Source organism: Triticum urartu, chromosome 2A (assembly GCF_056163025.1).
Source record: "Triticum urartu cultivar PI428250 chromosome 2A, HENAU_Tu73, whole genome shotgun sequence".
In the NCBI taxonomy this organism is placed as follows: Eukaryota; Viridiplantae; Streptophyta; class Magnoliopsida; order Poales; family Poaceae; genus Triticum; species Triticum urartu.
In genome coordinates this window covers 182,576,935-182,647,847 of record NC_141874.1, presented here as the reverse complement: position 1 = coordinate 182,647,847, position 70,913 = coordinate 182,576,935, and the positions used below count along the sequence as shown (strand labels likewise).

Sequence of the window (70,913 nt, the reverse complement as noted above, 5' to 3'; positions counted from 1 at the left end):
CCTCTCTCGTAAGCATAACATGATCAAACCCTAGAACTCATTGAGTGTTAATCACATGGTGATGTGAACTAGATTATTGACTCTAGTAAACTCTTGGGTGTTAATCACATGGTGATGTGAACTACATTATTGACTCTAGTAAACTCTTTGGGTGTTAGTCACATGGCAATGTGAACTATGAGTGTTAATCACATGGTGATATGAACTAGATTATTGACTCTAGTGCAAGTGGGAGACTATTGGAAATATGCCCTAGAGGCAATAATAAAATGCTTATTATTATATTTCCTTGTTCATGATAATTATCTATTGTTCATGCTATAATTGTATTAACCGAAAACAGTAATACATGTGTGAATACATAGATCACAACATGTCCCTAGTGAGCCTCTAGTTGACTAGCTCGTTGATCAATAGATGGTTGTGGTTTCCTAACCATGGAAATTGGATGTTGTTGATAACGGGATCACATCATTAGGAGAATGATGTGATGGACAAGACCCAATCCTAAGCATAGCACAAGATCGTTTAGTTTGTTTGCTAAAGCTTTTCTAATGTCAAGTATCATTTCCTTAGACCATGAGATTGTGCAACTCCCGGATATCATAGGAATGCTTTGGGTGTGCCAAACATCACAACGTAACTGGGTGGCTATAAAGGAGCATTACGGGTATCTCCTAAAGTATCTGTTGGGTTGGCACGAATCGAGATTGGGATTTGTCACTTCGTATGACGGAGAGGTATCTCTGGGCCCACTCAGTAATGCATCATCATAATGAGCTCAATGTGACTAAGGAGTTGGTCACGGGATCATGCGTTACGGAACGAGTAAAGAGACTTGCCAGTAACGAGATTGAACGAGGTATGGGGATACCGACGATCGAATCTCAGGCAAGTAACATACTGATAGACAAAGGGAATTGCATATGGGATTGATTGAATCCCCAACATCGTGGTTCATCCGATGAGATCATCGTGGAACATGTGGGAGCCAATATGGGTATCCAGATCCCGCTATTGATTATTGGCCAGAGAGATGTCTCGGTCATGTCTGCATGGTTCCCGAACCTGTAGGGTCTACACACTTAAGGTTCAGTGACGCTAGAGTTGTTATGGGAAATTGTATGTGGTTATGAAGGTAGTTCGGAGTCCCGGATGAGATCCCGGAAGTCACGAGGAGTTACGGAATGGTCCGGAGGTGAATATTGATATATTGGATGAAGGGTATTGGAGTGCGAAAGTGTTCCGGAGGTACCAGGCTATGGCCAGCATGACCGAAAGGTGTTTCGGGCTCCCCGACAAGTGTTACAGGGCATCATGGGCCAAGGGGAGGGGGCAAACCAGCCCACTAATGGGATGTGCACCCCCACACCCTTTCCCACGTTACTTGGGGAGGTGGGGCGCCTCCACCTGGCTTGGGAGGCAAGCCTCCACCTGCTTGGCTTGGGGGGCAAGTCTCCCTAGGGTTTCCCTAGGGAGATCCAATCTGCCCTAGCAGCCGCCCTGAAAGATCGTGGATGTCGCCTAGAGGGGGGGTGAATAGGCGCTTTAAAATAATTACGGTTTAGGCTTGAACAAATGCGGAATAAACCTAGTGGTTAATTTGCCAAGCATAAAACCTAAAACAACTAGGCTCACCTATGTGCACCAACAACTTATGCTAAGCAAGATAAGCAACTACGTGATAGCAAGATATATGACAAGAAACAATAAGGCTATCACAAAGTAAAGTGCATAAGTAAAGGGCTCGGGTAAGAGATAACCGAGGCACGAGGAGACGATGATGTATCCCAAAGTTCACACCCTTGCGGATGCTAATCTCCGTTTGGAGCGGTGTGGAGGCACAATGCTCCCCAAGAAGCCACTAGGGCCACCGTAATCTCCTCACGCTCTCGCACAATGCAAGATGCCATGATTCAACTAAGGGACCCTTGAGGGCGGTCACCGAACCCGTACAAATGGCAACCCTTGGGGGCAGTCACCGAACCCGTACACTTTGGCAACCCTTGGGGGCGGTCACCGAAACCCGTCAAATTGCTCGGGGCGATCTCCACAACCTAATTGGAGACCCCGATGCTTGCCCAGAGCTTTACACCACAATGATTGAGCTCCGAACACCAACAACCGTCTAGGGCGCCCAAGCACCCAAGAGGAACAAGCTCAAGGGTACCAAGCACCCAAGAGTAATAAGCTTCTCAACTTGTAACTTCCACGTATCATCGTGGAGAACTCAAACCGATGCACCAAATGCAATGGCAAGGACACACGGAGTGCCCAAGTCCTTCTCTCTCAAATCCCACCGAAGCAACTAATGCTAGGGAGGAAAATGAGAGGAAGAACAAGAAGGAGAACACCAAGAACTCCAAGATCTAGATCCAGGGGGTTCCCCTCACATAGAGGAGAAAGTGATTGGTGGAAATGTGGATCTAGATCTCCTCTCTCTTTTCCCTCAAAAACTAGCAAGAAACCATGGAGGGACTGGGAGTTAGCAAGCTCGAAGAAGGTCAACAATGGGGGAAGAACACGAGCTCGAAAGATAAGGTTCATTGGGGAAGAAGACCCATAGGTGGGGAAAAATCCAACCGTTACCCACCAACCAGCCCGCGGCCAGCGGTACTACCGCGCCTGGCCAGCGGTACTACCGCAAGGCCGCGCGGTACTACTGCTTGCATCCAAGTGGTACTACCGCACGGCTGTGCGGTACTACCATACCGGCCCACGGTACTGCCGCAACCCCAGCACAGAACCGATAAACAGACGCACAGGAGCTGGGGGCGGAACTTCCGCACGCGCGGTACTACCGTGCCCCCCATGCGGTACTACCGCGAGGCAAAAGTCCCAGCCAGGGGAAAAGGGAAACTTCCGTGCCTACTTCCGCAAAGAAACGGAAGTAGCAAAAACCCGACACAGTAGTACTGCTGAGGGGCGGTACTACTGCCTGACCGCATAGCGCGGTACTACCGCACGGTGAAAGCGGTACTACCGCGGTAGGTGCGGATGTAAAAAATTACATCCGCTCCTACTACCGCAAAGGGGCGGCACTAGCCTGGTGGGCAGCGGTAGTGCGGCTCCAGGGGAGCGGTACTACCGTGGGCACCTGCGGTACTACCGTGCCACTGCATGGTACTACCGCTGATGCCTACGGTACTACCGCTTTCCTGGGAGCAGTACTACTGCAACCAACAACGGCAGCCACACAAGGGAGGCAAGAAAACGGAGGAAGCTCCAAGGAAGAAGGAGGGGAAAAGAAGGAGACGTGTACGTGATGAATCCACCCAAACCTTTCCAACGCTGACCCTGACAAAACCACACTCAAGATAACAAGAACTGCCATAACTTCTACATATGAGCTCTGAATTGAGCAAACTCAAGCTTGTTGGAAACAAGACAACGAGTAGCATCAAAACAATGACTGGTTATAGTAAGAAGAGGCAGGGGAGGTATGCCAACAAAATAGAGGAGTGAAACCTCCAACCGAGAAGAACCGGCAAAACCTCCAACAACGAAAACATCATAGAGTATGCAAGCGAACTCCGTTTTCGATGAACTCAAGCTTGTCATCAAGATGACCAAAAGCTCTAAGACTCTCAAAGAGAACCAAACAAGAACCAAGAAAGATGATGCAAGGATGCAATGGTTTGAGATCTCAGCGAACGATACGATCAAGCTACTCATCGAGAGCCCCCCTTGATAGTACGGCAATCGATCCTATAACCCAGTCTCCCAACTAACATCATGAGACTGGTAAAATAGAAAACCTATCAAGGGCAAACCTTTGCCTTGCACATGGTCCACTTGAGCTAGATGAATACGATCTTGACTCCCTCAAGTTGGACCACCTTTCTTGATTGGGTTGACTTGATGAAGACTAGTTGATTGCTCCCCCATACTCCACTATGGGTGAGCCACTCTTCCGCACATCTTCACAAGTCCATTGTCACCACAAAGGACGGCAAGCTTCAAGCATTTCATCTCTTCGTGATGCTCCACTTGAACTTGCACACCGCAACCTAACCCCACAAAGAACCCTCACGAAGACCATGGGTTAGTACATGAAGCGTAATTGACAATGCTTACCATACCATGGGATCACTTGATCCCTCTCGGTACATCTTCTACGCTTTGTGGGTTGGTCAACTTGATTCACTCTTTGACTTAGTCTTGATCAACCTATCACAAGACCAATCTTTAGGTAATTCCTTGAATAGCACCTTGGTCGACACAAACTCTCCTTGAAACCAACACATGTAATCCAAGAAAAGCCTATGGACAAAAACCTTCAAATATAACTCAAGGCAACCATTAGTCCATAGAGATTGTCATCAATTACCAAAACCAAACATGGGGGCACCACATGTTCTTTCATGCCCCCTAGGGGAAACCCTAGGGCGCCTCCCCCTCTTCCCTTCCCCCTATATATAGTGAGGGGGTGGGAGGGCAGCCACACCCTTCCCCTGGCACAGCCCTCCCCCTCTCCAACTCCTCCTCTTCCGTAGTGCTTGGCGAAGCCCTACCGGAGGACCACGAGCTCCACCACCACCACGTCGTCGTGCTGCCAGAGTTCTCCCTCAACTTCTCCTCTCCCCTTGCTGGATCAAGAAGGAGGAGACGTCCCCGGGCTGTACGTGTGTTGAACGCGGAGGCGCCGTCCGTTCGGCGCTAGATCGGATCTTCCGCAATTTGAATCACCGCGAGTACGACTCCATCAACCGTGTTCTTTTAACGCTTCTGCTTAGCGATCTTCAAGGGTATGAAGATGCACTCCCTCTCTCTCTCTCGTTGCTAGCATCTACTAGATTGATCTTGGTGACACGTAGGAATTTTTTTTTGAATTATTACTACGTTCCCCAACAGTCTCTCCTCTAGTGGTGTCATGTGAACGTCGACTACATGACACTTCACCATTGTTTGAGCCTAGAGGAAGGCATTGGGAAGTAATAAGTAGATGATGGGTTGCTAGAGTGACAGAAGCTTAAACCCTAGTTTATGCGTTGCTTCGTAAGGGGCTGATTTGGATCCATATGTTTCATGCTATGGTTAGGTTTACCTTAATACTTATTTTGTAGTTGTGGATGCTTGCAAGAGGGGTTAATCATAAGTGGGATGCTTTCCCAAGGAAGGGTAGTACCCAAGCATTTGTCCACCCACATATCAAATTATCAAAGTACCGAACGCGAATCATATGAGCGTGATGAAAACTAGCTTGATGATAATTCCCATGTGTCCTCGGGAGCTCTTTCCTTTATATAAGAGTTTATCCAGGCTTGTCCTTTGCTACAAAAAGGATTGGGCCATCTTGATGCACCTTATTTATTTCTATTACTTGTTACCCGTTACAAATTACCTTATCACAAAACTATCTGTTACCGATAATTTTAGTGCTTGCAGAGAATACCTTACTGAAAACTGCTTATCATTTCCTTCTGCTCCTCGTTGGGTTCGACACTCTTACTTATCAAAAGGACTATGATATATCCCCTATACTTGTGGGTCACCAAGAATCTTTCTGGCACCATTGCTGGGGAGTGAAGTGCCTTTGGTAGGTGGAATTTGGTAAGGAAAATTTTATATAGTATGCTGAAATTTACTGTCACTTGTTACTATGGAACATAATCCTTTGAGGGGCTTGTTCAGGGTATCTTCGCCCCGACCAGTAGAGAAAATAGTTGCTCCTAAACCTACTAAACCTACTGAAAATGTTTATTTTGAAATTCCTTCGGGTATGATAGAGAAACTGCTAGCTAGTCCTTTTACAGGAGATGGAACATTGCATCCCGATTTGCACTTAATCTATGTGGATGAAGTTTGTGGATTATTTAAGCTTGCAGGTATGCCCTAGGATGTTATCAAGAAGAAGGTCTTCCCTTTATCTTTGAAAGGAAAGGCATTGACATGGTTTAGGCTATGGGATGATATTGGATCATGGAACTACAACCGATTGAAATTGGAATTTCATCAGAAGTTTTATCCTATGCATCTGGTTTATCGTGATCATAACTATATATATCATTTTTGGCCTCGCGAAGGAGAAAGCATCGCTCAAGCTTGGGGGAGGCTTAAGTCAATGTTATATTCATGCCCCAATAATGAGCTCTCAAAATAAATTATTATTCAAAAAATTTATGCTCGACTTTCTCTCAATAATCGCTCCATGCTCGATACTTCTTGTACCGGATCTTTTATGATAAAGACTATTGAATACAAATGGGATTTATTGGAAATAATTAAACGCAACTCTGAAGATTGGGAACTCGACGAAGATAAGGAGTCAGGTATAACACCTAAGTTTGATTGTGTTAAATCTTTTATGGATATCGATGCTTTTCGTGAATTTAGCACTAAATATGGACTTGACTCTGAGATAGTAGCTTCTTTTTGTGAATCATTTGCTACTCATGTTGATCTCCCTAAGGAGAAGTGGATTAAATATCATCCTCCCATTGAAGTAAAAGTAGTTGAACCTATTAAAGTTGAAGAAAAGACTATCACTTATAATGTTGATCCTATTGTTCCTACCGCTTATATTGAGAAACCACCTTTCCCTACTAGAATAAAGGATCATGCTAAAGCTTCAATTGTGGTTCGTAAGAGTAATACTAGAACACCTACACCCTCTGAGCAAATTAAAGTTGAACCTAGTATTGCTATGGTTAAAGATCTCTTGTCTGATAATATTGATGAGCATGTTATTTACTTCTATGATGAAGCTGCTAGAATTGCTAGACCCGATACTAAAAATAAATATAGACCTGTTGTAGGCATGCCTGTTATTTCTATTAAATTAGGAGATCATTGCTATCATGGCTTATTTGATATATGGGTGCGAGTGCAAGTGCAATACCTCATTCTTTATATGAAGAAATTATGCATGATATTGCACCTGCAGAGTTAGAAGGTATTGATGTTACAACTAAGCTTGCCAATAGAGATACTATTTCTCCGGTTGGGATTGTTAGAGATGTTGAATTCTTGTGTGAGAAAGTTAAATATCCTGCTGATTTTCTTGTTCTTGGTTCCCCACAAGATGACTTTTGCCCCATTATATTTGGTAGACCCTTCTTGAATACTGTTAATGCTAAGATAGACTACAAAAAGGATATTATTTCTGTTGGTTTGGGGTATATGTCTCATGATTTTAATTTTGCTAAATTTCATAGACAACCCCATGATAAAGAATTGCCTAGTAAAGATGAAATTATTGGCCTTGCTTCTATTGTCGTGCCTCCTAATGATCCTTTAGAACAATATGTAACGCCCCGGACACACCCGCCGGTGGTCGTTACTCCTGGCGGGATCTAGACTGGCCCCACAGATCAATACTAGTCTTTTCTGTGCACTTTGTCCTCACTCGTGCGCACCCGGGAGCAACTGTGACGCCTCGAGACCGATGTGCCAAGTGTCTTCCAGTTATTCGCTGTCGTTGCCATGTCTTTTGCTTGCGTGTTGCATCTTATCATGTCATCATGTGCATTGCATCATCATGTTTTCAAAACTTGCATCCATCCCGGTCTCCTCGTTTCGTTCGTTGTCCGTTCTGAGCCCAGGCACACTTGCACGCGCCCGCGGCACGTCCGAGATATTATTTTATAAGTGGCCGGAAAATGTTCTCGGAATGGGTTGAGAGTTGGCATGCGGTGTTGTTATGTTGTAGGTAGGCCGCCCGCCAAGTTTCATCGCATTCGGAGTCCGTTTGACGTCCCAACGATTATCTATAGCGGCAATAGTAGCCAGTCTTTCGTTGGACGTTTCGGTCTCCGAAACCGCTGACGGGTCTCTCTCTCTCTATTCTCTCAGCCTGAGGCCTTCTGCACAGTCCTCTACCCACCACCAGGACCAACCTAACCTCTCTCGTCAGCCCGCGGCCCTCCTCGCGCGCGCGTCCGAAAGCTGTCCCGGACACGACTCGGACTGTCGTCACCGTTGGATACGAATCATCCCCAAACGTCTACAAAACATCTCTGTTTTGTTTATTGGACTTCCTAACCTATATTTTCTCTGCCGTCCGATTTAGATCGAAGGGCTTCCATTAGTCTGCATATAGACCCACTCACTATATAAACCAGCAACCCTAAAACCTAGGAGTTTGTCCCATCGCCGCCGCCATCTGACCAAATCCCCCTTGGGATCTCCCCTACCCGATCCAACCCACCAACCAGCGCAACCCTCTCCTCCTTGCTCGATCCCTCGTGCTCGAGGAACCAGCATGCCCGAGCCACCTCGCCGGAGTAGTAGCAGCAACCGGCGACCGCGCTGCCTCCACCTCGTCCCCATGCCCGCGGCCGCCGGATCCCCTGCGTGCCTCCACCTCGAACCACCTCACTTCCCTGTTCCCGAGCGCCTCGGCCTTCCCCTTGAGCCGGAGCTCGCCGTCGTCGGCAAACAGCAGCAGCAATCAAGGCCCGCTGTGTTTCCCCTCTATTTCCTTCTCGTCCTTCCCCTGTCTCTCCCTCACATCTCTCTCTCTCTGCAGGAGACCGCCGTCACGCCCTCTGCCATGGAGCTCGCCTCCATCGTCAGCAGCAGCCCCGAGCCTCGATCTAAGTCGTCGACGGCGCGCCACTGCCGGAGCACCAGCAGGCCCTGTCCAGCGCCCATGCTTCTTTCCTTCATCTCCCTCGCTGCTCCCTCTGTCTCACCCATTTCTCTCCCTCTCTCTGTTCTTTGTAACAACGCCATCGCCTGAGGAGCTCCTCTCCTGCGACGTCTTCATCCTCGCCGAGCCTCGCCATGGATGCTGCCGCCCTGGCCTCGGACCTGTCGAGTCCCGCGCCCTTGCCGCTCCCTGCTGACTCCGCCGGAGCCGCGCCTCTCCACGCCTGAGAACGCCGGCCATCTCCCTCGTCGGAGTCGCGCCCTGCTTCCCCTGCTTCATGAAAGAGAACAGGCCGCGTTGACCTGTTCCTCTGCCAGCGTGGATGAGAACCACGTCGCCACACGAGGCCTCCTCTTGCCTCGCCAAGGCCGGCCTGCCTCTCCTCCAGCTGGGCCAAGGCCCAATGTGAGCAGCCCAGTCCCAGCAGATCTGGCTCGTGTCATGTTTTTTTTCAGTTCTACGAATTTAGTATTTATTCTAGAGAACGCAGTTTTACAGAAAAGACCCTCATGTTCATTCATTTAATATCTCACAAACTAAGCATCACATGTAAAAACTTTGTATATGAAGAATGCTTAGAATCTTGTCTAGTTTCATAATATGTCAATTTCATCCATGTTTAAAATGTTGTTTGTGTAAATTTGCTTAAATAACTTATTAAAATGTTTTAATTCATAACTAATTAACCGTAACTCAGAATTTAATAAACTTTATATGTAAATGGGGTAGAAAAATGCCTAGTTTAACATGGTAGCACTAGTTTGCATGTTTAACAACTCTAAAATTTGGTTTAGGGCAGAACAGTACCAAAACCTAAAATATGCACAAGAGGTTTTTCCGGACTTGTTGTTTGTTGTTCTGGCCTCATTTAAACTTGCCTAGATAGGTAGTTTTCATTTGCTTCACCCCTTGCCATGTTAAGAACATTTAATATTGTTGGGTACATAAATGAGAGTGAATTTAATAAGTCATGTGGCGTTTCGTCAATATGCAACTCATTGCATATTGAGCTCCACTTAATTTGTAGTATTATTTGTGCACTTTGCCATACCATGTTTCATTAAACCGGACATGCATCATACTTGATTGTGCATCATGCCATGATTATGTGATGGTTGTTTACTATGTTGCTTGTTTCTTTCCGGGTTGCTTCTCTCGTTAGCTTCGGTTCCGTTCCGGAGTTGTGAGGATCCGTTCATCTATGTCCGTTTGTCTTCTTCGTGGACTCGTTCTTCTTCCTTGCGGGATCTCGGGCAAGATGACCATACCCTCAAAATCACTTCTATCTTTGCTTGCTAGTTGCTCGCTCTTTTGCTATGCCAATGCTGTGATACCTACCACTTGCTATATCATGCCTCCCATGTTGCTAAGCCAAGCCTCTAACCCACCTTGTCCTAGCAAACCGTTGTTTGGCTATGTTACCACTTTGCTCAGCCCCTCTTATAGCGTTGCTAGTTGCAGGTGAAGATTGGAGTTTATTCCTTGTTGGAACATGGTTATTTTGTTGGGATATCACAATATCTCTTATTTAATTAATGCATCTATATACTTGGTAAAGGGTGGAAGGCTCGGCCTTATGCCTGGTGTTTTGTTCCACTCTTGCCGCCCTAGTTTCCATCATACCGGTGTCATGTTCCTTGATTTTGTGTTCCTTACATGGTTGGGTTATAATGGGAACCCCTTGACAGTTCGCCTTCAATAAAACTCCTCCAGCAAGGCCCAACATTGGTTTTACCATTTGCCGCCTAGCCTTTTCTTTCCCTTGGGTCGGCCAGCCCAAGGGTCATCTTTATTAAACCCCCCGGGCCAGTGCTCCTCTGAGTGTTGGTCCAAAACAGAGCCACTTGCAGCGCCACCTCGGGGAAACTTGAGGGTTTGTTTTAGTTGTACGTAGTGTTCATCCGGTGTGCCCTGAGAACGAGATATGTGCAGCTCCTATCGGGATTTGTCGGCACAGCGGGTGGTCTTGCTGGACTTGTTTTACCATTGTCGAGATGTCTTGTAACCGGGATGCCGAGTCTGATCGGATTGTCTTGGGAGAAGGAATATCCTTCATTGACCATGAGAGCTTGTGATGGGCTAAGTTGGGACACCCCTGCAGGGTTTTGAACTTTCGAAAGCCGTGCCCGTGGTTATGGGCAGATGGGAATTTGTTAATGTCCGGTTGTAGAAAACCTGAAACTTAACTTAATTAAAATGCATCAACCGCGTGTGTAGCCGTGATGGTCTCTTTTCGGCGGAGTTCGGAAAGTGAACACGGTGTTGGAGTTATGTTTGACGTAGGTTGTTCTAGGATCACTTCTTGATCATAGATTCTCGAACGTGCTTTGCCTTCTCTTCTCGCTCTCATTTGCGTATGTTAGCCACCATATATGCTAGTGCTTGCTGCAGCTCCACCTCATACCTTTTACGTTACCCATAAGCTTAAATAGTCTTGATCGCGAGGGTGTGAGATTGCTGAGTCCCCGTGACTCATAGATTACTTCCAAAACCAGATTGCGGGTGCCGATGATACCGTGCAGGTGATGCAACCGAGCTCAAGGAGGAGCTCGATGAAGACCGTGTTCCTTATGTTGTTCCGTTTTCCAGTTGATCAGTAGTGGAGCCCAGTTGGGTCGATCGGGGATCTGTAGCATTAGGGGTAGTCTTCTTTTATTTTGGTTCCGTAGTTGGGCCCTGTTTGTATCTGGATGTTGTAATGCTTTATTCATGTATTGTGTGAAGTGGCGATTGTAAGCCAATTATGTATCCTTTTCCTTATTCATTACATGGGTTGTGTGAAGATTACCTCTCTTGCGACATTGCCTTCAATGCGGTTATGCCTCTAATTCGTGCTTCGACACGTGGGAGATACAGCCGCATCGAGGGTTTTACAAGTTGGTAATCAGAGCCTTCCCCGACTTAGGAGCCCCCTGCTTGATCGAATCGCTGGCGTTGTTGAGTCTAGAAAAATGTTTTGAGTCATCTAGGATTATATATATCGGAGAGTAGGATTATTTTTACTCCTCAGTCCCTTCATCGCTCTGGTGAGGCATCTTGACGTAGAGTTTTGACTCTTCTCTTCTCAAATTTCACTGGAATTTTTTTTAGGATCACGCGGGTATCTTGGAATCGTTCCGATGGTTTTGTGACGAGAACATTGTTCTTGGTGCCTCCTGTCATTTAGGGGTTGTGGCAGTGTCCCGGGGAGTTGAGCTCCGAGGTGTTGTCGTCACAATTTTATCGTTGCAGTTCTGGAATACCTGAGTTTCGCCGACATTGAAAATCTCTTTTATGCAGTTGTTGGTGAGATAACCTCGACGCCACCCAGTACTGGGGCGGGAGTTCGGGAGTATTGCCATAACTCGTATAACGGATGCTTTTCGAAGGTTGAGGTAAACGATTTCCGAAGGTTTCTTGGTTATGTGTTGAAGGATGGATACAGCTGGATGTAGGATTTGTTAGTTTTGTGTGAGATATTATGCTTCCCCTGTATCCCCAACACCTGATTGCATAACCGGAAAATTTCGGGAGTTTATAAGTGGGAATTCAAGTAGCTCCTAGGATATCTTTCCGACAGATGTATGATATGAAATTGGGGTTCGACGTCTAGTGGTCTGCCTATCCACGGTTGGTTTTACAGTGGTCTCGTTGTGTCTTAAAGAGTCCTTGGCTATGCTGACTCGGGGACGCTTCATATGTCATGTGCACTACCTTGTACATGATGGTGTTGTACGATCGAGCCCGTGTAGGCCCCACCATGAAAACTTCGGACGAAATCTCTATCATATGTTTGTTCCGGCTTATTTTGCAAGCCAATCCTTTGTTTTTGTTTTCAGTTGTGGTATTCGAGTTGCTTCAATGTGAAATGTTGATTCCATAGCGGTGTTCTCATATTTCTATGTGAATACCAATCTTTCTCGATCATCGACTTTATCATGTCAATCCTTGTCAACCGGTGTGCTTCAATTCAAGTGGATCCGATCATTCCTACATTCGCGAGATCAATTCTCAATTCTTTCCAACGGTGTTTGTTTCATCCGTCCCAAGTTGTCTTTGTTTTCCCGCCCTCCCACCCTTTTTCTTCAAGGACTCAGATTTCTTATTCAAGTATCATTTTATTGTTGTGAAGTCTTTCCATTCTTTTCCGTTAATGTCTTATCCGATGATTTCTCATGAAGATTCTAACGGAGCTTCAAGTTTGTCACTCTTCACTTATTTTCTTCTCCGGTGGATCTAATTCAAGCGTTTTTTATCATATCTTTTTCCTTGTTTCGAATTCCTTCTCATACCGGTGCACCTCATAATCATCCACTTCTTGCTATTCAATTGTTCTGGAGTGCTCAAGATTTCTCAAGATTTGTGTTTTCACTCTGCATTCGTTCAAGATCTTTCGAGGATGTTCTCTCTTTTCAAGCAATCCTTCAACGGTGTTTCTTTTGAGTGGGCCCTAACCCACAGGTCTTTTTCCAGGATCTTACCTGACTCTTCTATTTTTCCCTGGAGTTACTCTCAAATTCTTTTCCAAGTTTGACGTAAGTATGAGTTATCATCAGTCAGATGTTTTCTCCAAGACCTGTCAAATTCTTTCCACCGTTGGCTCAACCTTGCTATTCGTCATCCCGGAGTATCTCAACTATTCATGGTGGTGTTTCTCATCGTCATTCTCAACATTTGAAGACTAAAGGAGAATTTTTCCTCCGTATCTTGCTCCATTCTCTTCAAGATTCATGGTGCTAGCTTGTTGCCATCCTCTCATATTTGTTTTCGATTGTGAGAGTCATTTTCACCCATCAGGAGCTATTCAAGATTCTTTTCAGTTTGATTCTACGGAGGCCATCATCTTAGAATTATTCTTTCCAGCTTTCAGCTCTCCTTCTCTAAATCTTACCGGTGCGTCATCCAAGTATTCTCCTCTCAGCTCGGGATCTCTTCGTTTCACTTGTATCTAAATTCTCTCAAGCATCTTCGTTCATTTGCAAATTCTTCCCGGTGTTCCGTTATCTTTTATTCGTTCATTTTCAATCCTTACGGTGGTCCGTTTAAGATTTCTCTCCCTTCTTTATCACATCAATTCATTCATTGTTTCCAAATCCTACCGGTGGTTCGTTGAAGACCCTCTCAAGTTGCGCTATGTCTCTCTTAATCCTTTCTACGAGAATAAGTAGTGTGCCAAATCCGTTGCTTGTCATCAATCTAAATTGGTGAAGGATGAGCATAACATGATTCTTATTCTTGATTCACCCAAATGATTAATTCTTTATTCCGGAGGCTCATCAAATTCTTGGTTTCAAGTGCTCATCTTTCTTTTCCTAGAGTTCCAAGCTCTCTCATTTATCTCGTCGCGAGGATCCATCTAAATCATCGCAAGGTTTCACCTTGTGTTTTCAACTTCTCTTTCCTTTCGTGTGATCATCTTTTTGTTACCGGAGTTCTTCATGGAGGTTCCACATGATGGTTCACCAAGGATTTAATTCGTTCTCGGAGTGTTCATCGAGATTCTTGTCTAAGGAGCTCAAGCATTCTTTATCTTGCAATCCGGAGTGCAATTCTTTCTACCGTATCATTGGAGGTGGTATTATGTCATTCTTGATCATTTGAGTTCATGTTTCATGATTCACATGTTGTAAGAATGAGGTATTTTAAATCCATCAACCTCTTCGTTGGAGTTATCTTCTATCATGTTTTAGCTAAAGCCTTCCCTAAGGATTGTTGCTATTTATGGTGCTCATAAATGACCCAAGTTCTTCATTTATCCTCCTGGCGAAATAAGTTTCTCGTCCCCTTGTTGATATCAATGCAATCTATTATTTCCGTTAGTGGCAGAATTTCACCTCATAATTTTGGGATGTTTTCCTTAAGCCCACAACAAGCTTACTCATTTCGTTGTTGATTTCCCAACAACTCCATTCAATCCTTCTTTTTAAGGATGCTCTCTCAAATTCATTTTATGTAGAACATGTTGTTTTCTTCTCCGTTCTTTTCATTGCATTCTTTCATTTCTTCCGGAGGCATTGAATGATGCTCTCTGCACTCATCATCTCGTATTGTGAAGATCATGTTCTTCCCTTTTGCTTATCCATTCAACCGGAGTGTCGTGTTTTCATTCGAGCCCTCTCATCTTATCAAGTTTTACCTCCATTCTCAACCGGAGTGCTGTCTGAAATCTTTCTTACCCCTTGTACCATTCTTTCAATAGTTTCGGAGGCAGCGTGTTGTTGATTTCATCAAGTATCCTCTTATCTTGTGAAGTTCTTGTTAATTCTTTCTATTTGCAGTCGGAGTGCTGTACAAATTATATCATTCTTTTTCCTCCTCTATCTTGTTTTAACCGGAGTGTTGTTGTAATTGATCTTTATCGTTCCTTCTGCATCTCGTTTCTACCGGAGTGCTGGCATGTACTTCTTGTCCTTTGTAACACTTTTCTTATGCCTTTCAACCTACAAGGTTCTAGTAATGTTCCTTGTTCCTCTTTTCTAACGGAGTGTTTTCAACTTTGTTCATCTCTGTTGTATTCATTTCTCGAAATTGTTTAACCTCTCAAGGTTCTTGGTTTCACTCGTTTGTCAAAGGAGCAACTTAGTTTTACCTCTCCTCCTCCTCTTTCGTTTTCCCTCCAGTGCCATTCTAGATCTCCGGACGAGATCCTCTCGTAGTGGTGGAGTGAGTGACGCCCCGAGACCGATGTGCCAGGTGTCTTCCAGTTATTCGCTGTCGTTGCCATGTCTTTTGCTTGCGTGTTGCATCTTATCATGTCATCATGTGCATTGCATCATCATGTTTTCAAAACTTGCATCCGTCCCGGTCTCCTCGTTCCGTCTGTTGTCCTTTCTGAGCCCAGGCACACTTGCACACGCCCGCGGCATGTCCGAGATATTATTTTATAAGTGGCCGGAAAATGTTCTCGGAATGGGTTGAGAGTTGGCATGCGGTGTTGTTATGTTGTAGGTAGGCCGCCTGCCAAGTTTCATCGCATTCGGAGTCCATTTGACGCCCCAACGATTATCTATAGCGACAATAGTAGCCGGTCTTTCGTCAGACGTTTCGGTCTCCGAAACCGCTGACGGGTCTCTCTCTCTCTCTTCTCTCAGCCTGAGGCCTTCTGCACAGTCCTCTACCCACCACCAGGACCAACCTAACCTCTCTCGTCAGCCCGCGGCCCTCCTCGCGCGCGCGTCTGAAAGCTGTCCCGGACCCGACTCGGACTGTCGTCACCGTTGGATCCGGATCATCCCCAAACGTCTACAAAACATCTATGTTTTGTTTATTGGACTTCCTAACCTATATTTTCTCTGCCGTTCGATTTAGATCGAAGGGCTTCCATTAGTATGCATATAGACCCACTCACTATATAAACCAGCAACCCTAAAACCTAGGAGTTTGTCCCATCGCCGCCGCCATCTGACCAAATCCCCCCTTGGGATCTCCCCTGCCAGATCCAACCCACCAACCAGCGCAACCCTCTCCTCCTTGCTCGATCCCTCGTGCCCGAGGAACCGGCATGCCCGAGCCACCTCGCCGGAGTAGTAGCAGCAACCGGCGACCGCGCTGCCTCCACCTCGTCCTCAACCCCGCGGCCGCCGGATCCCCTGGGTGCCTCCACCTCGAACCACCTCACTTCCCTGTTCCCGAGCGCCTCGGCCTTCCCCTCGAGCCGGAGCTCGCCGTCGTCGGTGAACAGCAGCAGCAATCGAGGCCCGCTGCGTTTCCCCTCTATTTCCTTCTCGTCCTTCCCCTGTCTCTCCCTCACATCTCTCTCTGCAGGAGACCGCCGTCGCGCCCTCTGCCATGGAGCTCTCCTCCATCGTCAGCAGCAGCCCCGAGCCTCGATCTGAGTCGTCGTCGGCGCGCCACTGCCGGAGCACCAGCAGGCCCTGTCCAGCGCCCCTGCTTCTTTCCTTCGTCTCCCTCGCTGCTCCCTCTGTCTCACCCGTTTCTCTCCCTCTCTCTCAGTTCTTTGTAACAGCGCCATCGCCTGAGGAGCTCCTCTCCTGCGACGTCTTCATCCTCACCGAGCCTCGCCATGGATGTTGCCGCCCTGGCCTCGGACCTACCGAGTCCCGCGCCCTTGCCGCTTCCTGCTGACTCCACCGGAGCCGCGCCTCTCCACGCCTGAGAACGCCGGCCATCTCCCTCGTCGGAGTCGCGCCCTGCTTCCCCTGCTTCATGAACGAGAACAGGCCGCATTGACCTGTTCCTCTGCCAGCGTGGATGAGAACCACGTCGCCACACGAGGCCTCCTCTTGCCTCGCCAAGGCCGGCCTGCCTCTCCTCCAGCTGGGCCAAGGCCCAATGTGAGCAGCCCAGTCCCAGCAGATCTGGCTCGTGTCATGTTTTTTTTTCAGTTCTACGAATTTAGTATTTATTCTAGAGAACGTAGTTTTACAGAAAAGACCCGCATGTTCATTCATTTAATATCTCACAAACTAAGCATCACATGTAAAAACTTTGTATATGAAGAATGCTTAGAATCTTGTCTAGTTTCATAATATGTCATTTTCATCCATGTTTAAATGTTTAAAATGAAGTTTGTTTAAATTTGCTTAAATAACTTATTAAAATGTTTTAGTTCATAATTAATTAACCGTAACTTGGAATTTAATAAACTTTATATGTAAATGGGGTAGAAAAATGCCTAGTTTAACATGGTAGCACTAGTTTGCATGTTTAACAACTCTAAAATTTGGTTTAGGGCAGAACAGTACCAAAACCTAAAATATGCACAAGAGGTTTTTCCGGACTTGTTGTTTGTTGTTCTGGCCTCATTTAAACTTGCCTAGATAGGTAGTTTTCATTTGCTTCACCCCTTGCCATGTTAAGAACATTTAATATTGTTGGGTACATAAACGAGAGTGAATTAAATAAGTCATGTGGGGTTTCGTCAATATGCAACTCGTTGCATATTGAGCTCCACTTAATTTGTAGTATTATTTGTGCACTTTGCCATGCCATGTTTCATTAAACCAGACATGCATCATACTTGATTGTGCATCATTCCATGATTATGTGATGGTTGTTTACTATGTTGCTTGTTTCTTCCCAGGTTGCTTCTCTCGTTAGCTTCGGTTCCGTTCCGGAGTTGTGAGGATCCGTTCGTCTATGTCCGTTTGTCTTCTTCGTGGACTCGTTCTTCTTCCTTGTGGGATCTTGGGCAAGATGACCATACCCTCAAAATCACTTCTATCTTTGCTTGCTAGTTGCTTGCTCTTTTGCTATGCCTATGCTGCGATACCTACCACTTGCTATATCATGCCTCCCATGTTGCTAAGCCAAGCCTCTAACCCACCTTGTCCTAGCAAACCGTTGTTTGGCTATGTTACCGCTTTGCTCAGCCCCTCTTATTGCGTTGCTAGTTGCAGGTGAAGATTGGAGTTTGTTCCTTGTTGGAACATGGTTATTTTGTTGGGATATCACAATATCTCTTATTTAATTAATGCATCTATATACTTGGTAAAGGGTGGAAGGCTCGGCCTTATGCCTGGTGTTTTGTTCCACTCTTGCCGCCCTAGTTTCCATCATACCGGTGTTATGTTCCTTGATTTTGTGTTCCTTACATGGTTGGGTTATAATGGGAACCCCTTGACAGTTCGCCTTCAATAAAACTCCTCCAGCAAGGCCCAACATTGGTTTTACCATTTGCCGCCTAGCCTTTTCTTTCCCTTGGGTCGGCCAGCCCAAGGGTCATCTTTATTAAACCCCCCGGGCCAGTGCTCCTCTGAGTGTTGGTCCAAAACAGAGCCACTTGCAGCGCCACCTCGGGGAAACTTGAGGGTTTGTTTTAGTTGTACGTAGTGTTCATCCGGTGTGCCCTGAGAACGAGATATGTGCAGCTCCTATCGGGATTTGTCGGCACAGCGGGTGGTCTTGCTGGACTTGTTTTACCATTGTCGAGATGTCTTGTAACCGGGATGCCGAGTCTGATCTGATTGTCTTGGGAGATGGAATATCCTTCGTTGACCGTGAGAGCTTGTGATGGGCTAAGTTGGGACACCCCTGCAGGGTTTTGAACTTTCAAAAGTCGTGCCCGTGGTTATGGGCAGATGGGAATTTGTTAATGTCTGGTTGTAGAAAACCTGAAACTTAACTTAATTAAAATGCATCAACCGCGTGTGTAGCCGTGATGGTCTCTTTCCGGTGGAGTTCGGGAAGTGAACACGGTGTTGGAGTTATGTTTGACGTAGGTTGTTCTAGGATCACTTCTTGATCATAGATTCTCGAACGTGCTTTGCCTTCTCTTCCCGCTCTCATTTGCGTATGTTAGCCACCATATATGCTAGTGCTTGCTGTAGCTCCACCTCATACCTTTTACGTTACCCATAAGCTTAAATAGTCTTGATCGCGAGGGTGTGAGATTGCTGAGTCCCCGTGACTCACAGATTACTTCCAAAACCAGATTGCGGGTGCAGGTGATGCAACCGAGCTCAAGGAGGAGCTCGATGAAGACCGTGTTCATTATGTTGTTCCGTTTTCTAGTTGATCAGTAGTGGAGCCCAGTTGGGTCGATCGGGGATCTGTAGCATTAGGGGTAGTCTTCTTTTATTTTGGTTCCATAGTTGGGCCCTGTTTGTATCTGGATGTTGTAATGCTTTATTCATGTAATGTGTGAAGTGGCAATTGTAAGCCAATTATGTATCCTTTTCCTTATTCATTACATGGGTTGTGTGAAGATTACCTCTCTTGCGACATTGCCTTCAATGCGGTTATGCCTCTAAGTCGTGCTTCGACACGTGGGAGATATAGCCGCATCGAGGGTGTTACAGCAACTTCCCGGTTGGTCACCCATCCCGACACTACTCCAAGCTGAGCACGCTTAACTTTGGAGTTCTGTCCGAATGGGCTCCCGGAAAAGAAGGAACTCCTTATTGATATGAGTAGTCTATCAACCCTAATAAGCCAGGCCATCACATACACCCCCACTCATAGGAACCGACGTCCTCGTCGGGCCACAGGAACGTTCCCTCTTGGCACATACGTCTATGCATCCAGTCCGGTACATGTGCCATGTCGTGTGCCATGACGGGTCACAAACGTCATGAACAACTTGACCGCACACCTGTCCGCAAACATTCGTGTAACCGCGAGGGTCGGCTCTGATACCAACTTGTAACGCCCCGAACACACCCGCCGGTGGTCATTACTCCTGGCGGGATCTAGACTGGCCCCACAGATCAATACTAGTCTTTTCTACGCACTTTGTCCTCACTCGTGCGCACCCGGGAGCAACTTCCCGGTCGGTCACCCATCCTGACACTACTCCAAGCTGAGCACGCTTAACTTTGGAGTTCTATCCGAATGGGCTCCCGGAAAAGAAGGAACTCCTTATTGATATGAGTAGTCTATCATCCCTAATAAGCCAGGCCATCACACAATATTTGCTATACCATGAAAATGATATGTTTATGAATGAAAGAAGGGAAATAGATGAAGTATTCTTTAAACAGGGACCTATTTTGAAACACAACTTGCATGTCGAAGTTCTAGGGGATCCTCCTCCACCCAAGGGTGATCCCGTGTTTGAGCTTAAACCATTGCCTAATACTCTTAAATATGCTTATCTTGATGAAAAGAAGATATATCCCGTTATTATTAGTGCTAAACTTTCAGAGCAGGAAGAGGAGAAATTATTGAAAACTCTGAAGAAGCATTGTGCTGCTATTGGATATACTCTTGATGATTTTAAGGGCATTAGTCCCACTCTATGCCAGCACAAAATAAAATTGGAGAAAGACGCTAGACCGGTTGTTGACCACCAACGGCGGTTAAATCCTAAGATGAAAGAAGTGGTAAGAAAAGAAATACTAAAGCTTCTGGAGGCAGGTATAATTTATCTCGTTGCTGATAATCAGTGGGTAAGCCCTGTCCATTGTGTCCCTAAGAAGGGAGGTATTACTGTTGTTCCTAATGATAAAGATAAATTGATCCCACAAAGAATTGTTACAGGTTATAGAATGGTAATTGATTTCCACAAATTAAATAAAGTTACTAAAAAGGATCATTACCCTTTACCTTTTATCGATCAAATGCTAGAAAGATTATCCAAACAGACACATGTTTGCTTTCTAGATGGTTGTTCCGGTTTCTCTCAAATACCTGTGTCAAAAGAGGATCAGGAAAAGACCACTTTTACTTTCCCTTTCGGTACCTTTGCTTATAGACGTATGCCTTTTGGTTTATGTAATGCACCTGCTACCTTTCAAAGATGCATGACTGCTATATTCTCTGACTTTTGTGAAAAGATTGTTGAGGTATTCATGGATGATTTTTCTGTATATGGAACTTCTTTCGATGACTACTTAAGCAACCTTGATCGAGTTTTGCAGAGATGTGAAGAAACTAATCTTGTCTTGAATTGGGAGAAGTGCCACTTTATGGTTAATGAAGGCATTGTCTTGGGGCATAAAATTTCTGAAAGAGGTATTGAAGTTGATAAAGCTAAAGTTGATGCTATTGAAAAGATGCCGTGTCCTAAGGATATTAAAGGTATAAGAAGTTTCCTTGGTCATGCCGGTTTTTATAGGAGGTTCATTAAAGACTTCTCAAAAATTTCCAGGCCTCTGACTAATCTCTTACAAAAAGATGTCCCTTTCGTCTTTGATGATGATTGTGTAGAAGCATTTGAAATACTTAAGAAAGCCTTGATTTATGCACCCATTGTTTAGCCACCTGATTGGAATTTACCCTTTGAAATTATGTGTGATGCTAGTGATTATGCTGTAGGGGTTGTTCTAGGACAAAGTGTTGATAAGAAATTAAACGTTATCCAATATGCTAGTAAAACTCTAGACAATGCCCAAAGAAATTATGCTACTACTGAAAAAGAATTTTTAGCAGTTGTAAAGTTCAGACCTTATATTGTTGATTCTAAAGTAACTGTTCACACTGATCATGCTGCTATTAAATACCTTATGGAAAGAAAGACGCCAAACCTAGACTTATTAGATGGGTTCTCCTACTACAAGAATTTGATTTGCATATTATTGATAGAAAGGGAGCTGAGAACCCCGTTGCACACAACTTGTCTATGTTAGAGAATGTTCTTGATGACCCACTACCTATTGATGATAGCTTTCCTGATGAACAACTAGTTGTCATAAATGCTTCTCGTACTGCTCCATGGTACGCTGATTGTGCTAATTACATCGTTGCTAAATTTATACCACCTAGTTTCACATACCAACAAAAGAAAAAGTTTTTCTATGATTTAAGACATTACTTCTGGGATGACCCACACATTTATAAAGAAGGAGTAGATGGTGTTATTAGACGTTGTGTACTTGAGCATGAACAGGAACAGATCCTATGCAAGTGTCACTCCGAGGCTTATGGAGGACACCATGCTGGAGATAGAACTGCACATAAGGTATTGCAATCCGGTTTTTATTGGCCTGCTCTCTTCAAGGATGCCCGTAAGTTTGTCTTGTCTTATGATCAATGTCAAAGAATTGGTAATATTAGTAGATGTCAAGAAATGCCTATGAATTATTCACTTGTTATTGAACCATTTGATGTTTGGGGCTTTGATTATATGGGATCGTTCCCTTCCTCTAATGGATATACACATATTTTAGTTGTTGTTGATTACGTTACTAAGTGGGTAGAAGCTATTCCAACTAGTAGTGTTGATCATAACACCTCTATTAAGATGCTTAAAGAAGTTATTTTTCTGAGGTTTGGAGTCCCTAGATACTTAATGACTGATGGTGGTTCACATTTTATTCATGGTGATTTTCGTTAGATGCTTGCTAAGTATGATGTTAATCATAGAATTGCATCCCCATATCACCCACGGTCTAGTGGTCAAGTAGAACTGAGTAATAGATAGCTTAAATTAATTTTGCAAAAGACTGTTAATAGATCTAGAAAGAATTGGTCCAAGAAACTTGATGATGCATTATGGGCCTATAGAACTACATATAAAAATCCTATGGGTATGTCTCCATATAAAATGGTTTATGGAAAAGCATGTCACTTACCTCTCGAGCTAGAACATAAGGCATATTGGGCCATTAAAGAGCTTAATTATGATTTCAAACTTGCCGGTGTGAAGAGACTATTTGACATTAGCTCACTTGATGAATGGATAACCCATGCCTATGAGAATGTCAAACTGCTTAAAGAAAAGGTTAAAAGATGGCATGACAAAAGGATACAAAAAACGTGAGTTTAATGTAGGTGATTATGTATTGTTATACAACTCTCGTTTAAGATTTTTTGCAGGTAAACTCCTTTCTAAATGGGAAGGTCCTTACGTTATCGAGGAGGTCTATCGTTTCGGTGCCATAAAAATCAACAACTTCGAAGGCACAAATCCAAGGGTGGTGAACGGTCAAAGAATCAAACATTATATCTCAGGTAATCCTATAAATGTTGAAACTAATCTTATTGAAACCGTAACCCCGGAGGAGTATATAAGGGACACCTTCCAGAATGTTTCAGCCTCCGAAAAGGAAGAGGTATGAGGTACGGTAAGTAAACCGACTCCAAAACAGTTCTAATAGCAATTTTCTCTATTTTTGAATATTTAATAAAATAGGAAAATAAGAAGCAGTACGGAAAGGACACGAGGCATCCACGAGGGTGGAGGGCGCGCCCTACCCCCTAGGCGCACCTCCTTGCCTCGTGGGCACCTCGTGTGCCCTCCAGACTCTATTTTCTTGCGCGATACTTCTTTTGGTCGGTAAAAATTCATTATATAATCTCCCGAAGGTTTTGACCACCGTACCACGCAAATATCTCCTGTCTTTGTTTTGAGCTGTTTTTTTGACAGACCTAGATCACCATGACATCTTCAAGCACCCCCAAGGACAAGTTTTTCGAGAGGGTCATCAAACCCTACCTCGCGGAGGTGCTGCAACACCCTCAAACTATTGAGTTGCGTGAGGGGGTGCTGCACATCCACAATGTTGAGGGACCAAGGAGGACCGGAAGCGTGGAGACAAGACTCGAAGCAATGGAGCAACAAGTTTTCAAGTGCCAGGGGATGGTGGAACGCGGACTCGACGCCAACCACATGATGATCGTGGAGTTCACCAACAATCACAAGCTGGATGCCAAAGACATTGGGGAGACCATCTTCAAGCTTCACGAGAAAATCGAGCACCTCCAAGCCCAGATCTATGACCTGCAAAACCAAAACTGTGAGTATGAATATAGATTCAAGAGGATGAGTTTGGCTGCAGATTCAAGGATCCCGGAGACTCGATCATCCTTCTGTGATGGTGAGCCTATGCCTTGGAAGATGGACGACAAGCCTACATCATCATCAACTCCATCATCACTACCACCAAAGGAGAATTGAGTATCGGGTATGGGCACTCCCCTTGGCAACTGCCAAGCTTGGGGGAGTGCCCCGGTATCATATCACCATCACACCTTTTATCTTTACCGTTTTTCTAGTTCGATCCTTTTGGTAATATCTTGATCTAGTAGAATAAAGTTTTAGTATGATTTAGTTTTGAGTTTTGCTTTATGATCCTTCTATGTAATCGAGTACGTGAGCCATATATAATAAAGATTAGTGTTGAGTCAAGGGCTTGGTTATCTTGCTATGATCTTGAGGGAATAAGAGAAAGGATAAAAAGAAATAAAGAGCTATCACATTGATCTTATGGAGAGTAATGACTTCACATATAAAGAGTATGATGAATAAAAATTGTTGAGAGTTGACAAACATAGTTTTGGTCATCGTTGCAATTAATAGGAAGTAATAAAGAAAGAGAGGTTTTCACATATGAATATACTATCTTGGACATCTTTTATGATTGTGGCACTTATTAAAATATGACATGATAAAAAGTTGATGTTGGACAAGGAAGACAACGTAATGGGTTATGTTTTCTTACATTCGAAATAAATCATATTATCATGGATCATCCAACATGTTGAGCTTGCCTTTCCCCCTCATGCTAGCCAAATTCTTTGCACCAAGTAGAGATACTACTTGTGCTTCCAAATATCCTTAAACCCAGTCTTGCCATGAGAGTCCACCATATCTACCTATGGATTGAGTAAGATCCTTCAAGTAAGTTGTCATTGTTGCAAACAATAAAAATTGCTCTCTAAATATGTATGATTTATTAGTGTGAAGAAAATAAGCTTTATACGATCTTGTGATGTGGAATTAATAAAAGCCATGGACTTCATAATAAAGGTCCATATCACAAGTGGCAATATAAAGTGACGTTCTTTTGCATTAAGATTCCGTGCATCCAACCATAAAAACACATGACAACCTCTGCTTCCCTTTGCGAAGGGCCTATCTTTTATTCTTGTCTTATACTTCATACAAGAGTCATGGTGATCTTCACCTTTCCTTTTTACATTTTATCCTTTGGCAAGCACTGTGTGTTGGAAAGATCCTGATATATATAGCTAATTGGATGTGAGTTTTCATGAACTATTATTGTTGACATTACCCTTGAGCTAAAAGGTTGGGAGGCAAAACTATAAGCCCCTATCTTTCTCTGTGTCCGATTAAAACTTCACACCCATAAGTATTGCGTGAGTGTTAGCAATTGTGAAAGACTAAATGATAGTTGAGTATGTGGACTTGCTGAAAAGCTCTTATATTGACTTTTTCTGATGTTATGATAAATTGCAATTGCTTCAATGACTGAGATTATAGTTTGTTAGTTTCCAATGAAGTTTCTGATTCATACTTGAAATTGTGAATGAATTGTTACTTTAGCATGAGAAATCATATGACAATATATATGACTTTGTTCTAAGAATGATCATGATGCCCTCATGTCCGTATTTTATTTTATCGACACCTCTATCTCTAAACATGTGGACATATTTTTCGATATCGGCTTCTGCTTGAGGACAAGCGAGGTCTAAGCTTGGGGGAGTTGATATGTCCATTTTGCATCATGCTTTTATATCGATATTTATTGCATTATGGGCTGTTATTACACATTATGTCGCCATACTTATGCCTATTCTCTCTTATTTTACAAGGTTTGCACGAAGAGGGAGAATGCCGGCAGCTGGAATTCTGGGCTCGAAAAGGAGCAAATATTAGAGACCTATTCTGCACAACCCCAAAAGTCAAGAAACTCCAGGAAAGTCAGTTTCAGAATATATATATAATATTGGGCGAAGGAAGCACCAGAGGGGGCCACCCACCATCCACGAGGGTGGGGGCGCGCCCTACCCCCTGGGTGCGCCCCTTGCCTCGTGGGCCCCTGGCAGGCCTCCGGTGCCCATATTTGGCTATATGAAGTATTTCACCCTGGAAAAAATCATAAGAAAGTTCTCAGGACAAAACTCCGCCGCCACGAGGCGGAACCTTGGCGGAACCAATCTAGGACTCCGGCGAAGCTGTTCTGCCGGGGAAACATCACTCCAGGAGGGGGAAATCATCACCATCGATCCTCTCATCGGGAGGGGGTCAATCTCCATCAACATCTTCACTAGCACCATCTCCTCTCAAACCCTAGTTCATCTCTTGTATCCGATCTTTGTTCCAAAACCTTAGATTGGTACCTGTTGGTTGCTAGTAGTGTTGATTACTCCTTGTAGTTGATGCTAGTTGGTTTATTTGGTGGAAGATCATATGTTCAGATCCTTTATGCATATTAATACCCCTCTGATTATGAACATGAATATGATTTGTGAGTAGTTAAGTTTGTTCCTGAGGACATGGGAGAAGTCTTGCTATAAGTAGTCATGTAAATTTGGTATTCGTTCGATATTTTGATGAGATGTATGTTGTCTCTCCTCTAATGGTGTCATGTGAACACCGACTACATGACACTTCACCACCGTTTGGGCCTAGAGGAAGGCATTGGGAAGTAATAAGTAGATGATGGGTTGCTAGAGTGACAGAAGCTTAAACCCTAGTTTATGCGTTGCTTCGTAAGGGGCTGATTTGGATCCATATGTTTCATGCTATGGTTAGGTTTACCTTAATACTTCTTTTGTAGTTGTGGATGCTTGTAAGAGGGGTTAATCATAAGTGGGATGCTTGTCCAAGGAAGGACAGTACCCAAGCACCGGTCCACCCACATATCAAATTACCAAAGTACCGAACGCGAATCATATGAGCGTGATGAAAACTAGCTTGACGATAATTCCCATGTGTCCTCGGGAGCGCTTTCCTTTATATAAGAGTTTGTCCAGGCTTGTCCTTTGCTACAAAAAGGATTGGGCCATCTTGCTGCACCTTATTTATTTTTATTACTTGTTACCCGTTACAAATTACCTTATCACAAAATTATCTGTTACCAATAATTTCAATGCTTGCAGAGAATACCTTACTGAAAACTACTTATCATTTCCTCGTTGGATTCGACACTCTTATCGAAAGGACTATGATAGATCCCCTATACTTGTGGGTCATCAGTCGCCGTTAAGTGCCTCTTCGTCCAACCCCTGCCCATGACGCCTCGCTCCAGCGGCCGTAGTCGAGGTCCATGCCCTCGCTATTGGCCCTCCCCAACCCATTCTACTACTCTGGCATGCTCGCGTTGAGCCCCTGATGTTGATGCACCTCTCTCCCCTCTTCCCTATGCCTTGTAGGGCCCCGCCACCTAGCTTCGAACGGCGTCGCCGCTGGCCTCGGGCATGCCCAAGACTCCGGTTGTCCCGCTCGCGCTACCACCTCTATTGGATGCGGAGCGAGCCCAGGAGCGCGTAGGACGAATCCACCCGCCATTTGGTCGCCGAACAGAGCTCCCACGCCCTCTGTCGCAGTCTACGCTCGCCGAGGAGCTTAACCCCAGTGGTTAGCTTAGGATTAGTGTTAGGTTAGTCTTGCCTTGTCTAATTAACTCTTAACTAGTCAGTTGCTGACTGGGCTGACTTCAAAAACAGGTGGGCCCCTCTCTCACTGGTCAAATACCGCTTTGACCTCGTCCATGTCAACATTTGATCGGGGAAAACCAACCAGGGACATTTCTTGACCGGGATAGTCGAGGGGGTTAAGCGGGCAGAAAAAAACATCAGGGGTTTATGTGAACCCCCAAGTTTCTTCGGGTAATAAAATGGACTTTCTTCTAGGGAAATGATTAGCATCCATCGGCGGATTGCTCCCAAACATCAAACGCCTCCATTGTCTACTGTTAGAAATATGCAACTTGTATTCCCATGAGGCCATAGGCCGATATATATATACATGTACAGGCGTGTAACATATGCAGAAAACCCCTTATACAACGGGATAAATACAAAAGGGTACATGACTTATATTATAACTCTAACACACACACACCCCCCCCTCAAACTCATGGTGGATGAACAACACTGAGTTTGGAGAGATAAAAGCCACTAGTCTGGGCCTTCGTCAGGAAATCCGCCAACTGTAACTCGGAAGGCACATACTGAAGAGCAATAACCTGATCCTGCACACTAGCGCGCACATAGAAAGCATCAACACCAATATGCTTGGTGAGCTCATGCTTCACAGGATCACGCGCAATGCTAATAGCACATGTACTGTCAGATAAGAGCAGAGTCAGTGTAGTGACAGAAACACCAAAATCCTGAAGTAACCACCGTAACCAAGTCACCTCTGCCGTCAAAAGAGCCATTGCTCGCAACTCAGCCTCGGCACTCGAACGGGAAACTGCAATCTGTTTCTTCGTCTTCCAGGCAATGAGAGAACCACCAAGAAAAACACGGTAAGCAGAAAGTGAACGGCGATCTGAAGGATCACTAGCCCACGTAGCATCCAAATAGGCCTGAAGCTGTAAAGAACTGTAGCGAGGAAAGAATAGACGATGAGAGATCGTGCCCCGAAGATATCGGAGAACACGAAGCAGATGACTATAGTGAACCGATGTGGGAGCAAAGATGAACTGACTCGGAATATGAACCGGATAACAGATGTCTGGACGAGTGACAGCTAGATAGACAAGGCTGCCAACAAGATGGCGATAACGCGTCGGGTCAGGGAGAGGATCACCATCAGTAGCACGGAGGTGAACATTGAGCTCCATAGGAGTCTCAACAATGCGCTCGTTAGTAAGAGCAGCACGAGCAAGAAGATCCTGGATATACTTTTCCTGGGATATAAAAAAGCCATCAGAGGTAGAAGAGACTTCAATCCCAAGAAAATAGCGAAGAGGTCCAAGATCAGACATAAGAAACTGCTCACTAAGACGGGCCTTTACAAAGGCAATATACTCGGGGTCATCCCCAGTGATGATCATGCCATCAACATAGAGAAGAAGAAGAGTCCGACCACGAGGAGAAAGGTGAATAAACAATGCTGGATCATGAACACTTGCTGAAAAACCAGTGGCAGTAACCACAGAGGCAAAACACTCGAACCAGGCGCGGGGGGCTTGCTTAAGGCCATAGAGAGAGCGACGAAGACGACATACCATGCCATCAGGAACAGAATACCCAAGTGGTGGCTGCATGTACACCTCCTCACGCAGCTCACCATTAAGAAAGGCATTCTTAACATCAAGCTGGGATATAGACCAGTGGCGTGCAGAGGCAACAGCCAGAAGTGTACGAACAGTGGTCATATGGGCCACGGGAGCAAAAGTCTCGTCATAATCACGACCATGCTCCTGCTGAAAACCACGAGCCACAAGATGAGCTTTGTGACGCTCAAGAGAACCATCGGAGCGAGTCTTAACCTTGTAGACCCACTTACAAGTGATGGGACGGACTCCGGGAGGAAGAGAAACAAGATCCCAGGTACCAATGCGTCCAAGAGCAGCAATCTCCTCTGCCATCGCAAACTGCCATTCAGGATGAACAACAGCCTGACGATAAGAAGTCGGCTCAAGAACAGCAGCACCAGCAGTGGGAAATCCAAAGCGATCAACAGGCGGACGAGGACGAGAACGCAAGCCATAAGTAGGCTGAGAGGAAGATGACGACTCATCCACAGAGGCATCCACAGGTCGTGAACGACGAGTGTAATGCTGAGGAAAAGATGGAACAATAGAAGGAGGAATCGCCAAGGTAGAATCGGGGGGTGGCGACGAAGAAGTCACCAGAGATGAAGGTGTAGAATCCGGTGACATGCTAGGCGAGGAGACCGGGGAAGATGGTGGCTGCAAATCGACTAGAGGTGGAGAAGCAGAGGGAGTGGAACGAATAGGCACAGGCTCGACAGGGGTAATAGGTGAGTCAGGAAAAGTGAAGAAAGAGATATCCTCCACTGAAACAGTCAAGGAGGATGTGCGTGGGTAGAAGGGACGAGACTCGTCAAAAGTCACGTCTCGAGAGATACGCATCCGACGACCGATAGGATCCCAACAACGATAGCCCTTATGCTCATCATTGTAGCCTAAGAAGACACACTCAACAGACTGAGCGGTCAGTTTGGTGTGTTCGCGAGGGGCAAGTAGAACATAGCAAACACAACCAAACAAGCGAAGCATCGAATAATCGGGAGAACGGTCAAAAAGACGCTCGAAAGGAACACCACCCTGTAGAGTAGCGGAAGGTTGTATATTGATAAGATAGGTGGAGGTGGAGACGGCCTCAGCCCAAAAATGAGGCGGGAGAGAGGCAGCAATCATCAATGCATGAGCCGTCTCAAGAAGATGTCGATACTTTCGCTCAGCCACACCATTCTGAGCATGAGCACCAGGACAAGAGAATTGAGAGAGAGAGTTCCTTGCTCAGAAAGAACACCACGCAACATCTTAGAGATATACTCGCCAGCGGAGTCAGCACGAAAACACGAATGGGTGAAGAGAACTGAGTATGAACCATGGCAGCAAAACGCTTATAAATAGACAACACCTCACTACGAGAAGTCATGAAGTAAAGCCATGTGTAACGAGAGAAATCATCTATGAAAATAATATAATATTTATGACCACCTTTCGAAGCGAAAGGAGCCGGACCCCAGACATCAGAATGTACTAAACCGAAAGGACGCTTAGACACTAACTCACTATGTAAATATGGTAACTGAATCTGCTTGCCAAGACGACAACCCTGACACTCTAAAGAGACATCTCCTGAGACAGACCCCAGAAGACCTCGACGAACTAAAGACGACAACCGAGAGCCACAGAGATGACCAAGTCGATGATGCCACTGCTGGAAGGAACCAGTAACGGAGGCGACTGAAGCGGAGGAACTGGCGATGGTGGCGGCAGCGGAAGGAACATGAAGCCAGTCCAACTCCCAAAGACCCTGAGAATCACGGCGGCGAGGGCCAGCCCCAACCAGAGTGTGCGTGCGACGGTCCTGGACAGAACAAGAGTCAATGTTAAGGATGACGCGACAACCAGAATCAGTAAGTTGACCAGCAGAAAACAGATTCATAGTGAGTCGAGGAACATGAGCAACATCATGAACAGAATAAGGAGTGGAAAGATTGCCTCTATTAGCAACAGAAAGTGGAGTACCATCAGCAGTGAATACATGAACAGGAGAATCCAGCAATCGAAGAGAGGACAGAGTGGAAGAATGAGAAGACATATGAAAAGAAGCTCCAGAGTCCAGAACCCATGGGGATGTACCTGACTGTGTAGAGGGCGGTTGCTCAGTGCGGGAAGCATCAGTCACAGAACCAGCAGTACCCATCGAGGAAGAACCTGAAGCCGCGAGCAGACACTTAAGTCTTAGAATATCCTGCTCAGTCAAAGCAATGGCGGAAGCTATCGAGGTAGATGACGAAGTCCCTGAAGATGATGATCGCGCCTTGCGCAAGTGTTTCCTCTTCGTGTAGCACTGGGACTCAATATGACCATCATTGTTGCAGTAGTCGCAATGTGGACGGGGGCGACCTGAGCCTCCAGAAGGAGTGGGAAAAAGCGGCAGAGCACTCGAGCGAGAAGGGGTCGGTGCAGCAGGTGGCGTGGAAGAAGCCCGAGTAGCGAGCACAGAAGGAACCTCTAGCAAACCAGCACCACGTAAGCGAGTCTCCTCAGCACGAATCCCAGAAAGCGCCTCCATGAGTGAAATACGGCCACGAGCAAACAACTGAGCACGTCGGGGCTCAAACTCCTTACGGAGCCGAGACAGGAACTCGTAGACGCGATGAAACTCCAAACTGGCCTGGACAGCTTGGCAACAGGGGCAAGTACGACAACCAGCACTGCAGAGAGAATCAAGCTGGCGCCAGATAGCAGAACTTTGTGCATAGAAGTCATCAACAGTAGAGTCACCCTGCTGAAGAGCATGCTCCTGACGGACCACAGAAAGGTATAAGACATCACCAGAAGGCTGATAGCGCTGGCGAAAATGGGTCCACATCTCAAAGACAGTAGGAAGACCCAGAAACTCAGAAGCAAACTGAGGCAGAACACTAGCAGTGAGAACAGCTGCAGCACGAGCATCATCATCAAGCCACTGGGTGTAAACAGTCAGAGCACCATGATACGTCTGAAGAGCCTCCTCATAAGCCAAAACCCTCTCATCATAAGCACGATCAGCAGCCTCATCAGCAAGCTTAACCGCATCCTTGGCGGCCTGATTAGCATTCGTAGGAAGAACCGATGGAGTCGGCGGAGTCGGAGCCACCGGAGGAACCGGACAGCAGACCTCGCCAGAAAGAACACCCCAGAGACGGATGCCACGCATGTGAATGCGCATGAAACCAGTAAACTCGGTGTAGTTAGTACCATCAAAGATCACCGGACAGCGAGGGACAGCAACATAGCCCGATGCAGCAGACATTTTTTTAACAGAGATCAGCGGGAGCAGGAGATCAGGGCCCCTGCGTCGCTTGGGGCCGGCTGGGAACGAGACTGCAGCTGGGAGCAGCGTCGAGCGAGGCCAGCTGGGGAACGAGGCCAGCTGGGGAGGGATCCGCTCGGGAGGGCCGGATCGAAAGATCCGATCGGGAGGGGTCGGCTGGAGATCGAGCCTCTCGGGAGGGCCGGCTGGGTAGCGAGGCTAGCTGGGGAGAGTCTGATCGGGAGGGCCGGCTGGGGAGATCCGATCGGGAGGGCCGGCTGGAGATCGATCCGATCATCGGGGGCTTTGATCGGGAGACTCAGGAGATCGAGGACCGGGGCTTCGATCGGAGCGAGATGAGACAGGCGACTGGGAATCGATAGCACGAGTTGCAACGTGCAGACAAAATTAGCCTAGCTCTAATACCATGTTAGTAATATGCAACTTGTATTCCCATGAGGCCATAGGCCGATATATATACATGTACAAGCGTGTAACATATGCAGAAAACCCCTTATACAACGGGATAAATACAAAAGGGTACATGACTTATATTATAACTCTAACATCTACCACGTGTCCATGTGGCCCTGCCCATTGTTCACCTTTCCTTCCCTAGAAACATCACGATCCTATAGCTCTCGTCTCACCAAGGAACAACTGCAAGGCCTCGGTTCGCACGGGTATCGATTGTGAAAAGACTATAAATTTCTGCAACAAGACCTTTGTTGCGAAAAAATTCTGCAAATTTTCTAACTTCTGTAATAAGACTTTTATCACAAATTTTTTTTGCGACAAGACCTCTATTGCAAGGAAAAGAAACTATAACAAAACCTTTTGAAAAAAAATCTACAATTTGACCTCTGTTATAAAATTTTCTGCAACATGACATGTGTTGAAGAAATTTTCTGAAACACGACAGATGTTGCAATGCTACAAGGTAACGACCACTAAAGCATATCAGCGCCCAGTTAGTAATCATCAACACAATAAATAAAAAACAATGAGAAACTTTTACCATCATACCACGGATTGCAACGGCCGCCTCCATGTGTCCTAGTGAAGGCTCGCATGCCGCCCTTAGCCGAACACCCTTTTCTACAACAAGGGCTATGTTTCTGAGATATATGTGGTGTTGTAATGGTCTACGACAAGATCTATGTTTTGCAGCAAAATCTTTGTTGCAGAAATTTTCTGCTACAAGACCTTAGTTGCAAAAAAAAAAAAAATTGCAACATTTTTCAACAAAACCGTCATTGCAAAAAAAATCTGCAACAAGACATGTTGCAGAAGTAGTTTGCAACAAGACATCTGCTGCAATGGTGAAGGCGCACTTCATGCACCGGATCCAACAAGACATCTGCTGCAATGGTGAAGGCGCGCTCCATGCACCAGATCCAACAAGTCATGACTGGGCCGATCTTTTCGGCCGGCGGACGCGTAGCACGCCCCTTTTTTCTACTACATTTCATAAAAAATCTAACATCCACTCCAACCTTTTTTTAAAATTTCTTTCTTTTTCACGTGGCATCATCCAACACTCCTTGCTAATCCCACAAGTATAAGATTCAAGTGGGTATGGCACTCCAAGCCTATAGTTTTCCTATTCTTGTGTTCTCAAAATCACATTTTCTGTTCCTGTGTTTTCAAAATCTTGCGAATAAAAAGCCCACAAATGATCTGGAGAACCATCTGGAACTAGGCATCAAGAGATGTTGACACTACGGACTAAATATCATGGCAAACTGGCAATCAGATAGGTACAAGTTTCACAAGCATGAATCGACCACAGAGACATTGGTGGCTAGTCTAAGGGCCTGTCAAGGACAAACAGCTCCTAAGGAAAATGAAATGCAGACCTCTGCACATCACCAGCCGATAAATTCACCGGTTGAATTGAACCATCCTACTGCTGCATCATTGCCGATCAAAGACATCTTTGCAAGTAAGCAAAATCACTCGAGCCATGAATCAGGCAAGAAGCTCTCCTAACGGCATGATCATCAGCCGCTTACTTGAATTATCCTGTGACAGGCTTTGACATTCTTCCTCGTCTCAGGAAGCCACTTACATGGAAGCCTTTGCTGCGTCGCTGACCATACGAGTTAGGGCTTGGACAACTTCGGACATTGGTGGCCTGAATTCTGGCTCAGGCTGCACAACAAGTTCAGGTCAGTCACACAGCTCATCTTAGTGTAAACGATGATATCAGATACACCAGATCACACAAATATTACCTGAATACAGCTGCCAATGACATCAGCGAAACGCGACAAAGCCTTTTCAGAACATTGTCCTCTAATCAAAGGATCTACCATCTTTGATATGGCATCAATATCATAAAGCTGAGTAGAGGCCCATCGCACCAGATGTTGCTCAGCACGTGGACGGGAACTGCAATTCCATTACATGGGGAAAAAATATTAAGTTCAAATTCATGGGAACTCATCTGCAAGCAAAACAACCATGATTGATGAGTGTGAGAAGTAACTGGCATGGGGATTGCTTACCTGTCATAAGGTTCACGTCCTGTTAGAAGTTCCAACATAATGACGCCAAAGCTGTAAACGTCGCTTCGATCACTGAATGATCTGGATTCATGCACTTCTGGGGCTTCATAATGGAACAAGGCATGCAAACTGCCAGATAACTGACACCCAAAAGAGTACAAGATTTAGGAATGAGTAAAATAATAAAACCAAGCTCTTTTTTCTCATCTATCACAAGTTCTTTGGTTGCCATGGTTGCTATATGACAAGAATGTTCTCTTCCAAATCCTAAATTTCGCAGAGAATCTTTAGACTAGCCAGAAGAACAGCAACCAAAGGAAATAAAGGCACGAATGACACAGCAGAGGCACCAAATCATGATTTACACATGCATAGCTATGTCTATGCCTAGACAGTCTAAATTAGTGAACATATATGTAGTGCATTTAGGTTCCACAAACAGCAAAAATGTGCAATTCTAGAACACTGTACATATATATAATCCAGCCCATGCCAATGATTAATACCCCAAGTAATTTGACATGTGACATGCTTCTTTTCTTCATTGTAGATCAGCATGAGACTCTCTAGATCTTTCTCTCCATAACTAATGTCAGCCTTCTAGAGATATTGCTGTAGCACATAATGGTGATTCATAACATCTGAAGTTCCGCGACAACCTCAAGAGTTCTGCAAAATACAATGCTAAAATATTTTCACCATTGTTTACCTGAGACAGCGATGCAAGTCCACACTCGGAAATTTGGACTGCCAAAGTGCTATTAAGGAGAACAACAGATGGTTCAAAATTTTGATGTACAAGTGGTGGTTGACGGCCATCATGAAGATATCTGCAAATCAACATATAAATGTCATTTTCAGAGTCATATTTAAAAACTGCACACGAGTCAGAAAATTTACAGCAATTATTTCTGCTTACTGTAATGCCTTTGCTGCTTCCACAGCAACTTGGAGACGAGCATTCCATGACAATGCGTTGCTGGGTTCATCAACATAATGGAGTTCGTCATGTAGAGTCATCTTACTACAATGCTCGTAGACAAGTAGCCGCTGCTCAAACTCCGCACAGTATCCCACAAGCGCAAGTATATTAGGATGACTTAGTTCTGAAATGTTCACAACTAGTTCTAGAAAGACATCAACTGGTACTCTTGAGTTATCAATGTCAATCTTCAAAACTTCTAAAATCTGCAAACCGAGTCAATATTGTAAGTGTAGAACTGATAATGGCATCACCAACGCAATCTTACTATAGTAACTATCTGAATGTCTTTTTTAAAGTGTGTACCTCTCCATCAGGAAGTTCCGCCAGATATACTTTACCAAACCTGCTATCTCTTATCAAATTTTCTTCACTGAAACTGTTGGTATATTGTTGAAGGGATGCAACAGAGAAGGACTTGACAGTAGTTCTAAGATCTATCTTCCCGAGTGAAGGTACTCTCCCCTTTTTAGTACGAACACTGGGACTGACAGTGGCTTTTTCAGTACGCGGCGCAACAGACTGCGGAAGACGCAGTGGTTCTTCCACAAAATCATCAGATTTTTCCATATCAATAACATGCTCCTTTTGTTTCTTCGTGATCACCCCAGGAATAGCTGTTATGTCAGCATTCTGGTTAACCTTCATATACCGAAATATATGATGTACAGTATTTTATTCAGTTCTCTTTTACCTCTCATCGGCGAATATAATGTAGCCTCCTTTTCCTTTGCGTTATAAGCAACATTAGTAGCTGTTACATACAACCTTCAAATGTCAGAGTCAATCTAGACGTGAGGAGCCGAGGACTGGCTAGCTACCATTCAGCCATGCCAGTGTTTTGTTTTAAGTGTTTTATACACTCAAATTTGCAAAGCAGTAAACTACAACACATATGGGCATTTACTAAAGTTGCTGCAACTCACCATTCATCGATGCATTGACTTTCAGCTCCTCACTTGTATTAGAAACCACATTTGAAGCTGCTGCCAAAAAATTCACATGTCAGTTCCAGGGGGAGGTATCAAGACATTTACAAGAATTCTTTTGCTTGATAAGAGAGCAGAATTAGGACCTTTCCCTACAGTATTCGTAGGTTTTACCAAATGTTCCTTTATTTCCGGCACTTCCTTGATTTTAGGCTCTCCAAGCCTCTGAGGTTCCCTTCCTATCTTGCTTTTCGGATGCACATCTTTCTTTGACTTCCTTTCTTTGTGCTTGGATACACAAAACATTACCATTAACACAATAACCACTGCTGATACCACCCCAACAAGAATGTATCCAACGAACTTGACTGTCCAAATAGTATGTTTTCCTGATGCTGGAGAACTTCCATTTGTCACATCAGGCGACTTTGTAGGTTCTTTTGAGGGGACATGCCCTGTTGAAGGTGATAGTGATGGAGATGGTGCTGGTGCAGCAGGCAGTGGAGATGGAGCTATGCTAGTATTAAATGGGTTGCCATCCCTCCTGCGTAGGAGAGCAAATTTTGTCAGCATAAACACAAGTTACTCATGAAGTTGTTAAATTGTTAGTACGAATAAAGGATAGAAGGACATCCTAGAAGAAGAGAAAGGGATAGAAAGGCTTGTCTTTAAACATGTCTCTAGTATTCCCAACTAGAGGCATGCAAACACAAATAATCAAGAACAATATCTCGATAAAAGAGGAGTGTCTTACTGAAAGTTTGGGACATTGAATAACTTCGTTGGCACAGGACCAGAGAAAAGATTATTCTGTATATTCCTGTCGAATGCAAAAGAGTTATCAGAGAGAGGGAGTAATCTACAAAGAATGAAATAGCAATTATTTTGTTCTTTTGAAACTTTCCAAAAAAAAAGATTTGTCATACAAATCTTTCAGAGGGAGATCTTGCAGGACATTCAGGGTCCCAGATATTTGATTGTCTTGAATATGCCTGCGCCGATAGCAGATTTTCTTAAGTAGTTTGACACTAGCGCACTTTATCAATGAACTAGGCATAGATACTCACAGGGTAGTCAATGCTTTTAAGTTTCCCATCGAAGGCGGTAATGGGCCAGTCAAGTTGTTGGAAGAAAAATCTCTAATGAAGAAGGTTGATTGACGATTGTCATTGTTATGAAACATCGAACAACAACTAATGCTATCATGTAAACCATTAGAGAAGTCAACGCGCTCTTACAAATTTATAAGTCCAGTGAGTGCTGAAAATACATCTGGTATGTCCCCAGACAAACGATTGCTGCTGAGGGACCTGCAAAGCAAAAGAACACAAAGAGGGACAGTTTGAGAAAATAACCAGGAAGTTTTAACTTTCTGAGAGCTGGTGGTCATGCATTGGTAATAGTATACTTACATGTCTGTCAAAAGTGTAAGCGTCGACAATGTACTTGGAAGGCTCCCACTTAGCTGGTTTCCTGAGAGGAAACTATGATTGACAGGAGAAGGATTAGTAAAGAAATAGCTACGCAAGTGGAGTGGAAGAGCAACAGAATGCTCGAATGGACATACAAGCGCTGAAGTGTGACCGGTAGATTATCAGGTATGGTTCCACCAATATTGTTGTTGCTAAGTTCTCTGCATAAACCAAGAAGTGTTATGCGATGACTCGGTAGCATAGCGTCAGTTTAGGACCAAATAAAACGCAATCCCAAGCTCCACATGCAATCAACTTACAAGGTGATTATCGATGTGAAATTCGCAAGTGTATTCCCTAGCTGTCCACCCAAACTTATACCACTGAGAGTTCTGCCCAAGAAAAAGAAAAAAAACATCGTTCAGATAACCAAATAAAGAGCTCAGCCACAGAGAAAATCAAGCAACAACACAGCACCACTAGCCACATACATGGCGGTGATATTCGATGCCGCGCATCCAACGCCCTGCCAGTTTTCGACGCAAGGGTCGCCGCCATTCGTAACCCATCCAGGCAAAGACGGGGATCCAAGCGCCGTGTACAGGCCATTTATCGCGAACACTATTAAAACCAAATAAAAGAACACAGCATAAGGTATACTATACATAAGATTATTGCAAGAATAATAATATTGGTATTATCCCACGCATCATAAGAATAATCTGCGCAGTACTACAGGACATAAGTGTAGGTCATGAAAACATAAATAAACAATCTGGAACCCCTGGATGGCAGTACTACCAACTACTGGACCAAGAAGGATTCTAGGAGTAGTATTTTATACCGTCTTGCTCGTAAGTGTAGGTCAGCGAGAGCGGCAGCGCCGAGAGCAGCAGCAGCAGCAGCAGAACGGCGGCGCGAGAAGCCAGGGGCGGCGGCGCCACGCGCACCGAGCGTCTCATCGCCGCACGCGCATCCATGGACAAATCAATCCTCCGCCGCGGGCATCACCTGACCTGAAAACAAAATTTCCACCACGGATGCGGCCTTTAATCTGTAAAGCGGACGGCCAGATGAACGATGGATATGCATGAGTTTTCTTTCAAGCCCGGGAGAGATAAAGAAAGCAACAAACAAAAACGCACAAGGAAGTCACGCAATGCCGATGAGCGATTTTATTCTCGTTTCGTAACGGAAAAACGGGCCGAAATCCCGCAAGAAACCCGCCTGCGCCCCCATCCGTCCCCCGAAAGAAACCTATTTTCCCCACCCAAGAAACAGAGCGCGGAGGCCAAAAGCAAAAGCGCCGAGGACGAGAAAGGAAGGGAGGATGCGTCGGATACCTGCAGATTCTCGCCGAACCTACGGCCGGCCGGCCCCTGGAGCTTTTGCCGCTTTATGGAGCCGCTCGCCACCGAAAGCCACCACCAGGCAGTGCGACCAGCGACTCGGCGAGCAGTGCGACTCGTCCCCCGCTTTCTGCGGGCGCGTTTAAAACTGCTGCTGGAGCTCGGAACGGAAGCCTTGGCCGCTAAGGATTTCGCTGGGGAGGAAGAAAGATGGGGCGGGAGTGGCTGGGCACGGGAGGGGGAGAAAGAGGACAGGGACGGGGCCGATGCGGATAGATCTACCGCTGCTGCAAATCCACCGCGGAGAAAGGGGACTGGGGGCCGGAGGCGGTCGGCGGCAAGCGGCGGGCGGATAGGCCGGGGAGCGTGCGCTGTGACTGCGAGAGCCGAGGGCAGCAGCTGGGGCAGGGAGTGAGTGAGGGAGGAATGAGCAAGAGGACAAGAGGCGCAGCGCAGCAAAGCAGCGTGGTTTATTTGAACCTATTTTGCGCTGCCAGCCGTGCCGTACAGTGGGCAGCACTAGGAATGAGCAGTGATGGCGATGGTGACGCTGGTTTAGAAAAATATAGATGCTTTGATTGGGTGCTAATGAAATGGGGAGGAATGGCTCGAGGGAACCAGGGGCAAAAGGTAGGGCTGTGGTTCCATCTTTAATTAGGCATGGCATGGCATCCGGTGCTCCTTTTTGCACAGGGTCGTTGATAACGTAGAAAAATGCTGTGCTCTACGACTACGTATGTGTGGATATGAAGTGAGTGCTGTTGATTTCCATGTCACGTAAAGCCATTTTTTGGGACATTGGTGTTTGGTGCATATGAACTTATCTTCTTCTTTTCTAAAGATACATTGCCATATTTTGGTGGGGCTTGGAGTTGTCTGATCATTCATCCTAGCGCGGATCTGGCATCCGGAGGTGTGGCGTGCCCATGGCGGCGCAAGGTGCGGCATGGTGCTCAGTTTGCTCGATGATTGTGGTGTTGTATGATAGTGACGACGAGATGCATCATGTGACATTGTTGTGGCTCGGGTGGCGGTGTTTCGATGGGCAGGTTGCAGTGATGATGGATGTGGTGAGCTCCGGTGAAAGCCTAGCACCGACCTCAATCGTTGTAGGATGAGATGTCATACCCCTTGTTGGAGGTCGAGGAGCCCCTTCACCGCCCTTGGTCAGTGTAGGATGAGATGTCGTATCCCTTGTTGGAGGCCGAGGAGCCCCTTCACCTCTCTTGTCATTGGGTCTCGGGTTATGAAAAACCAAAGTTTCGCCTTGGTCGGAGCGGTGTTGGCGGCATACTCATCGCTTCCTACTTGGGGCATTGCCTTGGATGCTCAGTATTTCCACCATTGGGCAGTGTTTTTACAGACTTTACAGATTGTTTTAGATGGTTAAAACCATACTAACTCGTCCTGCTCGAAATCATGTTAGCAAACGTTTCAGGAGCAATGCTAGAGCGATAGACATATTTTACAGATTTTACGGATTGATGCTAGTTGGCAGGTTTTGATTGGGATTAAAAGAGGGAGGCCGGCCTCACCCCATGAAATTGATGGAGGGGGAGGGGGTAATTAGTGTGGAGAAGCCCATGAACCCTTCGTTGTTGTCCGTGAGTTTAGAATTATCGACGTTTTAGTTACCCTGAGATATATGTTACTACTCCTCTCAATGGCTCCATTCGTTAGTTTTACTAGGATATCTGCTATAAATGCAGGTATTTAAACGAGAAGATCGTAACTGCCTGACACGCTTTGTTTACTCCCCGATCTGTGACACGGAGTGCGGCAATTCTGTTCCTAACGTGGGATCTGGGATTTGTGATTCCTGTGGATATAAAAGACCTTTATTAAACGACCTGATGCCCCCCCATTTACCCACCGGGATACGCGAAACCGTTGCCAAATGCGCGTAATAATAATTACCCACTCAATCAACGGTAGTAGTACTAATAGCAGCGCTTACCGCTACGAGCGATGCAGATCGCAAGTTCGCAACGAACGCATGGCTAGCTCTAAACAAGAGAATAACCCGTCACGCCGGCGAAGATGCTACAATGTGTGGGACCATCAAAAAGTTTAGTAGTAGCATAATATATGCGCCCCAGCAGGTAGGTAAATACTGTGGGGTTAATAAAAGAGTTTACTTTGGGGCTCCCTTGCTTTGTGCCCGTGAGTAGAAGGGCGCGGCCAATCCGGAGCCCTGCAAATGGCGACAATGATGAGATGAGGCCCCCTTTTGTTCCCGCCTTTTGAAATTTTGGCGTCTCTCACCAATAATGGAGGAGGAGGAGGAGGGGGAGCCGTCCGGGTCAAGGAGTGTGTGCTGTGCTCCCCACCGCTTGGACGCTTTTGTGCTAGAAAATTGTCCCGTCTTTCTTTCCACCCACGAGATAGATTGATACTACTAGCAGTGGATATACTACAGAATCGGGTGCCAAGATAGATAAAAACTTGTACGTCCCGGCAACGTAGCATCCGGCACGGCACTGCCTCCTTCCGTGCACCTACAGCCTACAGCCACAGGTGAAGCACCCCTCCAAAAAAACAAAGCCACAGGTGAAGCAAGCGCATGGGCCGCTTCCGTCTCCCAATTCCCCGTCAGACAAAAAGAAGCAAAAGCCCAGACGTTTTGGTCCACAGAAGAATTTCATAAACCCCTCAAAGAAAAAAGAATTTCATAACGGCTACTGAACCTCCTGCCCCTTTCCTTTGAGACTAAACCGCCAATTAATTATACTACAGTAATAGCTTATGTCGTGGTCTAAGTAGCCGTTATAGGTCTGTCGTAGCTGTGTCAGTCTCGAGCTCCTACAGCGGCGTGGCACCCTAATCCACCCCGATTAATCTAATATAATCAGGCGCAATATGATTCATTAATAATCAAATACTGTACTAGTAGTACTTGGTGGCGACACGAAAGCGACGCCCGTCCTCACGTGCGTCGCCGTATTCACATCGGAACCGGGGTATTCAAGAGCAGCTGCTAATCGCGTCGTACGGCGCTACAGGGATGTGTGTGGACTGGCAGGCAGGCAGAGGAGATTAGCCAAGGACGCACGGACGTGACAGAGAATTGGATTCTCTTCTCCCTGCACCGCAGCTACCAGAAAGAAAACTGGTCACCGGATTCACGACGATTTGTTTTGGTTGGGTTGGGTTGGAATTAGATTCAAGAGGGGCTCAGACGTGCCGGGAAAACCGCTGAGCTGAACTCAATGCCTTGTTGTCCAGGAGGCCGAGTCTGACTAAATTCAGGCAATGGGTTGTTGGGTGGTACTGTATGTTCATATGGCAAGTCAAACCTAACGGCTTCAAATGGTATAATCCTGTCATTCAATCTGACCCATGATTTTGACCGGGTTCCAACTTCCAGGTTTCCATCATTCTCGCTACACTACACTTCTTTTAAGGGAAACTGAAAGCCCAGCCCCCCACCACAACTTGCTGCTTCAGGTTCAGCATCAAACAGGCAGACAGGCGAGAAAGAACATGCACGGGTATGAACGAATGGCTTTGTAAGATTCCCATCCGTCCATCTACTCTACCAGGGATGGGTCTAACAATCAAGTGAACCGCGACCAACGCAAACACAGCCATATCTTAACAGCAGAGAAACTGTCATCTGTCAGGTAACCTCCCACCGCAGTACACGAGCCAGCCAGCAAAACTGGCTTCACAACACACATAAGTACATCTAAACCTATCCAGTATGGAGAGACACAGTTTTAACTTAATTGACATGCCCCGGGAGAACCGGCTACAGAAAACAGAAACGCTACTCCGCGGTCGGATGCCACAGAAAACACAATCAATTCTTGGCTCGGCAAAAGGATCTGACCGATCATCTCCAGGGGGGATCTCGGCGTTCGTCGGTTATAACAGTTTAACCTCGTCCTCTTCTGCAATCTCTTCCAACATGCTCATCACTGGCAGGCTGATGATCATCATCCCAGGTGGTTCTCCTTCTCCATGGCAGCATTCTTTCTCGACCGAGCCGGAGCCGGAGCCGGTACCCTTGTCGTGGCAACGCTGCCGTTCTCCTTGTTGCTGCTCACGGACTCGCCTGCCTTGGTGGCATTGCGGTCCGTAAGAGGGTTACTCTCCGCAGCGGACACAGAGGACATTGCCCTCGGCAGCCTCAGGGGAATGTCGGCTCTGTTCTGCGGAGCGGCTTCGGCGTTATCCGGCGCAGAGGCTGGGGCTGGTGCAGGAGGCTCCGTAGGGACGAGCTGGATTGTTGCCGACTTGCGCCAGTTCTTCCTCTGCTTAGGTTTTGCCCCAGCTTGTTTTGCCTGTAAGTCATGCACGCAAAATGAGGCAGTGACGGTACAGAAATGTCCATGACAGCGAAAACTAGATTGGTCGCGAGCGACAGTTCCGTATTCCCTGAAATAGTAGTAGTGTACTTACATCGTTATTTCCAATGTCCGCCAATGGCTTTCTTGATTTTGGCTGCTGAGTTTCCTTCTCAGCCACAGCATTCTCAAGAAGCATGATTCCTTGCTTCACTTCTTCCTTCATTTTGGCATCATTCCCTGAAGAAGAAACGTTACCAAACTCGCTCCCTTCCTTCTCGGATGGTGGTTCATCGTCTATTTCTTCCTTGACGACGCGCATCCTATTGGAACACTTGGAAGCATTACACCCGCAACCAGTACCGCATTGTGAGCCTAGAGCTCTGCACTCACAATATCTGGTGAGCTTGCACAACGATTTCGATGAACACGAGCAGCACTGTGAAGAAGCATGCTCTTTCTGGATAGTGGGAATTTCCTCACTAGGCATCTCTGACTTCACATCTGTAAGTGAATTGTTTCTACTCGGGTTAGATGTTCGCCGCCGTGTATTATTGATTTTCCTGGATGACTCTACCCAGTCTGTATCAGATCCATCATCACTCATATCTTCTAATTCTCCCGACTCATCAGCATCTGATATGTCCATGTCATCCGACCAGTAGAAGCTGCTCTTACCATGCTGGAATTGAGAACCTCGAGCACTCTACATTCAGGATGGGCAACATGAGAAAAAACTGCCTATGAATGTCACCAGATGTAATCTAGATGAAACTGAAAACAGGAAGGTAGCTAGATACCTTCCGCAAAGCATAAATTTGACCATCTTCTGGATCAATAGTAGTATCACGCCTTGAGGCCCTAACAGATTTCTTCGCATTGTTCATTGCAGCGAAAAGCTGTCAATTAGAAGAAAGTATCAGTGTGCGAGTGATAACTGCAATCGTATCTGCTTAATGAAATGCATCATCAAAATTTCAGTGATGATAAAAGTGCACAATTATAGAGTATTTACCTGCATATTTTGGTTATGTAGATCATTAACTTGTGCTTCTAACTGTCTAGTTCTGCCATTAAGCGCAACCACCTTTTCTTTCAGTTCTCCAATGATGAGATCCTTCTCTATACACATCACCTCCTTATCATGTAGTTGGCACCTTGAAGCGACATACAGAAAATTAGAACATATTTAGGAAAAACCAGGGATTGTCCATTTAATTTCTTTTAGAAAACTTCAACCATGAAAAACAGGTAGTACTGATTACACAACATAAGAGATATAAACATCATTGGAAACTAAATGACAAGTACAACATACCTTGAAGATGATGCTAACTGAAAAAGGTAATTCATTGTGTTCTTTGCATCAGGCAGGGACCTTACATGGTTCCATCTGCCTCTACCATTGAACACACGCTCCCGCTCCTCCGCTTCAGACAGTTGAGAAGCCATTGATACCATAGCACTAGATGATGATGACAGCATGTTTTCCAGTGCTGATATTCTGGAACTCCTAGCGCTAGGAGACATAGCCTCAGGACACTCCTTCAGCTTTGCTATTTCCTTAGATATTGTTGCTCTCCTGTTTTAAAGAAAAGTTTATGTAAAATACATGAAATTTTAATGCACAAGACAACACTCAACCAGCGCATGTAGAATTTCACAGTTACAAGTTACAACAGTTTTTGATTTTAAATAAATAAAGAAACAGATCAGAGCTAACTTTACTGAACTGTGAAAGCCCATGATTTCCCTTCAGATAAATTATGTGTTGGAAAAAATCTCAATACTTATGTGCCTTTGAAACAAGAAGGATATAAGCCTATATATTTGCAAGCCTTGCAGATTTTAGCTGACCCTACTCTACACGCTCGGCATCGATCTCTCCAGTGGTATGGTCAATTTGGTATGGAAAGGAATTATTTTCACATGGCCTGTTTCATTTCCGATGACTAAAACCGTGTTCACCTTTTTGTCCGTCATCAAAATTGTTCGATACAATGCACATATACATGATAAACACTACCAGGCAAGAAAGTACTAGCAACAAAAGCTTATATTAGCAACAGAAGGAACCTGAGACTTACTCTTGTATTTGTCGGTCATAGTGTGAACGTAATTCATACGCCCTTACAGTTACTTCAAGTTCATCATCAATCGTTCGCATCAAGGCCTAGTGACATGTTAAAAGAATATTTCAGACATAGTACAACATTAAAGTACAAAAGCCTATTGTATTCACCGAAATATTGTCAGGTTTTTGTAAGAGCACCTGAATCCCTGATGCGCCTGTTCCTTCAAGTTTACAAATCAAAACCAAAAGGCAGCAATTCATCAGTTGGGACATATGAGCACATAAATATCTCAGTAGCAGCAGAAAAGAAGTCACTCTCTGTAGCTTCTTACCATGTGCATCACGGGTGGACTTCTTTGCTTCGAGCAAATCTTTCAGTCTTTTCGTGGCCATCGTAGCTTCTTCAGTTTTTCGCTGTAAAACCTACATGGAGGAGGCTGGCATAACTACCAAGTTATTTGGAAGCAACAACAACGATTTTTTGTTAGAAAACTAACCATTTTCTGCTTCTGATTTAAAGCTAGGAGTTTATGCATCTCATATTCATTCCGTCTCCCTTCCTTCTTCAGCTGGTAATATAAACACACCATTCTCACCACAGGTCCTTTAAAAGATTGCAAGCTTACAGAAGAAATGAACTACAAACAGTCAAAACAGTAACCTGAAGCACTTCCTTTTCACGAGCCGCTTTCCAAGATCTAAATTGCTCGGATTCTTGTTTGATCTTTTGTTGAAGTTGAACCTAAGATAACATTTAAAAGAACATATGTCAGATGATAAAACGACATTAAATTTGGGAACATTTGGAAGGAAAGGAAAACCTTCTGAGATTTGATGCGTTGAATTTCTCCTTGTAAACGCATAGCTGCATCATCACTTTTTTGTTTCTGTCGTAGCAACTGTTGGTGAGCATCCTGCTTTTTCTTGAGCTGAGAGACCTGCCATAATGGTGGCCAGTTAGTATCTGAGAAAGAGAAAAGATCAATTCATGTATGTACAAACCTGAGTTTCAAGCATGTTCATCTTCTGAAGATAGTTCTCTTTCATTTTGTGTGAGCACTCATCAGTTGAGGAAGATATTTTTGCTAGTGCATGACGGAGATCCTCAATTTCTTTCTGTAAACACAATTAAGATTACTACTGTTTCAGGGGGGAAAAAGGAATCAGCAAATTCAAGCCAGGTGAAACCTGAAAAGCCTTCTTTTCTTGTTCCATCTCATGTAACTTCGTCTCATAATGTTGCTTGAGAACAGAGGTATCACTCTTCGCAAATTGTTTCATCTCAGCCTTCAGAAATTTAAATTTAAAAAGAGGTATAATTACAATCTTCCAGTGGAACAAAAAAATAATACCAGAGAACAGTAAAAAACTATAAGAATCGTAGGTTAAATGTGGTTATCTTTGAACACGAGTTTACAACGGATGGGTGAATGAAGAATATTCAGTACATGTAAACAAAATGCCAAGGTCAAGCAAGACAAGTTGTAAATCATATACAAACAACTACAATCATAAAGAAAGAAAAATAGTACCTCCTTTTGCTGAAGTCTTTTATCTAGATCTTGCAGCTCCATATCCAGTTTCTCCTGTATGGATGAATGTTCTCTTTCCTTTTCTTCTTCATCAACTTCACCTGAAAAAGAAGGGTGCCTGTTAGAGTAAGTGTCACGAACGCATGGTATCAACATGTTTCAGTAACTTACTTGACACTTCGAGCGTTCCTACTTCACAACCTGAACCTAGATCGTCTAGAAGCATGCCCTTATCCAGTGCAAGTCGATCGTGCAAACCATTTCTACAGGCAGTGGAGAACTTCTGCCGTGTTACTTCAGCCTCCAACTGCTGAATCTTCGATATATAGGTCTTCATAAGGTCCACATCCTACTCAGAAAATAATAATGTAACAGTTCAAGTAGGGTGGTATGACAATGTCCACACAAAACGGTATTTGATTAGAGACACTTCATTGTACACACCTGCTCACTACCGGCATTTTCAATATCATCCCACGATTTTCCATTGCGTGCTGAATCGAGCTTTAACATGAGCTGATCCTTTTCCAGCTGTCAACAAATAAAATATTTGTTATGTATTGTGCTACATTATTGGCAGGGCTACTCATAGGCTACATTCCATTATATAGATGGTACAGAGAAATGGTATGCGGTATATAAGTAATTGCATATCATGAAGACATACAAATATCACATAAGAGATACACCCACATGCTGCATTACGTAAGGAGGGTGAACTCATAAAGCACTAATAAATAACACTATGTACAGAAGTATATTATGGCTTCACTGAATCAAGAAAAGTGCATGCACGATTCAAGCAAGATACCTGGGCAGCAACTGCACGCTGTGCTAACTGTTCACAAGACATTTCCCTTTCCTTGAGCTCACAGTACAGTTGTGAATTTTTTAACTCAAGTAGAGAGACTTTTTGTTGCAGCAGCTGAAAGATGCAGAAAAGAACATTAGTGATAAAATGAACTAATCTGATTGGTCAATGCACCAAACCAACCTGAAGTTCTTCTAGTGCCGCACTCCCACTGCGGGAAAACAGAAGTTCACTCTGGAGCTGCTCTAATTGACTCCTCAATTTTTGCATCTCTGCTGTAACTGGGTCTCTGTTGATCTATTCATAAGATACAAAAGGATAAGCAAGTGATGGCAACCCAAATAAAAGATGCAAAGGTTTCTTTAAGGATAGAACAAGCATACCACTGCTTTGTTTTGAATATTCCGTGCACGATTGGCATACTTGAGTGTATTTATGGTTTCCTCTGCATTAGAATCAGCAGGACTAATGCAAGCTGCAGAAAAAATAAATGGCAAAGAAATTTGATTTTAGTATTGTTCCCAGTAGGGCAATACGAGGATATAAGTGTGCAAAACTCTAAACCTACCAATCATAACGGTTTTACTGTTTCCTCCTAGAGAGTCCTGCAAGAGAACAAATAGCCATTAGCCACATATTAGATTTCAGTTTTCCGGCTTAAAATAAGAGGTCATATAGAAATACAAGTAATGGTATACATACCTGCAGCAGGCGAGTTAATTTGCTGTCCCGGTATGGGACAAATGCTCCTTCTTTCCGCTTCTTTTCATCACCTAATGCACTAATAACATTGCCAAGAGCAAGAAGGCCTCTGTTTATGTGTATCCCTATAGCCAGAAGATACAAAGAACATATTCAATATCAGTTTAGCAGTTATATACTGAATTAAACCAACATCTACAAATGCAAGAAGATCCGTCCTTGCCTTCTTTAAGCCGTAATCCATCAGCTCCTGTTCGTTTAGCCCTCTCAGAACCAGCCAAGTCAACTAGATGAAATTTTGATGATAAAATATCATATTCATTACTAGTTGACTTCTCAGATGCAGAACTTGAGGTCCTCTTTTGTTCGATAGATATCGTAAAAATAGCATGAGAGCGACTGCAAAGAAAAAATGTCCATTGAAATACAAGTTATAAATACATTATAATCAAAATTACTGGTCAACATTGTGTTTTTCTAGGGCATGTCACTGTCCAAAGCAATTGCTTAAAATATTTGAATGTCTACACTTAAACTTTCAAAAATCATGCAAGTAGCTCATCTGCTCAAGGTCCCAATTTAAAACCAATCCAACAAATAGCACATATGGCAACACAAAAGCCAACAGTAAAATAAACAGAATGATCTAACCGTTTTAGTAGTATTAGAACCCAGAACAGATGAAAAAAGGAGTCTAAACAGAAAAGTTGGTGTTCATGTAAACAAAATTGCTCATCGCATCATCGAAGTATATGCGACTTACCTTGACTGGCTATTCATGTTTGTACTTCCAGTTGCGCGTGACAAAGATCCTCGTGCCAAGTGCAAGGCCATTTCTTCTTTTGACTTGACTTCAGCCTCCGTCACGCCAGCAAGCGTAATGCTTCCATTTGCAGTTTCTCGAATCTGAATAGGCACTCTAGCAGGCGCTGCTGCTTTTGCAACAGACCCAGGATCATCAAGCAAATCGAATACTTCCTCCTTGAATATCTGATGTGAACAGCAACACACACCAAATGGTAATAAGCAAAATATGTATTTCAATTATATTGAAGTAAAGATAAGTGCTACTCTCTCCGTCCATAATTCTTGTCGTGGTTTTAGTTCAAGAAATATGGAACATAGTGAGTACCAGCTAGCATACCTCAATGAAGGATACCCTAATTAAGAACTCTGTATCACCCTTCATTGCATCAGCTTTCTTGAATATCGTCTCCATGACTTGTGGAATTATTCCTCCACAGTTAGATTCACCAGAATAATTGGTCCCCATCGTATATGTCTTCCCGGATCCAGTCTAAAGGTTGTATGAGAAAAAGGCAAGTTAGAAGATAAACATCCAAGAACAAAAATAATACTCTCAAGACATAACTGTTGGTTGTTACCTTGCTACTGTCTATGTTCTATGCTGAGATCTGGACCATAACTAAACGAGGCATAAATGTTGTTTGGATTGTTGGAAGCAAAGTGGTAATTTTCTCATTTTAAGCATGACACTCGTTCACAAATCATGTGGAAAAGTTAAGGCTACAAAATCATATGATTAAGGCATTCCTAAAAAGAAGTTGACATGATGAATCCGTAGTTGCTACACTATGGCTCTCAATGTAGTAATGTACTATAGTCTAAAAATTACACATTGTGCCAAGTGATGGATAAACCCCTAGCGCAAATATGGGATAGATGTCTCCCTTTAATCACGCACGGATATCCTTATAGTGATGCTAGAGTAAATATTGAAGATGACACGGTTACACTCACAAAACAGCAACAAGTAAAGCATCTTCCTAATAAAACTGTCAATAAAGGTTAATTAGCTGCTAGGTGAACAACAGTAACAGCTAGGAGCAATGCTATAAAGCAACCAATTGTAATTGCACGTGTGGAAATTACTTCCAACATACAAAATAAGTACCTGGCCATAAGCTAGCACAGTGGTGTTGTATCCACAGAACAATGAGTCGATTAGTGGATACACACATTGCTCAAATATCAACGAGGAAGAAGACCCCGTGCTGCCGTAGACATGATCATAAGTGAAGATGTGTGGGCCAATTTGAACCTACAATAGCACAAAAAAGCACCATAAACATCTATTTATAGACTTATAAGCCATTCAGAAAAAGAAATCTACTGATAAAGTTGTTATCATATAAATTATACTGGTTCAGCATTCATTCCGATGGGCACAATAGATTCCAATGTTCTGGAAGAGAAATTCAACGGTGAAAATATAACACGTTTTAACAGTGTGCTCAAAATCAGCAAAGACAATGGTCCTAACTCCTAAGCAATAGAACCAGGGCCCCACGGCTCATCTCCCATATGCATCCAAGCCCTTGGTGGATCTGGCCGCCCAGATTATGCTCCAAGAAACAAAAATTCACAGATGCCATGATTATTTTCTCGAGAATACAGAGACATGATTTCACGGACCACCCAGATGGCAACAAACCAGATAAACAGATTGGTAAATGAATGAATCAACTGTCGATCTGAATATATCATGTGCCCGCCCATCCGTCAGTTCAATCTGTAATCCTGGGAGCGCATGTTGCCAAGACCAGCAGAGGCAACCAAGAAAGACATACCTGCGGCTCGCCCGGCGTGACGGTGACGCAGTCCGTGCATCCGAGGACGAGCTCCGGCGTGATGAGCGGCCGGACGTTGACTGCCACCTTGACGCTGTCGCTCTGCGGCTGCGACGCCATATCCGAGCTCCCCATCGGAAGAACCCTAAACACGAAATTCCCAGAACGGATCAAGAAAAGGTCCAGGGCCCAAAGTATACCCCAAGAAAACAAGAAATCTAGACATCCCGAGCCGGAAATCTGAGAAATCCGGGCATCCATTCGGGCGAACCTCGGAATCTGAGCCGAGGGTTTTGAATCCGTCTCACCTCACCGCGCCCTCGCCGTGGCGGCGCCTCCCGTCGACGGGGGCTGAGAGGATGGGGAGGCGGGCGGGCGGGAGAAGAGAGGCTGCGTAGGAAGACGCGCCTGGTGGCGGCGGCGGCGGATGAGGATGAGGGGGAGGAGGGGGGGAGGGAGAGCTCGGCGCGGACGGAAGAGGGGGAGGCGTGCGAGAGAAAATGGGAAGAAATGAGAACCGTGGGGCGTCCTCCAGCGGGTGGTGGACCCAACGCAACGGCTTCGGATCCGATTTCGAAATTCAAACGGGGGTGGAAACGCGGCCCCCTTCTCTGTCAGGCGGTAAGCACGTGCCACGCCCGGGTATTTTGTTGCCGGATTTGAATGGCGTTGGCGGCCGATACCACGGATGGTTGCTGTGTTTTTAATGCTTAGGCCTTTTTTATTCATAGGATAAGATTATTATAGGAATAGGAATTTTATAAAAAATAAGATGACATGTATCTCAAATCCTACGAGTAGGAATAGGAAATGAGATGTCATTTGGTTGACACCAAAAATTTTTTTCCATTGAGTCTAGGCTCATTTTTATTTTCCTATAAAATGTAGAGGATAGGAACCAATCCTATGTAGGAATAAAAATCCATTCCTATGAACCAAAGGGCTCTAAAAAAATCCTATAAGAAATCCTATCCTCTAGAATTCCTATAAAATTCCTCCAAACCAAAGGAGGCCTTACGTTCCTGCAAAATTTATATTTTACAAGAGCAACTCCAAGCCGATCCGATTCAAACGAACGCACATCCTTGTCTGTTTTTTATCGTTTGGATCGGCTCGTGCGCCCCTTCTTCGTTTTGATCGGTCGTGTGCCCAACGTCCAGACCCAAATCTTGTTCGCACAGAATTTTAAAAAGCCACGACCATAGATTATGCCAGCGGCCATGCCATCGTCCAGAGTTCATGCCGGCGTCATGCCAGCGGCCGGCATCACACAAAAAGGGGCGGGAGTTCAACCATGCCATCTCGTCCGTAGTCATGCCTGCGCACTTGCTGGCGTACAAAAAATGGCGTTGTTCATCATAAATCACTCGTCGTTGAACTTGAGCATGTCGATCTGCATCTTCTCGAACCAAGACCTCTTCCTTGGGGTCACCGTGCTCAAGTCCGCCTTCATGATCTCCACCCCCGTCATCATGCTAGCGAGCGCCACTTCTTTTGCCTTGGTCTTGGCATTGGTGGCCTCGATCTCGAGCATCTTCCTTTGCTTCTCCGCCTCCATCTCGAGCCTCTTCGCTTGCTTCTCCGCATCGAGCTCAAGCCTCCTCCTTTGGATCTCCATGAAGGCCTTCATTTACTCTTCTTTTGTCTTGGCGATGCTTCTTCTCCCTTGTCTCCTTTTTGATCATCATGCCTTCCACAGTGGCATGCAAGGCAATCGATGCCGCATCGCGCTTGTTCTCTTTCTTGGAGTTGGTCTTCCCCCGCGGCCGCGACTTCTCTCCCTTACCATGGTCCTCGACGGCCTCCTCCCCTCCACGCGCCTTGATGGCGGCATATTACGCCTTGAACTTCTTGACCCCGTTGATGACCATCCAACAATGGGTGAGGTTCAAGGACTTGTTGTCATGTTGGGCCTTGAATGCCTCCAAAGTTTGAAGTGCCTACAAATGAATAGCACGCAAGCATATGGGCAAAATGGACATGCAAGTGCAACGAAAACGAAGATGGCCGCATGTATGACGTATCTTTGATGCCGAGGCCGCTCATGAGACATTCTTTGATGCTTTCAAGGGTGGCACAAGGAGAAAACGACAAGGGTTAATCACCCAGTGACAGCAGGGGTAGCAATGCACGTATCGTATTGTTGATACTAAGGAGAAAACGATGAGTGTTAATCATATTGCTTGGTTTTATTCTGTCTACATTATCAACATACTTCATGCATTACTCTGTTTATTATGAACTTAATATGTAGAGAGGCAAGCATAGAAGCGCTCTCGAAGTGGAGTAATAGTACTAGATGCACACAGGAGTCGGTCTAATTATCACGGACGTAATGCCTATGTACATGATCATACCATGAATACCATCATAACTATGCGCTTTTCTATTAATTCTTCAACACTAATTTGTTTACCCGCCATATGCTATTTTTATGAGAAAGAAGTCTAGTGAAAACTATGGCCCCGAGGTCTACTTTAATCAAATTACAAAAACCCAAAATACCTTGTTGCAATTTTCTTTCTTTTATTTTACTTTACAATTTATCTATCTACTACTATCAGATTTAATCCTTGCAATTAACGAGTATAAGGGGATTGACAACCCTCTTGCCCGCGTTGGGTGCAAGTATTTGCTCTTGTGTGTGTGGTTACTATTGAGGGGTGTTTGCATGGTTCTCTATTGAAGAAAATAATATCTGCTACTATATTGCTTCACCCTTCCTCTTCGGGAAAAATCCCAACGCAGCTCACAAGCAACAAAGTGCGCCCTTCACGAGGTATATATCTTGGAGCCTACCGAGCCGACGTACAATCCCAGGTCAAAAGTCCCAATCATCTTTGATATATGTGACCATTCGACTAGCGTCCACCATGGTGGAACAACCGCACTCATCCTTGACACAGTTGTTGTTGGTTTCCACCTCACTAAGATCCTGATGGATGACGATGATAGCTTGAATCTCATCACGCTGGCACATTGAAGAAGATGCAGTTCGACAAGTCAAACATCAAGCTGACCAAGACTAAATTCAAGGGTATTGTCCCGGGCATGGAGAATCGTTGCATCGGAAGGGCCAAACTAGACGTGGTGTTCGGTACCCTAGACAACTATTGTTTGGAGCATTACCATGAGAAACACACGTGGTGCACATCAGCATTATAAATTGTACTCTTAGTAAGAAAAAAACCCCACAAAAACACAAAGATGAAATCAAGGGGAAAACCACAAAAAAATCAAGAAAAAACAACAACAAATTGGCTTCGTACCACACACCTCCCTGAAGGAAATATGCCCTATAGGCAATAATAAAGTTGTTATTTTATATTTCCTTATTCATGATAAAGGTTTATTATTCATGCTAGAATTTTATTGATCGGAAACCTTGATACATGTGTGAATACATAAACAAACACCGTGTCCCTAGTGAGCCTCTACTAGACTAGCTTGTTGATCAAAGATGGTTAAGGTTTCCTAACCATGGACATGAGTTGTCATTTGATAACGGGATCACATCATTAGGAGAATGATGTGATGGACAAGACCCATCCGTTAGCTTAGCATAATGACCGTTCAGTTTTATTGCTATTGCTTTCTTCATGTCAAATACATATTCCTTCGACTATGAGATTATGCAACTCCTGGATACCGTAGGAATACCTTGTGTGCTATCAAACGTCACAACGTAACTGAGTGATTATAAAGATGCTCTACAGGTATCTCTGAAGGTGTCTGTTGAGTTGTCATAGATCGAGGTTAGGATTTGTCACTCCGAGTATCACAGAGGTATCTCTGGGCCCTCTCGGTAATACAAATCATAAGCTTGCAAGCAAACGACCAAGGAGTTAGTCACAAGGTGATGTATTACGGAACGAGTAAAGAGACTTGCCGGTAACGAGATTAAACTAGGTGTGAAGATACCGACGATCGAATCTCGGGCAAGTAACATACACCGATGGACAAAGGGAATTACATATGTTGTCATAACGGTTCGACCGATAAAGATCTTCGTAGAATATGTAGGAGTCAATTGTTGGGAAACATTGCATGGAAAACAAAAAAAAATTCTATGCACACACAATGATCTATCCATGTAGATGCATAGCAACAAGAGGGGAGAGTGTGTCTACGTACCCTCGTAGACCATAAGTGGAAGCATTTTCTCAACGCGGTTGATGTAGTTGAACTTTCTTCGCGATCCGATCATGATCCAACCGATCTAGTGCCAAATGGACAACGCCTCCGAGTTTAGCACATGTGCGGCTCAGTGACGTCTCCTCCTTGATCCAGCAAGCGAGAGAGGAGAGGTAGATGGGATCACGACCAACACAACGGCGTGGTGGTGATGGTAGTGGTGGAGTACTGACAGCGCTTCACTAAGCGTCGCCGGGACGAGGCAGTGGAACTACGGAGCAACGAGAGAGAGGGGCGCCAAGGGCTTGGTGTCTCCTCTTGAGGTGCCCCTCCCCTCTATATATAGGTGGAGGGGCGTTGGAAATAGCCCCTCCAAGCCCTAGGGTGCAGCTAAGGGGGAGACGAGTAGAGGAAATATGTCGTAGAAGCAATAATAAAGTTGTTATTTATATTTCCTTATATCATGATAAATGTCTATTATTCATGCTAGAATTGTATTAACCGAAAACTTAGTACATGTGTGAATACATAGACAAATAGTATGTCCCTAGTGTGCCTCTACTAGACTAGCTCGTTAATTAAAGATGGTTAAGTTTCCTGACCATAGACATGTGTTGTCATTTGATGAATGGGATCACATCATTAGAGAATGACGTGATGGACAAGACTCATCCGTTAGCTTAGCATAATGATCGTTTAGTTTATTGCTATTGCTTTCTTCATAACTTATACATGTTCCTCTGACTATGAGATTATGCAACTCCCGAATACCGGAGGAACACCTTGTGCGCTATCAAACATGACAACCTAACTAGGTGATTATAAAGATGCTCTACAGGTGTCTCCGATGGTGTTTGTTGAGTTTGCATAGATCGAGATTAGGATTTGTCACTCTGTGTATCGGAGAGGTATCTCTGGGCCCTCTCGGTAATTGATACGTCTCCAACGTATCTATAATTTTTGATTGCTTCATGCTATATTATCTACTGTTTTGGATGTTTATGGGCTTTATTATACACTTTTATATCATTTTTGGGACTAACCCCTAAACCCTATTAACCCAGAGCCCAGTGCCAGTTTATGTTTTTACCTTGTTTTAGGGTTTCGAAGAAAAGGAAAACCAAACGGAGTCCAATTGACCTGATACTTCACGGAACTCATTTTTGGAAGGAAAGAAGCCCAAAAGACTTGAAGAGCACGTAAGGGAAGCTTCGAGGAGGCCACGAGGTAGGGGGGCGCGCCCACCCCCCTGGGCGCGCCCTCCACCCTCGTGGGCCCCTCGTGGCCCCCCTGACGTACTTCTTCCGCCTATATATCTCCATATACCCTAAAAACATCCGAGAGCACAATAGATCGGGAGTTCCGCCGCCAGAAGCCTCCGTAGCCACCGAAAGCCAATCTAGACCCATTCCGGCACCCTGCCGGAGGGGGGAATCCCTCTCCGGTGGCCATCTTCATCATCCTGGTGCTTTCCATGACGAGGAGGGAGTAGTTCTCCCTCGGGGCTGAGGGTATGTACCAGTAGCTATGTGTTTGATCTCTCTCTCTCTCGTGTTCTTGATTTGGCACGATCTTGATGTATCGCGAGCTTTGCTATTGTAGTTGGATCTTATGTTTCTCCTCCCCCTCTACTCTCTTGTAATGAATTGAGTTTCCCCTTTGAAGTTATCTTATCGGATTGAGTCTTTAAAGATTTGAGAACACTTGATGTATGTCTTGTCGTGCGTATCTGTGGTGACAATGGGATACCACGTGATTCACTTGATGTATGTTTTGGTGATCAACTTGCGGGTTCCGCCCATGAACCTATGCATAGGGGTTGGCACACGTTTTCGTCGTGATTCTCCGGTAGAACTTTGGGGCACTCTTTGAGGTCCTTTGTGTTGGTTGAATAGATGAATCTGAGATTGTGTGATGCATATCGTATAATCATACCCACGTATACTTGAGGTGACATTGGAGTATCTAGGTGACATTAGGGTTTTGGTTGATTTGTCTCTTAAGGTGTTATTCTAGTACAAACTCTAGGGCTGTTTGTGACACTTATAGGAATAGCCCAACGGATTGATTGGAAAGAATAACTTTGAGGTGGTTTCGTACCCTACCATAATCTCTTCATTTGTTCTCCACTATTAGTGACTTTGGAGTGACTCTTTGTTGCATGTTGAGGGATAGTTATGTGATCCAATTATGTTAGTATTGTTGAGGGAACTTGCACTAGCGAAAGTATGAACCCTAGGCCTTGTTTCAACGCATTGCAATACCGTTTACGCTCACTTTTATCATTAGTTACCTTGCTGTTTTTATAATTTCAGATTAAACATACCTTTATCTACTATCCATATACCACGTGTATCACCATCTCTTCGCCGAACTAGTGCACCTATACAATTTACCATTGTATTGGGAGTGTTGGGGACACAAGAGACTCTTTGTTATTTGGTTGCAGGGTTACTTGAGAGAGACCATCTTCATCCTACGCCTCCTACGGATTGATAAACCTTAGGTCATCCACTTGAGGGAAATTTGCTACTGTCCTACAAACCTCTGCACTTGGAGGCCCAACAACGTCTACAAGAAGAAGGTTGTGTAGTAGACATCAAGTTCTTTTCAGCCGCCGTTGCCAGGGAGGTGAGTGCTTGAAGGTATATCTTTAGATCTTGCAATTGAGTCTTTTAGTTTCTTGTTTTATCACTAGTTTAGTTTATAAAAGAAAACTATAAAAAAACTGAATTGAGTTTGTCTCATACGCTTCACCTTTTTAATATCTTTCGTAAGTATGATGGAAAGGAAAATTGTGCTCAAGTGCTAGAAGAAGAAATCTATAAAATGTTTGTCACTAAATATGTGAATGATGAGCATGATTGCAATATTGTTAGTACAAATTCTTTGAATATCCATGATACTAATTATGATTGCACTAGTTATGATGAAAATGTCTCCTATAAACATGTCAATTTTTGTGGAGTGCATTGGGTTTGTACGCACACACCAAATAGGGAAGATAGATATTGCAAGAGGCATAAGTACTTAGAAACTAAATTGTTGCAAGAAAGGCTAGATGAATGTGCTGAAAATTTAAATTATATTGGCCATACTTGTAAGCTTTGCAATGAACATGATCATTTCAATACCCAATGCAAATTGTTTCATGATTGTATCGTGTCCAACAATTGTGATGACTTGATTCCCCTTGCACATCATAATGAACTTAGTTTGCTTATGAGTTACGAAGAAATGAAACATATAACTAATTATCTTCCAGAATTTGCCCGTTATAAACTGCTTGGCTTTGATCTAGAGGAAATTTATATGTATTGTGCGGTGAATTGTATTGAAAATCCTTATATTGCCAACTACATAAAGAAAAGAAAACAAATAGAAGATGAAGAGAATACTAATGAAAGGGAAGAGACTTCCCAATATCCTCCTATTATTTCTTATAATGAATCAGGTAACGAGGAGGAGCCTCCTATTCAACCAATCTCATTAATAAGGAGCCCCATAAAGAGGATTGAACCCACACATGATGTGGTGAAGAAGAAGAAAAGAAAAAGGAATAGAGGTAAAAAGATATCTCTCCCAAATAGTGATGCTCCTATTACTATTGTGCCTCATGAAAATATGATTGTGGAAGATAATGATACTTCTTATGATCTTGAAAATCTTTTTGGCACTTGCTTGGAAGAATATGATAATTGCTATACTATTGGTGCTATCCATACTATTAATTATGAGAGTGATTATGCTTATGATATGAAAAGGCCCAAGCTTGGGGATGATATGTTTGATGAAGATGATGTTTTTGAGAATATATTTGCTGCAATTAATGTTTGTCCCAAGCTTGGGGATGCTACGTTTAATGAAGACGATATTTTTAGTCTCCCAAGTTTTGATATGCAAATTTATAATGAAGATAGCATGCCTCCTACCTATGATGATTATTGTGATGATACATATGCTATAAAAAGTAGTGATTATATTTATAAAACTTGTCATGATTATGATTACCCCTTCTCTGAATATTACTCTTTTAATGTGGAAACAATTTATAGTATCCAAGTCTCTTATGATACTCCCACTATTCCGAATGAGAAGAATTTTGCTTATGTGGAGAGTAGTAAATTTTCTATGCTTGTAGATCATGATAAGAATGCTTTAGGTGCTGGTTATATTGTTGAATTCATTCATGATGCTACTGAAAATTATTATGAGGGAGGAATATATGCTTGTAGGAATTGCAATAATATCAAGTTTCCTCTCTATGTGCTTAAAGTTTTGAAGTTATGCTTGTTTTACCTTCCTATGCAAGTTGATTCATGTTCCCACAAGTTGTTTGCCCACAAAATCCCTATGCATAGGAAGTATGTTAGACTTAAATGTGCTAGTCATATTCTTCATGATGCTCTCTTTATGTTTCAGTTCTTATCTTTTATGTGAGCATCGTTGAAATCATCATGCCTAGCTAGGGGCACTAAACGATAGCGCTTGTTGGGAGGCAACCCAATTTTATTTTAGTTTCTTGCTTTTTGTTCCTGTTTAGTAATAAATAATTCATCTAGCCTCTGTTTAGATGTGGTTTTATGCTTTTAATTAGTGTTTGTGCCAAGTAGAACCTTTGGGAAGACTTGGGGAAAGTCTTGTTGATCATGCTGTAAAAAACAGAAACTTTAGCGCTCACGAGAATTGCTGCCATTTTTATTTGGAGAGTGATATTTAGTTAATTCTTTTTTCAAATGATTAATAGAGAAATTCCTCAGGTCCAGCAATTTATTTTAGAATTTTATGAGTTCCAGAAGTATACGTTTGATCCATATTACTAAAGACTGTTCTGTTTTTGACAGATTCTGTTTTCTATGTGTTGTTTGCTTATTTTGATGAATCTATGAGTAGTATCGGAGGATATGAACCATATATAAGTTGTAATACAGTAGATATTACACCAATATAAATAAATAATGAGTTCATTACAATACCTTGAAGTGGTGATTTATTTTCTTATACTAATGGAGCTTGCGAGTTTTCTGTTAAGTTTTGTGTTGTGAAGTTTTCAAGTTTTGGGTAAGGATTCGATGGACTATGGAATAAGGAGTGAAAAGAGCCTAAGCTTGGGGATGAACAAGGCACCCCAAGGTAATATTCAAGGATAGCCAAGAGCCTAAGCTTGGGGATGCCCCGGAAGGCATCCCCTCTTTCGTCTTCGTTCATCAGTAACTTTACTTGGAGCTATATTTTTATTCGCCACATGATATGTGTTTTGCTTGGAGTGTCAATTTATTTTGTTAGGATTTGCTTGCTTTTATTTAGAACAATGTTTTGCATCTTTTATTTCAATAAAAGTGGCATTGATAGCCTTTACTATGCCTATTTTAGAAGTCCACATGTTGCTGTTTGAAAACAAAAAGTTTACCGCTGTTGCAATAATTCCCTAGAAAAGTCAGAATGTGATAAAATGTTGAAACCTTTTGTCGGTGTACTAAAGTAGGGGTACCCTTAGTACCCCGAACTTGTGCACGGGCAGTTGCAGCATCCCGCGACAAGGCCTGCCAGGTGACCGCCAAGACCCTCCATGGTCCCTTTGAAGACCATTCAAGAACAAAGTACTCAAGACAAGACCCCGGCAAGAGAAGCTTGCCGGGAAGAAGGCAAGACCCCGGCAAGAGGAGCTTGCCGGGAAGGCCATCAGAAGCATCCCAAGGCCCCGGCAAGAGGCGCTTGCCGGGAAGGCCATCCAAGGCATTCCAAGGAACTTGCCGCGGCGCGCTACGCGCCCCGACAAGGCCCAGTGAGCGACAAGCTCCCGGAAGCGACAAGTCGACGGCCGCGGCAAGGCGCTTGCCGCGGCAAGCCCCCACTCCACGCCCGCGCTCCAGCACATCCACCCACGTGTCGCTCCGGGGCCCCTCCCAAGCGCACGTGGCAGGAGGCTGTGCAGCTAGGGGCGTGCGGTGGCACGCAGGCGCTGACAAGACAACCATCGTGGCAAGACGGTGGCGTCCCTAGCGGTCCCTTTCGGTGCTGTCTAGGCGACACAGACGGGCATTTAATGCCCTTGTCCCCTGCCGTCAGGGTTAGGTATGATAACACTGTAGCCGCTAGCTGTGCCTACTACTGCACCTAGCTGTGCCTACCCATGGCACCCTTTCCACTTTTGCCCTCCGTTGCCCTATGTCGGTAACCCCTTGAGCATATAAAAGGAGGCCCGGGGCAACGTAGAAGGGGGTTCAGCAATTCCACACACTCACGCTCGATCTCGCTCCCGAGCTAGAAATCAATACCAATCCACAAAGCAGGAGTAGGGTTTTACGCATCCGTGCGGCCCGAACCTGGGTAAATCGCTCGCGTGCTTCGCTTCGATTTACTCCTCGCACGACCAAACCGCCCGCGCGCTTCGCCTCGATCTGCTCTTTGCGCGACCTCCGCCCCCCGCCGAACCAAAAGGGACCCGGTCCGCCGGTCCCATAGGTGCCCGTGGATCAGAAACCCCGGCATCTCTGGCGCGCCAGGTAGGGGGCGTCGAAGTTGTGTGAATCAGATCCGGCGTTCTCGCGAGCTAGATCTTCATCTTCTTCATCGACATGCCACCGAAGAAGAAGGTTTCGGAGGCAGCTGCTCCGTCCGCGTTGAGCCAGCCACCGCCGGAGCAAACGGCCGGTGGGGCGGGCGCCGGCGGAGGAACACGCGTCGACGAGGAGACTCGCGGTGCTGCCAGGTCCCAGGGCAAGGCTGCGCTGCCCATCGGCGGCGTAGCCGGCTCCCACAACGACCGGGCGCACTCCAAGACCTCGGCGTCCATGCATGCACCGCGCCCATCTCAGGAGGCGCGGGACCGGCAACGTCATGGTGCTCACGGTGCCATGCGCTCGCTGGATCCGGATCGCGCTGGTGGATCTCAGAGCGCTCCGGACCACCATGCACGTCAACCTGCTGGCGTGAGCGAGACACGGTCGCCTGGACGGGATACTGCTCCTTCTAACGTGGTTAGAAGTCCGAGCTTATCCCGCTCCTCGCACCGTTCGCTACCGCCGCCCGCCACCGCAGCCGAAGCTCTGGCGCGAGCTCAGCTGCTCCTAGACTACCCTCCGGCGGCGGACAAGATCGACGACTGGAGGGCCACTATCCAGAGTCTCATCGGCTTCGCCAACGGCGACACTCCTCGGCAGCCGACCACATCGCAGCCGCAGCGAGTCAGCCAGGCGCGAACCGGTGGAGACAAGACTGGTGGGGGTGCAACTACTGTGCACTCCCCACCCCGAAGGCCAAGATCGCCGACTCGCCAGATCCACCTCGACAGCGACTCCACCGCGTCGTCTGATCCCCGGGCTCGTCGCGATCAGTGCCAAGTTCTTCAAGAATGGCAGCGGGAAGACGCTCGTACTCGCATCGAGCGCCGGAGAGAAGCGCGACGTCAGTCAGACCAGCGCGCTGGGCCCTCTGTTGACATGCATGCGCCAGGGGAACCAGGCGACTTGCCATACCCGGTAGGTTGCCCTGCGTTCACTCGTGAGCTGCGGCAAGTCCAGTGGCCCAGTACGAAGAACTTCAAGCCAGATGTACCAGAGAAGTACGACCGCAAGTTGCATCCGTCGGAGTTCCTCAGCATCTACACCATCGCGGTGCAGGCTGCTGGGGGACGAGACGACAAGATCCTTGCCAACTACTTCCCGCTGGTGCTTAAGCCCAATGTCAGGTCCTGGCTCATGCACTTGCCGGACAACTCCATATCCTCCTGGGCCGAGCTGTGCCATCAGTTTGTTGGCGCCTTCACAGGCGGCCACAAACCTCATGGCCAAGAGAGCGATCTTCATCTGCTCGTCCAGAAGGAAGGAGAGCCCCTGCGCCAGTACATCCAGAGGTTCAGCCGTGTTCACCACAACATCCCAAATATCCACCCTGCCGCGGTAATCAGCGCGTTCCATCAGAACGTGCGTAACCGCAGGATGCGGGAGGAGTTGGCGATGTGCAAGATTCGGGACGTCAGCGAGCTTTATGCCCTGGCCGACAGGTGTGCACGCGCTGAGGAGGGGAGGAAATTCCCCGGAGAAAGCACTGGAGCAGGAGGATCTGACAGTGAGGATGCCGCCCCGGCAAAGAGAAGCCGGCGGCGCAACAACAGGAAGAAGCAGAACAACGAGGTGCTGGTCGTTGAGCAGTCCGGCAATGAAGGTGACGCCACGAAGGCTACAGTTGGTAGATCCGGCAAGGAAGTTGCCGCGTGCACCAACTGTCAGGTTGTGGCGGTCGCCGACAAGCGGGACGGCTCCGGCAAGCAATACTGTAAGATTCACCGCACCAAGGGCCATGACCTCCAGAACTGCAAGAAGGTCGAGCAGCTCGTCCAGCAACAGAGGGCTGAGTACGAGCGGCGCGACAAGGAGAGAGCCCAAGGGGGTGCCGAGAAACCTGGCCAGAAGCGCACCGGCCAGGAAGGACGCCGCGGCAAAGCCAAGCAGCGGCAAGGAGACAGACCTCCCCGCGGTCGCGACAACGACGAAGACGACGGTGAGGATGAAGACATGGATGACGTTGAGACCAGTGAGCAGGAGTTTCAGAAAGCCACAGAGGTCTTGTGCGTTGACGGGGGTGCTTCCCTGCATACCTCGCACCGCCAACTCAAACAGTGGGTGCGGGAAGTCAATGCAGCGGAACCACCCATCGAATCACGCAAGCTTCTGAAGTGGTCCAGCACGCCTATCATCTTTGACATTGAGGACCACCCTGATCGCACAACCGCGGTCGGGTGTCTGCCGATGTTGGTTTCACCAACCATCCGCAACCTCAAGGTCACCAAGATGCTAGTCGACGGCGGGGCCGGCTTAAACCTGATCTCCTCCGCTGTGCTCCGAAAACTCCAGATCCCTGACGGCGAGCTCGAAGAGACCGGCACATTCCAAGGAATCAACCCGGGAAGGAGCAAGCCGAAGGGGAAGGTCACGCTTCCGGTAACATTCGGCAGCGAGTTAAACTTCAGGACTGAGAGGGTCACATTCGACGTTGCCGATATCCCATTGCCTTACAACGGGATACTTGGCCGTCCGGCACTCGCCAAGTTCATGGCGGCCTCTCACTACGCGTATAACGTGCTGAAGATGCCAGGCCCGATAAGCGTCATTTTTGTCCCTGGCGACAAGAAGGACGCTCTTATCTGTGCCGACAAGATCTACCGGGAAGCAGCAGCCACGGCAGACCGCGATCCACTTGCCGCTGAAGCTCCCGGGACCAAGAAGACCAAGTCCGGCAAGAGTTCTGGTGCCCACTCTGGCAAGCGCACCTCTTCGGAGTGCTGCGCTACCATTGAGGACGCACCATCGAGCTCCGGGAGGACCAAGTCCGGCAAGAGCTCTGATGCCCACTCCGGCAAGCGCACCTCTTCGGAGTGCTGCGCTGCTGTCGAGGACGCACCATCGAGCTCCACCGGCAAGAAGACCAAGTCCGGCAAAAGCTCTGGTGCCCACTCCGGCAAGCGCGCCTCTTCGGAGTGCTGCGCTGCCGTCGAGGACGCACCATCGAGCTTCACCGGCAAGCACAAGAAGACAATGGCGGCTCCGCCAGAGACGAAGAAGGTGTCCGCCAAGGAGGATGGCGCTGGTGGTACCTTCACCATCAGTGCCACGCTTGACCCTAAATAGGAAAGCGCGCTCGTTGCTTTCCTGCGGGCGAACGTCGACGTGTTTGCATGGCAACCGTCTGACATCCCCGGTGTTCCCAGGAAAGTGATTGAGCACCACCTTGCCGTCTGTCCTCATGCGCGGCCCGTCAAGCAGAAAGTCCGGAAGCAGGCGGTGGAGCGCCAAGAATTCATTGCGGAGGAAATCAAGAAACTGGAAGCAGCAGGCCTCGTCAGAGGAGTGCTCCATCCCACGTGGTTGGCCAATCCTGTAGTCGTGCGCAAGGCAAACGGGAAATGGAGGCTTTGCATCGATTTCACCGATGTTAACAAAGCTTGTCCCAAAGACCCATTTCCTTTGCCGCGCATTGACCAGATTGTTGACTCCACAGCTGGATGTGATTTGCTTTCGTTTCTTGATGCGTACTCCGGGTATCATTAGATCTTCATGGCAGAGGAGGATGAAGAGAAGACCGCATTTATTACTCCATGTGGCACGTACTGCTTCGTACGGATGCCTTTTGGATTAAAGAATGCTGGTTCGACATTTGCAAGAGTAGTCCATATTGCTCTTGAGCCACAAATACACAGAAATGTGGAAGCCTACATGGATGATATAGTGGTCAAGAGCAAGGACAGAGCAACCCTGATCCAAGACTTGGACGAGACTTTTGCAAATCTGCGCAAGATCAACCTCAAGCTCAACCCAGAGAAGTGTGTGTTTGGAGTTCCCTCCGGCAAGCTTCTCGGGTTCTTCGTGTCTCAGCGGGGGATTGAAGCCAATCCCGACAAGATCAAGGCCATTGAGCAGATTGAAGCACCGAAGCGCGTCAAGGATGTACAGAAACTTACCGGTTGCGTGGCTGCTCTTAGCAGGTTCATCTCTCGGTCTGCTGAGCGCGCCCTGCCATTTTTCAAATTATTGAAAAAGGCAGGTCCGATGAAATGGACTCCGGAAGCGGAGGCTGCACTGCAAGACCTGAAGAGATACCTGTCCTCCCCTCCAATACTTGTCGCGCCTAAGCCACGAGAGAAGTTGCTGCTGTACATAGCGGCAACCAATCAAGTGGTTAGTGCCGCGTTAGTGGCAGAGAGGGAGGCGGATGATGAGCCAGCAACCGCGGCAAGCGCATCCAGCGACAAGCAGGGGGCTTCCCCGACAAGCTCTGGTCTCGACAAAGATGAACCCGCGCTGATACACGAGGAGATACGGAAGAAAACGGTGCAGCGCCCAGTTTACTTTGTCAGTTCCCTCTTGCAGGGGGCTAGGTCAAGGTACTCTGGTGTGCAGAAACTGCTTTTCGGCCTTCTCATGGCCTCGAGAAAGCTGCGCCATTACTTCCAAGCACATGAGATCACAGTGGTCACTCGCTTTCCGCTGAAGAGGATACTGCAGAATCCTGAAGCGACAGGCAGGATTGTTGAGTGGGCACTGGAACTGTCAAGCTTTGGTCTCAAGTTTGAAAGCACTTCAACTATCCAGAGCAGAGCATTGGCAGAATTCATAGCGGAATGGACGCCAACTCCGGACGAAGAAATTCCGGAGACGAGCATCCCCGACAAAGAAGCGAGCAAAGAGTGGCTGATGTACTTTGATGGCGCCTTCTCGCTGCAAGGCGCCGGCGCTGGTGTGCTGCTTATCGCGCCCACCGGAGAGTACCTCAAGTACATAGTCCAGATGCACTTTCCCAAGGAGCAAGCAACAAACAATACTGCAGAGTATGAGGGATTGCTTGCCGGTCTCAGGATCGCGGCAGACCTTGGGATTAAGAAGCTCATTGTCAGGGGTGACTCACAGCTTGTCGTCCGCCAAGTAAACAAGAATTATCAGAGTCTGTTGATGGAAGCTTACGTCGACGAAGTGAGAAAGCTAGAAGAGCGCTTTGACGGCCTACAAATGGAGCACGTTCCGAGAACTCAGAATGCCATTGCAGATGGCCTGTCGAAGTGCGCCGCACTTAAGTTACCTGTGGAACCAGGGACCTTTGTGCTCAAGCTGACTCAACCGTCCGTGACACCATCAACTGGACAAAGCAAGAAGAGGAAGTTGATTCCTGGTGACTACCTGCCGGCAGAGCTTCCCGAAGCCGCCGCCAAGAAGGTCCCCAAGATCAACACCGAAGGCGCTGAGGAGCAGTCTGCTCCGGCAAGCCCTAGGGCTTGTTCCGTTGAAGCAAAAGCTCCCGGCAAGCTTGTCGCGGAATGTCACGCTCCGGCAGAGACACAGCTTCTCGCCGTAGAAGCAGATATTCCCGCAGCAACCTCCAAGATCAACGCCAAGAGCGCCGGGGAGCCAGATGCTCCGGCAAGCCCTAGGGTTTGTTCCGTTGAAGCTGAAGCTCCCGGCAAGCTTGTCGCGGAACGTCAAGCTCCGGCAGAGACACAGCTTCTCGCCGTAGAAGCGGATGTTCCCGCGGCAGCAGAGTCGCCTTTAGTCCTTGTTGTCGAGCCACAGGCTCCAACATGGGCGCAGCAGATTGTCCGTTTCCTTCAGACAGGAGAACTTCCCGAAGAGCAAGAAGAAGCCGAAAGAGTAGCCCGGCAGTCAAGTATGTACCAGTTCGTCGATAAGACGCTGTACAGAAGAAGACTCAACGGTGTGAAATTGAGGTGCATTCCCCGGGAAGACGGACAGAAGCTGTTGGCAGAGATACACGGAGGCATATGTGGTCACCACATTGGCGCAAGAGCACTCGTCGGCAAAGCATTCCGGCAAGGGTTCTTCTGGCCAACAGCCCTCCAGGATGCAACTGCACAAGTAACCAAGTGTGAAGCGTGCCAGTTCCATTCCAAGCAGATACACCAGCCAGCTCAAGCTCTCCAGACGATCCCTTTATCCTGGCCCTTTTCGGTCTGGGGGCCCGACATCCTCGGCCCCTTCCCCCGAGCTGTCGGGGGCTTTGAGTACTTGTACGTCGCAATCGACAAGTTCACAAAGTGGCCGGAAGTGGAACCAGTGAGGAAGGTGACCGCACAGTCAGCCGTCAAGTTCTTCAGGTCAATTGTTTGCCGCTTCGGGATCCCTAACCGGATAATCACCGACAACGGCACACAGTTCACGAGCCACGCCTTCATGCAGTACATCCAAGATCTCGGCGCCAAAGTCTGCTTCGCTTCTGTTGCTCACCCAAGGAGCAACGGTCAAGCGGAGAGGGCAAATGCTGAGGTGCTGCGCGGGCTCAAGACCAGAACTTTCAACAGGCTGCGCAAATGCGGAAGAAACTGGATCGAGGAGCTACCGGTGGTTCTTTGGTCGATCAGAACGACGCCAAATCGAGCCACTGGACAGACACCCTTTGCTCTAGTCTATGGAGCAGAGGCAGTTACCCCCACGGAACTCGTATACGGGTCACCTCGAGTGCTCGCTTATGATGAGCTTGAGCAAGAGCGGCTGCGGCAAGATGACGCGCTGCTCCTTGAGGAAGATCGTCTCTAGGCTGCTGTGCGAGCTGCTCGCTACCAGCAAGCTCTGCGCCGCTACCACAGCCGCAGAGTCAATGCCAGGAGTCTCGAGGAAGGCGACCTTGTTCTTCGGCGCGTTCAGTCGGCCAAGAATTCCAACAAGTTGACGCCGAAGTGGGAAGGCCCTTACCGGGTGAAACGAGTCACAAGGCCTGGCGCTGTCCGCCTTGAGACCGAAGATGGCTTTCCAGTGAGCAACTCCTGGAACATCGAGCATCTTCGTAAGTTTTACCCGTAAGGCGCGGTTGTCGGACCCCATCCGGCAACCACCTTTCTGTACGAGTCTTGCCGCTGTTGCATGTAATCCTCTGTACAGAGCCAGGCGCAGACCCTGAGCACAGAAAATGAAGCGCTGCATACCCCGGGGGCTATAGCATGCATGCTAGGTTGAGTCTGAGTCTCGTCCTTGGTTAGGGTCGATAGTCCCTAACAGCGGCTAACCCCTAGCTTAGAGGTCGAGTGTTCGTCCCTTTGCTTTTCCTTCGTTCGCAGGGCTCGCACGTCCTGGCCAGACCACCTGGAGACGAAAAGGAGAAGAAGGGCACGCCGGCACCTGGGCCCCGGCAAGAACGCCGGGGGCTGCGAATGCCAAGATGTCACCCCCGGCAAGCCAGAGTTGCCGGGGGCTGCAGTATCAGATAAGTCTTTCATCCCTCTTCATGCATCCTCTTACGGACTGGGGAATGTGAAACCGCGTTTCTTCCCGGAAACTGCTGTGCTCCCCAGACTCTAGGCCCTGGAGCGCGTTCCCGGGGCCAAGTTTGGTCGTAGCCGCGACAGCAAAGGGATGAAACGGGGAGGCCGCACCCACCTCGTTCCCGCCTCCGTCAAAAGCGTGAGGAAGGTCGAGCGACGTGGGAAAGCGGCAGGGCCTGTTGCCGGGAATGTCTATCCGAGGGATACTAAGGATTTGCTCCTTGGCGTGGGTTCGACCCGCGAGGCAAATAACCCGGCAAATATCCCCTTTTCATTAAAAAACATCCCATACAGGTACAGTCCATAGAGGATGAAAAACATGAAAGAGAGGATTAAAAGTTCTAGATACAGCTAAGGCCCGAGGGCTTACAATTAAAAAGATAAGGTGCCCGTAATCCCTTTCCTGTCCCTCTCTTTAGGAGGTAGGTCAAGGAGGCGAAAAGGGGAAAGGGGCGCCAAGGCGAGCTACGGGTGCCAGAAGACACCAAGAGAACATCCCGGGGGCCGGACGGTGATGGCGACACCGGGAGAAGGGTGCGAAGGAGGGGCGGCAGGACGTCAGCATGCTGTCGAGGGCACCACGCCCTCGTACTCCGACCTGACGGCCTTGTCGCCAGCCCTCTTCCCCTTCCACGGCCTCCCTACGCCAGCCGCCCAAGGAGACGCCCCCGGGGAGTTCAAGAAGCCGGCAGCGCAGATGACGGGGTCGTCAGTGCCGCACGAGACGGCGCCCGACACCTAGTCGGAGCCGCCGTCCTGCCGCCCGCCACCCTCACCATCACTGCCGCTCTCCTCCTCGTCACTCTCGCTCGAGGAGGAGCCTTCGCTATCGGAGGAGCTGTCCACGCAGCACTTCGCCCGGGTGCCGAAGCACCCGAAGACCTTGACGGAGAGGAGATCGCCCTCCACCAGCTTAAAATGGAGGGTGAACCCCTCCATCAGGCTGTGGATGCGGGCGAACGTCTTCCACCCTCGATCGAGATACATCACACTAGGGGCTGGGAACACCACGCGGACTCGCGTGCCGCTGATCCCACAGCCCCTCATGTGTAATCTCAGAGTTTCGGGCGGGTCCGACTCCATCACGCTCGCGAACGGAGCTGGAAGCCGGAGGCGACGACGAGGCGCCCGGCGCAGCTTGACGAAGAATTCGCAAGGGTTGTCCCCTATATGGACCACCGCGGGGGGAGGGGCCGCCGACGGGGGCGAAGCTGGCGCGTCTCCCCGTCCGCCTCTCCTCCGAGCGCCTCGACCTCGTCCTCGACCTCGTCCACGACCTCGCCCCCTCCCTCTTCCCCTTATGGCTGGCTCTGCCACCATGAGCGAGGAAGAGGGGAGGGTGCGCTGTCTGGCGGCAACCCTCGCCACCACCGATGAAGGCCCAGGATTCCCTTTCTCCATGGCTAATGAGAGAAAGGGGAGCAGAAGCTGAAGAAAGGAGGAGACGAGAGGGTGCAGGCTTCGGTGCTCCCTTCCCGCTCCTTATAAAGGAGCAAAGTGGGAGCCCAGCTGCCCCGCTCGGCGAATCAAGGCACGGGAAGAGCTGGGAGGCGGGCCGACCCGCCCCCTCTGCTCACAACGGCCCAGGTTCCCGCTCCCGCCGTCCGCGATCCCAAGTGCATGGGAGCCGCGTGGCGGAGATGCAGAACTGAGGCGACGGATG

At 46.3% G+C, this 70,913-nt stretch overlaps 3 protein-coding genes across 8 annotated transcripts; all 3 read right to left on the bottom strand.

The window, feature by feature from the left end:
* Positions 1–30,567: 30,567 nt before the first annotated feature.
* Positions 30,568–31,921, bottom strand: LOC147984458 (uncharacterized). The gene is made up of 2 exons (XM_087539755.1): positions 31,012–31,921; positions 30,568–30,736 (listed from the first exon to the last, which is right to left on the bottom strand). The coding sequence occupies exons 1-2, from the start codon at positions 31,745–31,747 to the stop codon at positions 30,690–30,692; spliced, it is 783 nt and encodes a 260-aa protein (XP_087395881.1). The 5' UTR covers positions 31,748–31,921; the 3' UTR covers positions 30,568–30,689.
* Positions 31,922–33,883: 1,962 nt separating this feature from the next.
* On the bottom strand, positions 33,884–39,827 carry LOC125536587 (protein STRUBBELIG-RECEPTOR FAMILY 3). 3 transcript variants are annotated; one of them, XM_048699830.2, is made up of 19 exons: positions 39,347–39,827; positions 38,848–39,019; positions 38,495–38,624; positions 38,324–38,395; positions 38,159–38,224; positions 38,004–38,075; positions 37,830–37,901; positions 37,659–37,730; positions 37,518–37,583; positions 37,346–37,411; positions 36,738–37,135; positions 36,589–36,648; positions 36,357–36,416; positions 35,969–36,279; positions 35,600–35,868; positions 35,390–35,510; positions 34,681–34,820; positions 34,408–34,564; positions 33,884–34,324 (listed from the first exon to the last, which is right to left on the bottom strand). In XM_048699830.2, exons 2-19 carry the CDS (start codon positions 38,981–38,983, stop codon positions 34,238–34,240), a joined length of 2,355 nt encoding a protein of 784 aa, XP_048555787.2. In that variant the 5' UTR covers positions 38,984–39,019; positions 39,347–39,827; the 3' UTR covers positions 33,884–34,237. The 3 variants fall into 3 exon arrangements, with proteins under 3 accessions (XP_048555787.2, XP_048555789.2, XP_087399684.1); XM_048699832.2 differs by having other exon boundaries at positions 36,589–36,645; positions 39,347–39,823; XM_087543558.1 differs by lacking the exon at positions 39,347–39,827 and having other exon boundaries at positions 38,848–39,037.
* A 3,087-nt stretch (positions 39,828–42,914) lies between these two features.
* LOC125536586 (P-loop containing nucleoside triphosphate hydrolases superfamily protein) lies at positions 42,915–51,792 on the bottom strand. 4 transcript variants are annotated; one of them, XM_048699828.2, is made up of 27 exons: positions 51,660–51,792; positions 51,352–51,496; positions 50,676–50,822; positions 49,905–50,057; positions 49,524–49,750; positions 48,984–49,159; positions 48,761–48,885; positions 48,627–48,663; positions 48,442–48,533; positions 48,242–48,355; positions 48,059–48,172; positions 47,692–47,778; positions 47,419–47,596; positions 47,248–47,348; positions 46,904–47,002; positions 46,718–46,831; positions 46,537–46,653; positions 46,377–46,457; positions 46,213–46,284; positions 46,048–46,138; positions 45,914–45,936; positions 45,729–45,814; positions 44,960–45,223; positions 44,657–44,798; positions 44,442–44,540; positions 43,757–44,347; positions 42,915–43,638 (listed from the first exon to the last, which is right to left on the bottom strand). In XM_048699828.2, exons 2-27 carry the CDS (start codon positions 51,484–51,486, stop codon positions 43,291–43,293), a joined length of 3,813 nt encoding a protein of 1,270 aa, XP_048555785.2. In that variant the 5' UTR covers positions 51,487–51,496; positions 51,660–51,792; the 3' UTR covers positions 42,915–43,290. The 4 variants fall into 4 exon arrangements, with proteins under 4 accessions (XP_048555785.2, XP_048555786.2, XP_048555783.2 ...); XM_048699829.2 differs by having other exon boundaries at positions 51,623–51,760; XM_048699826.2 differs by lacking the exon at positions 51,660–51,792 and having other exon boundaries at positions 51,352–51,616.
* Between the last annotated feature and the right edge of the window lie 19,121 nt (positions 51,793–70,913).

Bases quoted from the DNA above. Each gene is read 5' to 3' on its own strand.
- LOC147984458 (XM_087539755.1), bottom strand. From the start codon at position 31,747: ATGTGGACCCATTTTCGCCAGCGCTATCAGCCTTCTGGTGATGTCTTA. The intron at 30,737-31,011 runs GTACATCCCCAT...TGTTCTGTCCAG, and splicing joins ACCGCCCTCTACACAGTCAG to GACCGTCGCACGCACACTCT.
- LOC125536586 (XM_048699826.2), bottom strand. From the start codon at position 51,612: ATGGATGCCCGGATTTCTCAGATTTCCGGCTCGGGATGTCTAGATTTC. The intron at 50,058-50,675 runs GTACTTATTTTG...TACAACCTTTAG, and splicing joins CTGTGCTAGCTTATGGCCAG to ACTGGATCCGGGAAGACATA. The intron at 47,003-47,247 runs GTACTATTTTTC...AAATTTCTGAAG, and splicing joins AAAGACTTCAGCAAAAGGAG to GCTGAGATGAAACAATTTGC.
- LOC125536587 (XM_048699830.2), bottom strand. From the start codon at position 38,983: ATGGATGCGCGTGCGGCGATGAGACGCTCGGTGCGCGTGGCGCCGCCG. The intron at 36,649-36,737 runs GTCCTAATTCTG...ATTTTTTGGCAG, and splicing joins TACGAATACTGTAGGGAAAG to CAGCTTCAAATGTGGTTTCT. The intron at 35,869-35,968 runs GTACACACTTTA...CTCGGTTTGCAG, and splicing joins CGGAACTTCCTGATGGAGAG to ATTTTAGAAGTTTTGAAGAT.